The 72,089-nt window shown below is 39.0% G+C and overlaps 1 protein-coding gene across 1 annotated transcript; it reads right to left on the minus strand.

Moving 5' to 3' along the window:
• Nucleotides 1-33,070: 33,070 nt before the first annotated feature.
• On the minus strand, nucleotides 33,071-36,035 carry LOC131918705 (fructose-bisphosphate aldolase A-like). Its single transcript, XM_059272931.1, has one exon. It carries the CDS (start codon nucleotides 35,947-35,949, stop codon nucleotides 34,693-34,695), a length of 1,257 nt encoding a protein of 418 aa, XP_059128914.1. The 5' UTR covers nucleotides 35,950-36,035; the 3' UTR covers nucleotides 33,071-34,692.
• Nucleotides 36,036-72,089: the final 36,054 nt, after the last annotated feature.

Raw genomic sequence — 72,089 nt, forward strand, 5'->3', positions numbered from 1 at the left:
GAGCACTGTGAGTGACTCTACCCCCAGTTTGCATGGTTTTAGTAGGATGGAATAGTTAGAAAGTTCATAAACTGAATGAAGTCATCAGAGCTGCAGAGTGAGCCAGAGGAGAGTGAAGAAATCATATAATGTTTGGGAATTTGAAGAAATTCTCAGGAGAGACTCAGGATTCTACAGGGATTTGAGTCTATCATGAGAGCTGGGCAATCCTACCACAAATGGTTACAAAATTAATTCGACTACGTGGAAAGAAATGCAAGGAGTGCTCTTGACTGAGTGTGTGTGTGTGTGTGTGTGTGTGTGTGTGTGTGTGTGTGTGTGTGTTTGCAGCAGTGTTTGACATCAACGTTCAACAATGGGGTCATGATCAAGAGCACCTTAAGGATCTGTTGCCATTACCTGATCACCTATGCATTCTGGCCACAAGCTTTCAGAGTTAATTCTCACTATTAATAGTTATTAGTAATTGCCTTTTATAAAGCTACTGCAAACACTGAGCTAATGAATATTTAACAAAGGAAAATACAGGGCCTAGTCCTCCTGTGTTGTCACAAAATTTTCATCAACCAATCAATACATAACTTTGTCATTTGTGTGTTTCTGTTTACTAACACCTTACTCAATACATATTGTTGATTGATTAACACTGAGGACCTGGCTGTCAGCATTATAACTCAGGTTTGAATTAAGCTTATCTGACATATGTATTTTCTTTGTAAGACATACCACAGACTTCCTGTATTCAAGAATGACAGATGGCTCTTCAGCTCTTCATTTGAAGGACATTTCAAACAGCAAAGTCACCAAGGGAAAAAATATTAAATTTGGAAAAAAATGTGGCATTAAGTAGATCAAGGGAAAAAAAACCTAATTGCTGTAGCTCACAAAAGTAAGCTGAAATGAGATGGTAGAGTTTTACCTGCCAATTAGTGCCTTGTCAGCTTGGAATGGACACAACACTATCTCAAATGTCTTCCTTCTCTACACCTGGGAAAATGGCAACAAATGCACAACAAATGCTGATTTAGAGTTACAGATAAATTTTAGCAAGTAGACAAATTCATAAATATAGAATCTCTAGACGATGACAATCAACTGTACCCTCACCCTAAGCTACACCAATATGTACTTAGGATGATGACAATCAACTGTACCCTCACCCTAATAGACACCAATATGTACTTAGGACTTGTAAGTCCCTGTAGAATCTTCAACTGTATTTCCAGTGTTGCAAATGAAAAGGAAAAAGTGTAAGACATAACCTTTAAACACTTCTATTTGACACAATGTTAGAGAAAAAAAGACGACTTCTGAAACTCCCTCTTGTAGTTTTGATTTCATAACTGCAAACATGTATCTGTAGGTTTAGCAGAGAGCTAGAGAAAGAAGTCACTAAGAACTCAGAGCTCAGTTGTCCAGCCTTAGTTGTTCTTTCTCTAAGAACATTTATTTGTTTGTTTATTTTATTATATTATATTATATTATATTATTTATTTATTTATTTATTTATTTATTTATTTATTTATTTATTTATTTAGTGTGTGTGTGTGTGTGTGTGTGTGTGTGTGTGTGTATTTCTGTAAGTGTTTGTATATGTATGTGTGCCACTGTTGACTCCTGGTGGCCAGACAACACCTGGAAGGTGGTCTCTGCTTTCACCATGTGACTCCACAGAATCGAACTCAGGTCATCAGGCTTGGAGTCAGGTACCTGTCCCTTCTGATCCATTTCACCTGCCTACTAGTTCTATCTATCTGAAGAAAATCTGTAGAAAAACTTATAGTTCAATATAGTTCAAAATGTTGGCTCCACATCCCAAGATATCTAGTTGGTGTTAAAATTTTCCAATGGAAAAAAAGGATTTTGCTGGGGCAAGGCTCAGTGATATAACTCTTGCCTAGCATGTACAAAGCCTAGAGTTTGATCCCAGAATTGAAAGACAATAGAAAAATAATAAATAACATTTATATATGACATTCATTATTAGAGGTTCTGAGACAAGTAAGGGTTATAAAGCACTGGAATAAGAGTAAGTAAAACATGCAACTAGAATGTTAACTGCCTTTTAAAGGTTGGGAAAAGTCGGGAGGTAGTGGTGCACATCTTTAATCCCAGCACTGGGGAGGCAGAGCCAGATGGATCTCTATGAGTTTGAGGCCAGCCTGGTCTACAGAGCGAGATCCAGGACAGGCACCAAAACTACACAGAGAAACCCTGTCTTGAAAAATCAAAAATAAAATAAAATAAAAAAGATTGGGAAAGAAGACCTAAGAGGTTGTATCATGGGGACTACTGTGAAAATGTGTTAACAAAACAGAAACACTTTAAAGCTGATGAAGCTTTAAGAAGCTCAGAATTATAGGCACTTAATTTGCAACCTGAGTTTTTCTATCAGATGTGGGGGCTGGGGAGGATGTGATGGAATTTTCTAATGGGCCTGTATTCTTGCTTAGCTTTCCTTTCCTCTGAGGAATGGATATCTTTAATGTTCAAGTCCTAGGATTAGATAAGCATGGTGTGATAAGATAATAGAGCTGTATTAATTGAATGATTCTGGAGCTTAATTTCCTAAACTTGAATTCACTAGTATCATGCTTAACCTGATAAATTATGTAGTTATAGCCCCTAACACTCTGTCTTGCACATGATAAGAATTCAATGGGTGCTTACTGCTATGAACTAAACTGAAAAAGACACAGTCTCCTAGATTAAATAAGAATCTAGCTATTTGGCTTTTGTTTACTTTACACATTTTGGCTCATTAAATGTTAGAGAGGGTGGCCAAAGGGCATGAGGTATAATAAGTAGGTAAGGCATGCATTCCCTTAGCACTGCTTGGCCTATTAGAGTTGGGATCATACACTGCAAAGTCTTTGAGGTTTTTTAAAAAAGTATTATGATGAGATGATTCCACTTTAGAGATAGAAATACACATACAAGCATATATATATATGATATAGATATATAGATATATCTATATCATATATCTATATCATGCCATAGAGACCGACTTTGACATATCTATGGAAAATGAAATCAGAGAGAAAATATACAAAAGTATATGATTATTTCTTTTACCTAAAGTTGTACATAACTCCTTTTACCTTAAAGTAGCTTAAATGCTAAAAGATCCCAAATACTCTGTTTCTGGTCTATACAGTGGCTTCTGTTTATTTTGATGGATTCTAGTTGGAGCCTATGAGAACTGGGCCAAGGAACCTAGAGGTGGTTAAAAAAAAAGTAAAATATATGTTTTGACATACTTAGAGATTGCTTATAATGTTATCCACATCCATATTATTTGACAAAATTACCTTCTTGTGTCATTTCAGTATCTATTTAGTTGTCAATAAAGAGAAAGCACCTTGTAATAGTTTGCTTTCAAGTTCCCTGGGTTCTGCTTGGACTTTGACAAATGGATGCAGAAATTCTAATGATCTTAAAAGGATAGAAAAGCTTCTAGGCAAGAGTCTATACTTCCCTATACTGAAAGAAAGGCAAACTCATTAATGTGGGACTTGATTTTATAATAAAAACACTGGAATTATCAAAGCAGAGATTTGTAAGTGGCCCGTTACTCATATAATAGACCCTGTGTCCTGTTTCATAACTTACACACAAATGACAAGAACAGCTTAACTTTCTTACTTGCAGTTGGATATGATCTATTTTTTCCTGATCATGCTTAGATGTGACTCACTTTCAGTTATCTGTAGAAAGATGAAAATCAGAAAAGGGAAGGGAATGTCATACTGCCTCACTAAGTGTTATTCTTCTGATAGATTGTATATTAGAATATTCTAAACACATTATCTAGACAATTTGTGGCAGTAGAAATACCTTTATAGTGAAAGGCTGAAACTCAGAAAGTTTGCATTATTTGCCCCAAATTATATATATAGTAAGTATTGATGGACAATGCATTTAGACTCAGCATGACACTGAGAATGGCTAGGATCCAGAGACCCCTGAGCTGGAAACAATCTGAATACCTCCTCCTTGAGGGACTAGAAAATGCCATGTAATAGATATACAAAGAAGGAAGGCAACTAACAGTCCTACTCAGCTATGACACCTATGAACCACAGCATCAATCAGCTTGCTACTAAGGGTGCGGTAGTGGCATGCATACCGTGGCAGAAAACCGCTTTCTAAGTTGGACTCAAGACTCACTCAACTAGAAGGAAATCATACCTGGTACTGGAAATCTAGCCAACTGCTCAGGGATAGTGACATCATGGGTCTTGGAGGAGAATCTACAACCACTGCTTGGCCAAAGCAACCTGATGCCTAAAACGACATCCTAAATAGTTTTCTATCCACAGGAAGTGTATTCTATAGCTCTCATCAAGGAAACCTCTTTGCATCAAATGGGAACCATCACACAAAATCACAACCAATCAAAAGGCAGAGCTACGGAGCCCAGTCCAAATGGATGGATACATCTATAAAATAACTTCCACACCCAAGGCTCAGGGGACCTCTCTGAAGAGGGTTCAAAAAGATTGTAAGAGTGGAAGGAAGGGGCTGGAGAGATGGCTCAGAGGTTAAGAGAACTGCTTGCTCTTCCAAAGGTCCTGAGTTCAATTCCCAGCAACCACATGGTGGTTCACAACCATCTATAGTGAGGTCTGGTGCCCTCTTCTGGCCTGCAGGGATACCTGCAGACAGAACACTGTATATATAATAAATAAATAAATCTTAAAGAAAAAAAAAAAAACAAAGTAAGAAAAAAAAAGTTCGAGGCCAGCCTGGGCTACCAAGTGAGTTCCAGGAAAGGCGCAAAGCTACACAGAGAAACCCTGTCTCGAAAAACCAAAAAAAAAAAAAAAAAAAAGAGTGGAAGGATAAAGGAGTCTGTTGTGAGATTGAGTCTTTTAGTCATGTCAAAAGCTACAACTGAAAAGTCTCACCAACATGGTTGCCTAAACACGAGCACATCCTTGTTCGTGGGACGACAACCATAACAACATAAACATGTTAAAGTGGTTGAGGAAAGCTCATGAGGCCTCACCCCTACACAAAGAACCACAGGTAGGCCAAGGAGTCCTGAGAGTGGGAGAAACAGTCCCCAGGGAAGAGCATACCAATGGGTTATCTAATACCATATGGTCAACCCTGAAAACATACCCATACAAATAACATTATACAGACTGAGCAGGCGGTATTTAGGAATATATACGTATGTACATATATATGTGTAACAATTATGAAAAAGAGGAAATGAATTTGAAAGAGAGCAAGTGGGGTACATAGGAGGAATTAGAGGGAGAAATGACATAATTATATTATAATCTCAAAAGTGGAAAGAAGTAATTTCAAGATGTGAATCATTACCATCATCATCATCATCATCATCATCATCATCTAGGATTGGCCAACAAGATGGTTCAGTAGATAAAAGCTCTTGACACACTTTGCAAGCCTAACAACCTGAGTTTAAACCTCAGAATCCATTATGGAAGGAGTCCTGAAGTTGTCCTCTGACACACAACAGTGCTCTCTCTCCCTGTCTCTCTCTCTCTCTCTCTCTCTCTCTCTGTCTCTCAAACACACACACATATTGTACTACTACTACTACCAATAAATACAAATTAAACAAAAGTTAGTAGGGCTAGGAGAAAGCAGAGGGCAAAGGATGCTTTATGTCCCTTTGGAGATGGGACCCTGGGAAGGTTGATCACAGCACAAGCAGTCATGGCTTGTTCTTTTTACTAAGTTAAATCCCTTCTCACACCAGGGAAAAATTTTTACTCATCAAAACTTCAATTTTTAAAAGTTATAGACCTAGAATTATTATCACATTTTTTTCTACTTCAAATATTCTGAGTAAACAGAAAAATATATTCTCTATCATGCTACTGTGAAGCATTGTTTCTCTCCAAAGGAAGTTAACTCATGGTAAATAATATGTACTGTGTTGTGACATACTCCTATTTATGGTGTGGATGCATGATATGGTGTGTGTCCACTCTGGAGTAGAAGTAACCCATACTTGTACCATACTCTTATCAAATAGGCCAGAATCTAAAACCAAAACCAGACAATAGCAGAGTAACAAAGAACATTAAAATCAGTAGATAAAGAGAAAGCACAAAAGGCAGCTGGACTTATAAGGAACACTCCCTTGGGCAATTCCAGACACAAGAGAAGAAAAGGAGTCTAGCAGACAGGGATCTTAAGGCACAGAGCCATTTCAGTAGCTAAGGTCATAGAGTGTATGAAGAAAGCAAATTTGGTCTTGAAATGGGATTTAGGTTTGAAGAATCACATGTATAGAATTTCTCTCCAAAAGATCTCTTTAAATTTATTTCTAGTAGAGGCTAAGAGACAAAGTAAAACATCATGAAATGATGTATTAGTTGATTACAAACATCACTGGTTAGTGAGATGGCTCAGAGGGTCAAGGTCCTTGCTGCACAAAATTGGCAAATGAATTGAATCTCCACAACACAAATAAAGATAGGAGGAGAGAACTGACTTCACAATGTAGTCCTCTTATTTTCTCAAGCATGCTATACATATATACAGCACCCACCATGTACACAAACACACACAAACACACACACACATACACACACACACACACACCACATACTCACACAGAGATAGATTGATGTTTTACCTCTGGTAATTTGAAGTCAGTTAACTGTGGAATGAGATTAAGTTTCATCCTATAGAGTTCTGACTCAGCACATAGAATTCTTCCTGCAATAACTACTCAAACAACAAGACCCAGTACAGTGTGATACTTCATGCAAATGTAAAAAAAATGTCCCAGAGTAGTCAGGAAGGCATACAGGCATGGTAATGCTCCTGATGATCTGGATGTCTTAGGCTTCTCATTAGGGGTACCAACAATGGCAGAGCTAAAACTGCCTAGTCAGCAGTTGGTGTCTTTGAAAAGAAGAAAGGATGCTGGGACTTTGTTGGAAGGCACATGGTTTTTGTCCAGCAATGAGTACTGTCAAAGTCTTCCTGAGAGTCATCTCTATTCTAGCAGACAGAAGAGAGAACACAGAGGAGCATATACTCAAGGTTTTCATGGAATAAGCATGCAAAGCACATATCACTTTTGCCCACATTCTATTGATTAGAACCCAGCCACATGGGCATATTTAATTGCAAGGAGCACGGGTAAATGTAGCTTACATCTGTTCCTAAAAGGAGATGGAGGGATGGGTTTCAGTGAGGTCTAGAGAAATTATGTGCCTTTCTCAAAGTCACACCATTGGATTTCTTTTTCTTTTTCTGCAAAAAGATGAACTCAGGTTTTGCCCTCGACATTCACTGCAAATTGTGGCTATGAAAAGCCACACTTTGTTTGATGTAAGTTGTATTCACTTCTCAAAGTAAAACATGGCATTAAGAAGAGGGTAAAAAAGATGGCTCAGCAGTAAGATACTTGTTGATGCTACAAGCCTGACGATCAGAGTTCACGCCTCAGAGCCCATGCACAGGTGGAAGGAGGAGCCATCTTCCACAAGTTTTATTTTGTCCTCAACCTGTGCACCACAGCACGCATGACCATACTCATACACACATCATACATAACATAATAAAATCAAATAAAAAAGTAAAGACGATATATTGAATAGAGCTAACAATATTTACCTCTTTTGGTATTTTGAAAGAAAACCTGCACTCTTGAGAGAAGACTCAGTTCCTGTGCACAAAAGTCAACGACTTAGCAACAATTGGCTGTTTTAACTAATAAAAAAGTGAACTTCATGTTTGAAATTTGCGTAAACTGTTAAACCAAAATACTCAAATATGTGACATTTCTGTGAGAATATAGCAGAGTTAGATACTATGCTATTCTTAATATTTGAAGACAGGCTGTTTAATTTATCAAATGTTAATTAGAACAATCCAAAGTTATGAATGCAAACAAATGTTTTAAATATAAGTATTCCAAATTTTATATAACACAAAGTACATAGGACATTTCTTATACTTTAGAATGCTGGATAAGCCTTAAAGTGGACAAGAGATAAGAGGTGTGTGTTTTCTCTGGTAAAGCAGGTGTTGAGGTGTGTGAGCAATTGGTTAAGGTGTATGTTGTCTCTGGTATAAAGCAGGTACTGGGATGTATGTGAGCAGTTGGTTAAAGTGTGTTCTCTCTGGTAAAGCAGGCATTGAGATGTGTATGAGCAGTTGGATAAGGTGTGTGTTCTCTCTGATAAAGCAGGCATTGGGGATGTGTGTGAGCAGTTGGTTAAAGTGTGTTCTCTCTGATAAAGCAGGCATTGGGGATGTGTGTGTTCTCTCTGGTAAAGCAGGCATTGGGGATGTGTGTGAGCAGTTGGATAAGGTGTGTGTTCTCTCTGATAAAGCAGGCATTGGGGATGTGTGTGAGCAGTTGGTTAAGCTTTATTCTGTAAGGTGGTAGAAGTGAAACCCTAGGAGTCTTCCTTTGGGCCAAGTGGACACATGAGAAAGATGGAGAGGTTTAAGGTTTTTCAAAGTTCATGCTAATAGAACTGAGGGATGTAGCAGGGGAAACCTAGGGGAAGATTGTGGATCAAGAAAGTGCATTACGTATTAGATACTGTATTAGTCAGGGTTCTTTAGAAGAACAGAGCCAGTAAATACATATTACAAAGGGAATTTATTTGTTGGCTTACATGATACACTGAGTAACCTAACAATGCTGTCTGTACAACTTGGTAGCTGCTCAGCCTGTGAGATAGATGGAAAGAAGGCCTGGTAAACTCCTGGAGATCTGCTGGTCTCCCGCCCACATGGGAAGGCCGAAGAATATGGGTTACTCTGTTAGTGAAGGAGCAACAGTAGCAGCAGCAACAGAGAGATGCATTTACCAACAGGGTATGCAGGCTAGCAGGTGAAGAGCAAGGACTTTTTCCTTGGACCTCTTTACATCTAGGTTGGGGCCAGAAAGTGTCATGCATTTTGGGGTAGAGTCTTCCCCCTCATTTAGCTCTTCCAGGAACTACCTTACAGACCTGCTCAGAGGCCTGCCTCTTTGCTGATTCCAGATACAATCAAGTTGGCCACCAAGGTACCCACCCTTACCTATTTATTGGGAAATGTAATTGGTTTCCAAATTGTTGCTCTGTCAGAGCAGGTTTACCAGGTCAGCTCTACCGCACTCATATTCAGAAGCCCTCCTTCATCTACTCTCTATTCACCTAGCTGCCTGCTTTCCTTAGTCTGTGAGGGTGAGGGTGGAGGCCAAATTTAAGAAATTCCCTGGGTCATTCTGGTGCCATTTACTTGTAACAAAGTGAGTGGTCTTCAATTAGCACGCTCAGTTTTCTTTTGCCTGGTATTCACTGGCATCTTGGTATGATTTTGCTTTCCTCTTATTTTGTTTTTCAGTTCCAATAGCATTTGTGGTGGTGGGATGGAATTATTTTAGGGAAATCACTTCATAGGTCTTTGCTTCCTTTTAAGAGAGAGAAAAATAAGGTGGTAACTGAGGTGGTTCTTCTGGCTTCTAATGTGTTAGGGTTGCTGTTGTGGAATTAGTAACCTAGGACTATCTGTACCTACTTCCTGTTGGCAACTCACTTTCCTGCAGGTCAGACGCTGCCTTCAGATTGGAGCATGTCAGCACAGATTTTCTGAATACTGTGACTACTTTTCAATTGCTTGAGGGAGTGAGAAAATGAAAAAGATCATTCCCATGTTCCTTGTGTTCTTAAATATAGATTCTTGTTAAAGTGAATATTTTCCAACTTGTAACACTGTCTGAACAATTGATCCATGATGAATTTGATTGGGAAAGAGCAATCAAAATGCAGCAAAGAGGATCACTCATCCCCCCTCTGTGGTGGTATTTTACTTGTACTGAAATGTGATTTTAATTGTATGTTAATAAATAAAGTTGCCTGGGGGTCAGAGTTATAGAGCCATAGCAAGTGCGTGGCGGTGGTGGCGCACGCCTTTAAGGACCTGGAGGGCGGTACATACAGGCAATGACAAGGCAGTCACGTGTTTAGTTTACAACCAATGAGAAGGCAGAACATCTAGACTATTTAAAGATGTACACACAGGAAGTAGGCCTCTTTTTTCGGAGAGCTCTCTTGGCTGAAGCAGGATAGCTGAAGCAGGAAGGGTAAGGCTCTTAGTTCTGACCTCTTGGCTTTCTTCTCTGAATTGGCTCTGTGTTTCTTATTTAATAAGACGGTTGGTTACATCTACATTTGGTGCCCAACGTGACAAGAATCCATTAAAACCACTTAACTTGGCTTGGCGGCAGGTCCGGGTTCCCGCCAGGGCGGCCGGCAGGTCTGGTTTCCCGCCAGGGTGGCCGGCTCCCTAGCCCGGGCCCAGGTCGGCTTGGCCTCAGGCTGGACTAACCTTGAGCTACTTGCTTAAAGCCAGTGCTACAAACAACTCAGGCCTGCCCTGCCGAACAGGGCCCCTGCCTGTAAAACCAACGCACGTGGTTGTGGTTGGAGCTTAAGGTAGCCAGAGCCAAGGCTTGACTAGGCTCAAGCGGGAACACGTGGCTGGATTCAAGCTCTTAGGCAGAACTTGTGGCTACGCTTGCTTGCGCTCTCTCTCTCTCTCTCTCTCTCTCTCTCTCTCCTCACACCTCGGACACTAGGTGGCTGTTTGAAATTCCCTCGGATTGGTACTGTTCTACAAGGACTTGGTAAGTCACTTAACATATCAGATATTTTAAAGGAAACTATTTAAAAGAAAAAAATTTTTTTCCACATTAAAAAAAAAATGGGTTTTCTGTGTACATTGGAAGAAAATTTGTTTGTAATTTTAGACAGTCTGACAATGGAACAGCTATATGAGAAGATTACTGTTGATCGAATTATGCATTTTATTACTATGTTTATCCTCATTTTACTATTTAAAAAGATAGTCAATTTAAGTGCCAGGATGACAGCTTTAGAAAAACCTATTAAACCTGTAAAAACTCAGACAGAAGAAACTAACAGTGAAGCTGCTTCAAGATTGGATCATAGGGTTACAGAAAGAAAGCCTGTTTTCACACAGTCACCCTTAGTTTGTCCAGTAACCGTACAGCAGTCGCCTGATCAAATGACTACACAAAATATTTGGGCTCCAATTGATATGATAGATTTACGAAGGTTTAAGGAGGCAATAGTATCTTATGGTATGCATTCCCCATATGTAAAGCAAATGTTAAACTCTTGGTCAACATATAATAGGATTGTACCACAGGACTGGCGGGAGCTGGCACAAGCTGTTCTTGAACCCAGTCAAAGGCTTCAGTGGCTAACTTGGTTCAAGGACGAAGCTAAAAACATAGAAAAGCAGTGGAGGGATAAAGGAATACAAGTCTGCCAGGATCAGCTTATTGGAGAAGGTCAATATGCTTCAGCACAAACACAATGTTTATATGATGTCCAAACCCTAATTTTATGTCGAACAGCAGCCTTGAATGCATGGGACAGAGTTGAGGAACCAGGAAAAAAAACTGAGTCATTTACAAAGGTTGTACAAGGCCCAAAAGAATCTTTCACAGATTTTTTACAAAGACTGGCTTCAGCAGTAAAGAGAATGGTCCCGGATTCAGAAGCTAGTAAGATAATAATTGAATCTTTGGCCTTTGAGAATGCGAATGCAGCATGCAAAACAATAATCAGGCCATTAAAGGCAAGATCTGCACCTTTGGAAGATTGGATTAGAGATACGGTTAATGTTGAAGCTCATGAGCATGATGATACATGGGTAGGAGAAGCAATTTCAAAAGGTTTGAGGAATGTTAGATGTTTTGGATGTGGAAAGCAAGGACATTTGAAAAGGGACTGTAAACAGGTCATTCCTAGAAACAATGTTTCTTCAAGGAACAATGGCAACAGAAAGCCCCTTCCTTCTGGAGTATGCAGAAGGTGTGGTAAGGGAAAACACTGGACCAACGAATGTAGATCAACAAGGGACAGACAGGGTAATCCTTTGCCTCAGTCTTCGGGAAACTCCCAGAGGGGCCTCATGCAGGCCCCAATAGCAAATCCAGTTCAAACCTTTCCTGCAGTTGTAGAGGAAACCCCTACCCAGAGCAATTAAATAACCAAATACCTATTGGAATAAGTCATGCTGGTCAGGATGATGAAACAGACAGAATAGAAAATTCAGGAGCAAATATAAAGAAAATTTTTTGGCAAACTTTTATTAATGAACAAAGACCAAAATTATCGATAAAAATAAATGGTGTTTTGTTGTCTGGTCTGGTAGATACAGGTGCGGACATTACCATAATTGCACCAGAATTTTGGCATCCAACTTGGCCTCTTCAGGAGGTAAATGTTCAACTGTTAGGAATTGGGACATTATCTCAGGTGAAACAGAGTGCAAGATGGCTCGAGTGTATAGGTCCAGAAGGACAGAGAGGAAAATTGAAACCATATGTAGCTAACATAGCTATGAACTTGTGGGGTCGAGACTTGTTGCAACAATGGAATACTCAGATTAACATCCCTCCAATCTCAGAAACAAATCATAAATTAGCACATGTTTCTGAGAGAAATATTAGAAGGCATTATTTTGAGTGGTCACCAGCCATCCATATTATACAAGAACAGGGCACAACAACTGATGATCTTCCAAAGACACCAACAGCTCTACCTTTAAAATGGTTAACAGACAAGCCTGTATGGGTCCAGCAATGGCCTTTAACAACAGAGAAACTCCAGGCTTTAGAAGAGCTGGTAGAAGAACAGTTAAATGCTCAGCATATTGAGGAATCAACCAGCCCTTGGAATTCTCCTGTATTTGTTATTAAAAAGAAATCTGGTAAATGGAGAATGGTAACAGACCTTAGAGCAATTAAAAAAGTAATTCAGCCAATGGGCTCTCTACAATCTGGAATTCCTCTGCCTACTCTGTTACCAAAAGGATGGCTTCTCATAGTTATTGATTTAAAAGACTGTTTCTTTTCAATACCGTTACAAGAAAAAGACAGAGAAAGATTTGCTTTCACAGTGCCTACTTATAATAATTCTCAACCGGTTAAAAGATTTCAATGGAGGGTCCTCCCACAGGGAATGTTGAATAGCCCAACTCTGTGCCAATATTTTGTACAACAGCCATTGGAAGTGATACGTAAAAAATTTCCTAAATCTATAATTTATCATTATATGGATGATATTTTACTAGCTGACTCAAATGCAGATACTTTAGAAAGAATATTTGAAGACGTAAAGAAAATTTTGCCTTGCTGGGGATTACAAATTGCTCCTGAAAAGATACAAAGAGGAGATTCTATTAATTATTTAGGATATAAAATAGAGCTACAAAAAATTAGACCCCAAAAGGTGCAAATTAGGAGAGATAGACTACAGACTCTTAATGACTTTCAAAGATTATTTGGAAATATTTCTCATCTACGAACTATTGTTGGGGTAAAAAAATGATGAACTGCATAATTTGTTCAAAACCTTAGAAGGTGACAAGGACCTAAATAGTCCAAGAGAGTTATCACCTGAAGCTGAGAAAGAATTGGCCTTGGTAGAAAAGAAAGTACATGAAGGGCATATCGATCGTATTGATCCAAAGCTGGATTGCATTTTGGTTATTTTACCTTCTAGGCATTCTCCTACAGGAATATTAATGCAGAGGGAAGATATTATATTAGAGTGGATATTTTTACCAAATAAACCAAACAAAAAATTAAAAACTTATGTGGAAAAAATCTCTGACTTGATTTGGAAAGGAAAATTGAGACTTCGTCAATTAGCAGGAATAGACCCAGCAGAAATTGTCGTACCTTTAACTAAGGAGGACATTGAAAAATTATGAACAGAAAGTGAACCTTGGCAAAGAGCTTGCAGTAATTTTTTGGGAGAAATTAACAGCAAATATCCCAAAAGCGATAGAATTGATCTTATAAAGAGAGCTGATTGGATCTTGCCTCGAATTGTACGGGTAAAGCCCATATCTGGAGTTCGTACATTTTATACAGATGCCAACAAACAAGGAAAGGCAGGTTACAAATCAGAAAATTTAAGTAAAGTGGTTCAAAGTCCTTATAATTCAGTTCAAAAATCAGAATTATATGCTATTCTGTTGGTATTAATGGATTTTTCAGAACCTCTCAACATAGTAACTGACTCTCAGTATGCTGAAAGAGTAGTATTACATATTGAGACTGCAGAATTTATCCCTGATGCTTCAGAATTAACTTCATTATTTATTCAATTACAAGATACAATCAGGAAAAGGAGTCATCCTTTATATATAACTCACATTCGATCCCATACTGGTCTGCCAGGCCCTCTAGCACAAGGCAATGATGAGATTGATAAGTTATTAATAGGAAATGTGCTGGAGGCCTCAGAATGTCATAAAAAACATCATGTCAATAGTAAAGGTTTAAAAAAGGATTTTTCCATAACCTGGCAACAAGCCAAAGAAATAGTAAAGAAATGTCCTACTTGTTCCTTCTACAATCAAACACCATTACCAGCAGGATGTAACCCAAAGGGTACTCAAAGGAATGAAATCTGGCAGATGGACGTGTTTCACTTTGCAGAATTTGGAAAACTGAAATATGTACACCACACTATCGACACTTATTCAGGATTTCAGTGGGCAACTGCTTTGAGTTCTGAAAAAGCTGATTCTGTAATCACTCATTTGCTAGAAGTTATGGCCATCATGGGTATACCTGCACAAATCAAAACTGACAATGCTCCATCATATGTCTCTGTTAAAATGAAACAGTTTTTTGCTTATTACAATATAAAGCATATTACAGGCATACCACATAATCCTACAGGTCAAGCAGTTATAGAAAGATCAAACAGAACTCTAAAGGATATGCTAAATAAACAGAAAGGGGCAACAAAAAACCCCAGAAATAGACTGCATAATGCTCTATTAACTTTGAATTTTCTTAATGCCAATGAGAAAGGAACAACAGCTGCAGAGAGACATTGGATAATAGAAAAAACTACAGAATTAAATCAGCCTATATATTTTAAGGATATGCTGACCTCAGAATGGAAACCAGGGTATGTGTTACATTGGGGACGAGGTTTTGCTTTTGTTTCTACAGGAGAAGATAAGTTGTGGGTACCATCAAAATTGATAAAGGTTCGATTTGAACAAGAGAAACCTCTTAATTAGGTTTCTTAATTAAACCAACATGAACATCCAATTTAAACTAACTTATACCAGTAACACATGTCTTTTCATTTAATCAGATAATAACTTGCCAAAAAGGAACATCCCCAAAATTAGTCTTGGGGAAAGGTTTTTGTTTTTGTCTTTTAGGAGAATGAAGGTTAAGGAATCTGAAGAACACTGGACAAATAAGACAACTGAAGAAAAGGGACAAATCATCTATCCCAGGAAGCAGAATGAAATGGCGTATGGGTATATATTATCTAAAAAATTTTATGTCTTCCTAAATGTTTGCTTCTGCTTTTCTCTAAAGATTTAACACTATTGGTCTTCTAATAGTCCCAGTCCAATTAAAATTTAAAGCTGACTTTGGAGTTGGAGAATGGCTCTCTCCTTCTTTAAACTCAAGCATGTTGTTAAAAGGAAAATGCAAACTCCCTGTATCATGCCAGAATAAAAGAGCCATCTTCTGCTATGAGACAGGAGAAAAGCCAAATTAATTAAGGGACTATTCTATTACTAATCTCAACTCTTTGATTCTATTCTGATTCTTTAAACTTTTCTTAAAGTATAAATTTTATATCAAAACTTACAAGATTAATATATATAGATATATAGATATATATACATTTTAAACTTTGCTAAGATATGAATGGTCATATAGAGTACTGATTAATTCTAAAAAAAAAAGCTTCAATTAGCTGCATATATATGTCTTTGTGTTTGAGTCTCTTATCAGTTTTCTGCAGGAATTCATGGCCAGGCCTAACATCAACTGAAGTCTCCAGGAAGAAGTTGGGGCCCCACAACAACAACAATTCCACGTGGACAATAATAACATCACTAAGCTGACAAACATCATCTACAGATCAGCTTTGAACTACAAGGTGCTCAGAGCAATTTTGAGATGACTAGCTGAGATGATCCAGTCTCAAAGACTACTTGAATAAGGACTTGAGATAAACCCTGAACTTTGGCATTATACACAGAATGGATAATGAAGGATATAGTTACCTTTCCTAGAATTTGACAATTAACCTAAAATTTTTCTTTCAGGATAAAGATAACTTCGCCCATACCCAGCAGGAAGCAATTTCAAGAATACGACGCCCACATTCCCAAAGAGGTGGTGTGGGGTGGGTGGTTTTTTGGTCTTTTTAATGGGTTTTGGGTCTGGGATAATTTTCATTGTTTAGGGGGGTTGGTTACAAGTTGTTGTCAAGGGTTAAGAAAAAGACTAAGCAAATTAGATTTAAGGTTCTTATTTAAAAAAAAAAAGAGAGAGAAAAAAAGAAGAAGAAAAAGACAATTACTAGTTTTAAATACTTTACATTGGATTGGATTGTTTTATATTATATACAAATTATATATATTGAAATTGATATTGTTAGAAAATGCTATATGTATATTTTTAATTGTACTTATATCATTCATTTAACAATGCAATTTTCTGATCCTTGAATGTTATTATTACCATTAGGATATAAAGAAATGATAGTTAGTAGTTAGACATTACAATAGAACTTGTAGTCATATTAGATATGTTTTAAAAATTGAGCAGATATATTTTAGATAGGTCATCTTCAAACCCTTCAGAGATCTACAGAATATGGCATTTAAAATGTTTTAATAACTTAGAAAATTTTCTTTTTTGTTATGACTATGAGACATGTCGGCTCCTGGCAGTACCAATCTACTTTAGAGAAAATATGGGCATTGAAGAAACTGCGTATGGAGTTAGCTTTCATTGTGGCAAAAGTTAGCCACTGGACAACAAAGTATCCTCGAATCAACTGATGACAAAATGGACAGACAGGACATGAAACAAAGGACTACTGATTCTTGCCTAAACAAGCGTGGTTATGGCTTTATCAAAAGGCATCTTCTGAGGCCAGGACAATATGGCACCATCCCTGACGTGGCCTTCCAACTCGGAAAAGGTACAGTGCCCTTTTCTTCGAAGGCAGCTGAACAGGCAGTGGGCCGATGGCTTCTGATGTGCTATGGAACAGCAGCTGAAACAGTTATTCTTGAAGAGAAACTAAACTCACACCTCTCAATAGTAGACTGGCATTTGATAGAGAGATGTGGAGAAGAACGGGATGCTGAGATGAAGCCATATGTACACAGCCAAGAAGAATGGAGAGCTGAACTAAAAAAACCATCAACATTTTCCAGAATTTAAAATCCTGAATCATGACATGACATTAGTGGAATTCAGGTGTTTCTGGTGCATGGACTGCTCTCACCCAATGTGAGGTTGAACTGTTGACCTTGTGTACATCCTACTTCACAAATGAGTCTGTCAGATATGCTAAGCCTATATAGGCTGAAGATGATGCCCCAGCATTGCGGAGAAACCTCAGGTGACTGTCCAGGCAGTTGGCTGTTTCTGTCAACTCACAAATTTTTTGGAAGTTGCTTGCATGCACTTTCTGTTTTTATTTTTGTTAGCTAATATTATTTCCTTCTTGGGTCTCTGAGGGAGTTGAAGATTAGTTAGTTATAGTTGAAGGTTAGTTAGTTGAAGATTAATTAGGATAGAAAGTGAATTAGATACATTTTGGACTTAACAAAATAGGATAATGAAATTATCATCTCTGAATTTGTCAAATACAAATGGACTAGACATTGTTTAGACATTTATTATTTGTATATATTGTATATAGTTATTGTACTTTTGTATATAGTTTTTCTTTTGTTAGTTATAACCTTTTTCTTTTTTTTTCCTTTTTATTAAAATAGAAAAGGGGAAATGTGGTGGTATTTTACTTGTACTGAAATGTGATTTTAATTGTATGTTAATAAATAAAGTTGCCTGGGGGTCAGAGTTATAGAGCCATAGCAAGTGCGTGGCGGTGGTGGCGCACGCCTTTAAGGACCTGGAGGGCGGTACATACAGGCAATGACAAGGCAGTCACGTGTTTAGTTTACAACCAATGAGAAGGCAGAACATCTAGACTATTTAAAGATGTACACACAGGAAGTAGGCCTCTTTTTTCGGAGAGCTCTCTTGGCTGAAGCAGGATAGCTGAAGCAGGAAGGGTAAGGCTCTTAGTTCTGACCTCTTGGCTTTCTTCTCTGAATCGGCTCTGTGTTTCTTATTTAATAAGACGGTTGGTTACATCTACACCCCTCCCTTAATATTAGAAGACGTGAATTGAACCATTTAGACTTTGAAATTAATTTAAAACAAAATTGATAATTCATCTTAATTATGTATTGGATGCTGTGGGATGGTCTGTATGTCAAATTGCTCTCATTGGTCAATAAATTAAACACTGATTGGCCAGTGGCCAGGCAGGAAGTATAGGTGGGACTAACAGAGAGGAGAATTGAGAGAACAGGAAGGTGGAGGGAGACACTGCCAGCTGCCGTCATGACAAGCAGCATGTGAAGACGCCGGTAAGCCATGAGCCACGTGGCAAGGTATAGATTTATGGAAATGGATTAATTTAAGATATAAGAACAGTTAACAATAAGCCTGCCATGGCCATACAGTTTGTAAGCAATATAAGTCTCTGTGTTTACTTGGTTGGGTCTGAGCGGCTGTGGGATTGGCGGGTGAGAGAGATTTGTCCTGATCGTGGGCCAGGCAGGAAAACTCTAGCTACAATTGGAGAATATTTACAAAGTAAAAATGTTCTCAGAAAATGAAATGTGTCCATTTGCACATTAAAAATACTCAACTTCTCCTGAACATCCCAGCTGACAAACAAAACAAGCTAACAAAAGAAACCCTACACTTCCCTCCTATCGGAAATGCTTTCGTTTGCAAAGGAAATTTAGATATTTAAATTTTCTTTCTTCTTTAGTTTCTTTTAATAACATGCCAGTAGAAAACATGGAATTGTAGTCTACAGAAATTCTCTATACGACTTGAAAATAAAATCATACACTCATTGAAAAGAAGAACCCTATGAAGATATTTGAGAAGAAAGAAGAATTTTGTGTGACTTTGACACCCGGTACTTCTATGGGCAGAGAAGAGAGTTGTTGCATTTCCTGCCTGGAGATGACATACCTACCCAGTTCATATGTGTGTCATCCCTGGGGATGAAGCTGCTGCGTAGTGTGCAAGAAGTCCTCCCCTGCTGTAGAATCTCTTTTATATTATTTTTAGAATTAAGGGCGTGGAGAGTAATGTCCAATTTAGGGATAATTTTAGCTTATTTTCACTTAGGTACAGGCAAGTTAGGTAGGAATATTTATAAGAATTTTAACTCATAGACAGTGGGGAGACCTGTGGGGAAGGCTGGTTGGCTTGTATAAGCAACCAAGGGAGGCAAGGGAGATGTGTGGGCCGGGCAGGAGAAAAGACAACACGGTCTGTGCCAAGACAATGACAGCTGGTATTCCGTGGGGTTTGTCGTAGATGGGAATATTCAGAATTGGGTAAGTTGGGTATTTTCAGTTGTGGTGGCAGCTCAAATAGTTAGCAGCTGCTTATTCTCGACCAAATCCTCTACACACATGACTTGTGTGTTATATTTTTCTATAGTACTGATATTTCATGCTGAAACTTAGGCAAGAATAAATGATCTATTTTTGGCAATTATGTTTCTTCCTGCTCAGTTTTTCTGTTGCTGTAAGGATGAAGGAAAAGAAAAATTTAAACAGACTTGTTTTGATGTTTATGATGATTGTATATCCTCAAAAATGTAAAGTGTCAGTATTAAAAAAACTTGTTTAATGTTTTCCATTTGCCAAATGTCCAAGACAAATAGACTTCCGTTTGAAAATTTTATTTGCCATGTTTTTCTTTTGTGGCACATATAAAATTTCTCTGCTTTTTAAATTTTACTACTAAAATCTCTTCAGTAATGTTGATTCTGATATTTTTGCTTTCCTGATATAACGTTCTCTTATTTTTTTCCGTTTATTTACTTATTTGGGAGAGGATGTGTATGCTGTGGCTCCTATGTGGACATTAGACAGAAGACAACGTGCACCATTCAGTTCTCTTTTCCTACCACCAGCGGGGGTTCCAGGGTTTGAACTCAGCTCATCATGCCTGGCATGCCTCGGAGTTCCAGGGGTTGAACTCAGCTCGTCATGCCTGGCATGCCTCGGGGTTCCAGGGTTTGAACTCAGCTCATCATGCCTGGCATGCCTCGGAGTTCCAGGGGTTGAACTCAGCTCGTCATGCCTGGCATGCCTCGGGGTTCCAGGGTTTGAACTCAGCTCATCATGCCTGGCATGCCTCGGAGTTCCAGGGGTTGAACTCAGCTCGTCATGCCTGGCATGCCTCGGGGTTCCAGGGGTTGAACTCAGCTCGTCATGCCTGGCATGCCCCTACCCACTGAGCCATCTCATCAGTCCTAAGGTCCTCTTGAAGTTTTCTGATGGTGACATCCTGATAATGCAAGTACAGTTGTGACTTTCACATCGAGGGTGCTCATATCATTGCTGGTCTGTATTATACAAAATATACTGACAGAGTATGTAGAACTGCTTCCTGGGGTAGATAACATATTTTAATAAAATGGGTGACATTAATTTTTTTTAGCTCATCTCTGCTACCAATGCAGTGTATTTGTTAGATAGCTGGTCCATGTAACATAGTAATTCCAGACAGTGTTCTGAGTGTGTCTTTTTACAGGTGTGTTTAGTTGCTGTAGACCTTTCAATATTCAGCAAAAACTTCTGTTCTATACCAGTGTTCCTCAACATAAAATTAAAGAACTCTTGATACTTTGATATTTCTTTTCTTTTCTTTTTTTTTTTAAAGATTTATTCATTTATTATGTATACAGAAGAGGGTGCCAGATCTCATTACAGATGGTTGTGAGCCACCATGTGGGTGCTGGGAATTGAACTCAGGTCCTTCTGGAAGAGCAGTCAGTGCTCTTAACCTCTGAGCCATCTATCCAGCCTGATACTTGGATACTTCTGAACTTAGGTGTCTCATGCATTTACACTGCTTTGGATATTTCTTTCTGTATTCCTAGTCTCAACTCTAGACTGTGGGAATCCAGTGCTTTATATATTGAGAAGTTTATCAACATTTAATATCAATGGTAGCTATAGAATTCTTGTGAAGATTGGGGAATGAGCTCTTCTCTTTGCCATGGACGTCCCTGAAAGGGAAGCTTTGTGTTCTCCTAAACTGGAACTTCCCATTTCATGGAATATGTAGGGAATAGTGCAAAAATATTTTCTGAGAGATGGACAGCAAATCATTAAAAGTTATTATTTAGAAAACAAACCAATGATGAACAGCTAGCAACGACGACTCAGAGAACCAGGAAAACTGAGGGAAAAACGCCTGTATTTTGACTTAGTACTAAGTTAAATGATAGTTATTCTAGGTTAACAGGAATATTTGCTCTCTTTTTTATGTTTTTACTAAAGTAACTTTAAATAATTTACAAGAATACATTAATAATTAGTTCTCTACACACCTCCATCTGTTAAATGCCTACATCAAGTTTTGCTGACAGACTTATTCAAAGCACTCATGATTTTGCTGAGATTATTCATTCACTGTAGACCACACCACTTCTAAAGACTTGGGCACAATTCATTTTAGCTTCATCCATGGAGCTGACATTTTTTTTTTTTGGTAACACAAATCATAGCTTCTTGTTAGTAAAAGAACCTCAGTGTGCCAAATTCAGACTGCTAGAAATCCCAACCTGATACTGACTTGGTTGTTTTTGTGCAGATTAGAGAAATCTAGAAGTGTTGGCACTTACAAACATGCCTATTTATGAAGTTGATTTTTCTTCAACCCAAGTATTTCCTACTCAAGCAGAAAAGAAGACCTTTCTGAATATTTTCTCCAGGGTAATTCAGCATAAGTTAACTGTAGAAACTTATTAAAATGCCCTGATTTCAATATCTTTTCCATAATGACTTAGGATAACTGTGTGCCGAATATGCAATCAGACTGATCTATCACATTTTGCACATAGTTTTGAAATTATAGCTTCTTCCTTTCACTGCTGTGCTATGCTCCTGTCCTCTCAGCTCTTCCCTGTTGTGAATGAATGTTGATGACAAAGGCTTGAGTGTGCAGAGCTGCCATGGACTTCAAGACAAGTCTAGGTCAAGCTGAGCTATGCACATATGAGGGAAAGGAAGAAAGCAGGACCAGGTGATGCTGGAGGCTGTAGATGTTAAACAAGGTGTCCCTTCTCTATAACACAGGGAATAAATTTAAATTTACAGACTATATTTTGACATAGGTAAAAATTGTGCTATGCCCTGAATGATAGAATTCTAGCTAGAAGTGGTCTGCATGTCATATATAACTTGTTGCATATTTTCTGTTGTATATATCTCTTTGAAAGAGTCAGCTGGTTTATTCTTAACAATTTACATAGCATAATTTTTTACTTTCCTGACTTAGGAACATCTGAATATTTAATTTACAGATTCTTTAGAGATATTGCCTGATAATTATCCTAATTTGAAAGTTTCCCCCCCACTCAAAATCACTTTAGTAAAGTGTGACTGAAATAGTCTGGGTTTATAGATGCTTATACTTTCCTATGGGCTTTACCTAGATACATTTTAATGATTAGAAGTTTGAAAATGTGACCTTTGCTGGGAAACAATCAAATCAACAAAGTTATTGTTGTGGAATGAAGCTTAACTCTGATGGCTTAGAACATAAAACAAACAAACAAACAAACAAACAATAACAACAATCTCCCCACAACAGATTAAATTAAATTACATTTATTTGTCTTCCAAGGGACTAAGGCAATGTGGCGTTCCAAAAATTTGTAAGTAAAACCAGGCATGGTGGTGCACACTTGTGAGGCTGAGGCAGAAAAACTACGAGTTTGAAACCATCCACTCTCAGTGGGGAATTGACTACTGACATTTGGCAAGTATCAACTGCCTTCTAAATACTTGTGTATATACCCACAGATAGTGCAGTTCTCAGCCTTGTTTAGAGAAACCTCTTTTGGCAGTTAGGTGGTGGTCAAAGTGGGAACTCATAACTGGCCAAAGTGCTAAGAGTCAATGACTGCTGAGTGCCATGCCCCAAACTGAACATCTATTTCACTTTTAGAGGCCCAGGGAACATTGGGACTGGACAGAAGGACTCGGGGAGGCAAAGGATGAGGAGGAACACGGTGGGACACTGTCATTTGGATATTACATTGCAATCATGAACACAAAGCATCTGCCTGCATGGGGTGAGAGAGAGAGAGAGGGAGAGAGGGGGGAGAGAGAGGGAGACGGGGGGGGGGAGAGAGAGAAAGAGAGAGAGGAGGAGGAGTGAGAGAGGGGGAGAGAGAGAGGGAGGGTGGGAGAGAGACTTGAAGGTAGGAGGGGCACTATCTGGGAAGAAGGAGGAGTGGGAGGAAGGTTAGCGAGGGCAGTGGGAGGCAGCTGTGATCACTGTGCATTGTTTCCATTATACTGTATAAAAACTTTAAAATTAGCTATCAAAGAATCTCTTAAAAGGCTTTTTTCACAATGCATTCTTCTGATCTTCACGTTTCTTTAAGCCTTTCTCTGTCCCTCTCACTTAAATTGTGATAGTTTTATGGCTTTGTTAGATAACGTGTTACTGCCAACAGTAGTATGCTGTAGCTTACCACTTTACCAACAAAAGGTCTTTGTGTCTTGTGAATCACCTCCATTCACATCATTCGTATAACTTTACTGTTGATTTAATGGAACTGTACCTTTAAAAAAATTGTCGGTGATGCAGTAATTATTGCTCAATTTACATTCTAACTATAACATCTAATTACTCACACAGATATTAAATGGGTATTATAGTTACAGTAATGAATGATTCATACAGTTTACCCGATCATGTACCCTTTTATCCATCTATTTAGGCTGCGAGTTTATTCCATATGTACTCTACTATTTATACATATATTCTAATAATCAAGAGTACTACTCTGAGGATGTAGCTCAATAGGTGCTTGCCTATTATGCTCAGGGTCCTAGGTTCTATCCCAAGTACTGCATTAAACAAACATACAAATAAACAGGAATATAATGCCACATGCCTGTGATCTCTGTATTCAAGTGGTAGAGGTAGGAGGAGCAGAAGCTTGTTCTGGGTTACATAGTGAGTTTGAGGACAGCCTGGGCTGCACAAGACCTTTAAAAAAACTATTATGAATGCTGTGGTAAACACAGCATTCTTCTGTAAACTCTGTTTTGCGTCTACTGTGGCCTGGGGAGTGGGCTTAGAAAAGGTACAGAACTGAAAATGCTCAACTGAGTTTTGATAAGAAGAAGCATATGAAAGTGAAGAATTAAAAGGCAAAAGTCTTCAAACTCACTTTTGAGCACAGTCATAAGAAGTTGATGCAAGAAAATAGCTGCAGATATTTATGACATGAATAATTAATTCAATTATCCTTATGATTTTCCCATTAATAAGACAAAGAGATAAAGTGTCCTACTTTTGGCAAGTGAGAAGTACTCAGAACAACCTCATAGTTTAAATGCTGTACTTGTGGTCTTGCCGAGTAATTCTGGTAGGTGAGCTAAAGAGACTATGTAAGTTGCCTGCCTCCATACTTTTTTATTTACTCATGGGGGAAAGTGATGAAGGTATGTAAGCAAAGAGGACAAGACCAGCTTGATCTCAAAATATCTACTAAGACAGGTTTTTTGTAAGACAATCTTTGATGATTATCTTTTCTAAGACCTAAATGTAACTTAATTATTCACATTGATTTGGAGATGCACCATATACTTCTTGGTGTGTAATGTATCAATAATAAAAGGAAATCCTGGTGATTTTTCCATGCTTTTCTTATATTCACACTTGAAGAGTTTTGACTGATAATTAAAATAAAATAGAAAATTGTTTTCTAGAAGGTCAAGTATCTTTTGTATTTCACCACAAACTACAAATGATAATCTCATTAAGTATTTAAAAACTGAAAGAGTCAATTAATTTTCATTCTGCCAGCAAAAAATAAACCTGGTAATAGCCTGGATCATGTAGTGACATCACATTTTAAATAGTTGGGCTGATACATACTTATTAAAGACTTTCTTTCTTTTTTTTTTTGTTCACACTTTCTTTTTTTTTTTTTTTTGTTTTTTCGAGACAGGGTTTCTCTGTGTAGCTTTGCACCTTTCCTGGAACTCACTTGGTAGTCCAGGCGGACCTCGAACTCACAGAGATCCGCCTGGCTCTGCCTCCCGAGTGCTGGGATTAAAGGCGTGTGCCACCACCGCCCGGCTATTAAAGACTTTCTATGTATGAATGTACTGGACCTAAGTTAATTCTTACTTCTTTTTATGGAAACAAAGAGTTTTCAGGTGACCATGGCTCTAAGATGAATACCTATTTCTTGTTATATTTTTATGATTATTACTTTGATATTTTTCTATGAGGTATGGTTACCATCATAGTGAGTTATATATAGTGGAAAGAACAATTGGCTCATTTTACATCTACACTAAATGAATTTTTTGATGACAAAACTTCCCTAAACTATATTTCACCATCTATAAAACAAAGTTATAATATATACAGACCTTTGATAAACATAACAATAAGTATGGCATAAAGCCAGAAAATGTAACTAATAGCTTAGGGTTCACTAAATAGTCCTTTATGTGGTCTTAACCCATAAATGGAAGATGTTGAACTACCTGTGCAGGGCTGTGGCTGTCAGTATAAGGATGTGCTTGGCATGCACAAGACCCTGGGTTTAATCTATAGCACTAAAAATGCCAGAACAAACAAAGATCCATTTTGTGTCCATTATTTCTGAAGTACATATTTGTGACAATTTGTATAACACAGATTATCTTATTAGAATTCAGTAAAAGGTACTAACATTTTATAGAAATGACTGGATATAACACACAGACAAAATCAATAAACAAAAAATGTCTGACTACCATCCTGTGGGAATCCCTGAACCTAAGTCCCTTTTCAGGGCACCAACTGTGGGAGACCAGCTCCTATCTTTTACAGGGTTTCTACGAGGAGGAGAGAGGAATAAGGAATTTGTAGATAGAAAGGTAGCGGAGATGAGATAGACAGAAACACAGGATAGCTTCAGGAGGACCTGGGTCAAAATCCACTAGCCCTTTCTGTCTCTTCAAAAGGGCTTCTTATAACAATGCCAAGGGGTGGGGCAAAAGACCTTCCCCTTGTTAGATCAAAGCATACTGGACAGCCAAGTGCAGACCCTCCCACATACCCTTATGCAGCCCTGATGGGTAAAGCAAGCTCAGGTCTCATTAAGAAACCTCTGTGGGCCCCCACACCATCCCATGGCTTTGTCTGAATTCTTGGGGAACATCATCTTGGATGCAATCATGACTAATTGCAGCACCGAGCAGAAAGACGATGTGCACACTGTGGTCTTCATGACTCGGATGTGTGCTGCCATTCTGTGCCCCCTTCTAGGGCTCATCGTCTTATCACCCATGAGATGTATATATTTGAGACTTCGACACTAAAATTTTTCTTTAGTTGTAATCATTTTGAGAAATGGTCAGTTTTAATTCTACAAAGACTTGAAATTTGTTTTCAGGGAAATATGGTGGGAAATGGAAAGCAGGCAGATGGGGAAGCAGGCCGAAAGAAACAGATGTTCTCAAGCAGAACAGTGTAGAACGCCCCATAGTGGCCTTTCTCTAGCTAGTGGTAAATAACATATGGGGACCACTAGAAGGGCTCCTGGCTGAAGACTAGCCTGATTTACTTGTTGGGAATTTGTCCTATTTTTGGCAAAAAAAAAAAAAAAAAAAAAATAGTGTATTTCTAATGTGATTTCCTGTGTATGAGAACTGTATTGGACACAAATGTAGAAGTAACCAACCATCTTATTAAATAAGAAACACAGAGCCAATACAGAGATAAAAGCCAAGAGGTCAGAGTAATAGCTAAGAGCTAAAAACCTTACCTTTCACTATTGCGGTGTTCCTACCTCTCCAAAAGAGACCTACTTCCTGTGTGTCTGTCTTTATAAAGACTTTCTGTTCTGCCTTCTCATTGGTTGTAAACCCAACCACATGACCGCCTCGTCACTGCCTGTCTGTACAGACCTCCAGGTCTTCTATGGTTGGTATTGAGATTAAAGGCGTGTGTCTCCATGCTGGCTGTATCCTCGAACACACAGAGATCTACCTAGCTCTGCCTACCAAGTGCTGGGATTAAAGGTGTGCACCACCACCACCCAGCTTCTGCGATGGCTTGCTATTAGTTCTGACCCCCAGGCAACTTTATTTATTAACATACAAATAAAATCACATTTCAGTACAAATAAAATATCACCATACTTCCCCTTTTCTATTTTAATAAAAAGAAAAAAGGAAAAAGGTTATAACTAACATAAGAAAAACTATATACAAAAGTACAGTAACTATATATAATATATACAAGTAATAAATACCTAAACAATGTCTAGTCCATTTGTATTTGACAAATTCAGAGAAAATAATTCCATTATCTATCCTATCTTGGTAAGTCCAAAATGTACCTAATTCACTTTCTATCCTAACTAATCTTCATATATACATACATATATATATATTTAAAACATAAGAATGTGGAAAATTGGTGTTCTTTCTTTCCTTCTTCACTATGAGAACCTGAACTGGTCAGGAGACATCTCTGACCTGCTCAGTAAGAACCAAAGATCTAAACTACGGAGCCCACGTCTTGGTGAGGAACTGGGACAGTAGTGCAAACAGATCAGTGTTATTCCACGAGTGGGCAGAAGATGCTTCAGGATTCAGAGGTTAGAGGGGTCACTACCAACTGTGTTGGACAAGACTGCCATTTCTCCATTGAGTCTTTCTTGTTTTTAGCAGACCATGGTCATTAGAAACCAAGACTGGCTATGATATGTTATGGCTGGTGTCTTGTCCCTTTGTAAGTAGACAGACTTAGAGACTACATACATGATTACAAACACAAACACATGTATTGTACACACTTTACTTATGAATATGAATTATATTATATTTCATATAAGGTAGAATTATATATATCTACCTTAGCACATTTTCATCTGCTTTTGAATCTATATGTTTTAAAAATCACACTTACACTGATATTTCTAATTGCAATTCAGACACAGGCTTCATTCTATATTTCCCACTTCTAACAATACTCCCTTCATACCTGAGAAACCTGGCTCTTATTATTAGATCACTTCTTCTTGTAGTAACTGATCTCCCTTTGCAGCTCTTGGTCCCTCACATGTGTAGAGGTTTTCAGTAGGCCACACGAGCTCTTGCACACTATGACTCGCCCCCTTACTCTGAGATACTGTATTCACATTGGTCAGGCCATAGCCATAGTCAACTTACATGTTATTTACTTAATAAACATTTGACTGATTAACACACCTCAATAACACAATGTTAGGAGTTTTATCAGAGCAAGATACTGTCGAAAGAAAAAGTTTTCCACAATGTCAACAGTTTTAGGCTTTATTTCTCTGTTAAAATTATACTGTGTTACGGTCAAACTGAAGTCCACTCATTTTCATTCCAGGAAATAGGAATGAAATATGCAAATGTATTTTAGAAGAGGTTTGAGGAAGCTCAGGGTCAGTGAAGAGGAAGGAAAGGCTTTCTGTTGACATTTTAAATTGCCTAATTTAGTAATTTAATTTTCACTGGATTTGTAAAAGAAAAAACAGAGAGGTGTGTGAAGATACATTATAAAAGAGGGCAAAGGGCACAGAGAAAAGACTGAAGCCATTTAAGAATATCCTTTGGCTAATTCACATATTTCATGTCAGGCAAGTGGAAAAGGAGACAGGGAAAGAAAGAAAGATTTATCCTTTGTATTCTTTGTACTTATAGTATTTAAATGTAGGTGAACTTCTATGCAAAAAAAAAAAATAGGAAATTGAGATGGGAAACAAAATCTTTGTATTGCATGTTGATGGAGTTTAAGATGTGCTATTTGAAAGTGTGTCTCGGCAATTTGAGCAAACAGCAAAATCAGAAGGTCACTGTGACCTTGTTGTTACCAGTCTCTGAGATAGATTATAAAACCATTGTCTGTTCTTTGGGCTGGAGAGGTAGCTCCTTTGGTAAATTGATTGACATGCAGTTATGAGTACTTGACTTCGGATTTCCAGCACCCATGTAAAAAGCCGGGCACACCTGTGATCCCAGCACTGGTGAGATAGAGCAGGAGGAAGGCCTTGTTGGCCAACTGATCTGGCAGAATCAGTAAGCTCCAACTTCAGTGAGAGACGGTGGCTCAAACAAATTAGGTGGAGGATGAGGAGGACATGTGACATCAATTTTTTACTGGCACAAGCTCAAATCTAACCACACACGTGTGCACTTCCCCCATCTAGAACGCTCTTACATTAAAGCAGGACATAATACCCTTAAAAGAAGTGCACATTCTCCACCTAGGGAAAGAAAGCTCCGTACAGCTGAAGAGTCAGGAACACAGGGAAGAATCTAAACAAACAGGCGTTTCAAGGTTTTCCTGCTCATTACAGTATCACAGTTTATTTCAGTTGTGCTTTCTCTCGGCTACCATTTTTCACGACTAAGCATCCCACACACACATTTTTCTTGTTTCTTTCTGAAGGTTCCTGTTTCATGTAAAGCTTACACCAAATTGATCTGTAAGGTTTTTCCTTATTAATGTGTCTTTTGTTATAGGTGCTTCAGCTGTGAACCTAGCAATACATGAGGAAGAGTCATCCTTTCCTATGATATTCTTTTAGCTAAATTATGACATGGGAGACAAAGCTTAACATATAAAATATGTTAAGTATATCTAATAGCAAGTTTATCAGCATCTGTGAACCAAGTATCATCAATCTGTGGATGTTAGTAAATATAAAGACATGTGATGGCAGCAGACAGATGCCAAGACACAGTGAGCAAAGCATTCTAGAATCTATGTAGGTTTTGTACAATCCCATTTTGCTTTGTTCTTTTTCCTTGAATGGACTTCGTTAATTGGATGAAGGAGCTTTGGCATCTTCTTTAATGCTAACTAATGTTGTAGTTTGGATAAAGTTCTGCTTATCACATTGAGTCACAAAACAGTAATTTTAAGGAAGGTCTTCCAAGGCATGTGGGTCTGTCTAGTCCCTCCCCCTACCACATGACAAGGTAAATTGAATCCATCAGCAGCATTTTGTACCAGGTGCAACTTCTGGGTGGTCTTTAAGAAGGACTCTAATTAGAATGCATTTTAATGATGCAAAATTTTTTTTCACAGCCTGCTGAAATGAGTGTGGGAGGTTGGCCATGGAGAGTTTCAGTTACCATCTATTGACAGCAGGAGAAAACCTTTCCTAGCTACAGCTGTTGCTGAGACTTCAGCCATGATTTACTCACAAATACACGTTGTTCATAGCATTCTATTATTTTCCCTAATATCTAGAATTCAAGGTGGTGCCATGGATTAATAAGTGTAATTTAGCACTCTTGTCCATAGCATTCAATGTTGGCAAAATATGCTGTCAATTCTGCTTCATTTTTGTGAAAATAAGGGAAGACAAGCTTTAATAGGATTTCATAGTTTGGTTGTGTGATTCCACGCTAATACAGTATGCTTGGGTGCAAAATTATTAGTAATATAATACTTTCACATTGGGTATTAAGATAGGAATGGGATTTCTGTCTATCAAGATTAACTGAAAAATTCAAGACCAGGTTGTGAAACATAACAATGTTTTAAAGACCACCATGTCTGATGAAATCTCCCGAGAGAAATGAATGTAATTCAATTCAATGAATGTGAAAAAAGGAATAGTTGATGCAACAACATTTGAGCATAAAGCCACTGTGAAATCTTTAATCTACCTTAGAAGAAGGGAGACAAAACATTTGCTGAGGTAGTGGAAAAGATAGAAAAAATATAAAGAGTAAGTTGCAAAGATGACATAATTAAAAATAAGTCAAAGCTAGAGCAAAGGAAAATATGATAATGAACAGTCTCAAAGGATGAAATCAGAGCAGAAGCCAGCAAGAAAGCTAAGGGCCATTGCTCCAATGAAGTAGTGATACATTAATTTGTATTTCTTGCTTACAAAGAATGTGCTTTTCAAGAGAGCTTTGGTAGCAGGTATTATTATGAACTTAAGTGAAAAATCAATCAGCAACAATACAAGTAATAAAAATGGGGTACCCACCTTCATTTTGGTCTTTTAATATATGGAAAAGCAGACATTGACATCCAGAGTTACTCAGGACACAGATGTGTATTTTACCTTCAAGGGACAGAGATTCTGTCAGTTGACAACACTTCATCTTCCTTTTCCAGGCAGCAGACAAATAATGTTGTTGTTGTTGCTTTGTTTTGTTTTGTTAACTGTTTAAAATAACCTTTGATTGTGAGCCTAGCCTTTAACGGCTGAGCCATCTCTCCAGTCCAATTAACGAGAATGAGGAGGGTTTATATGAGCAAGAATTGTTGAGACCAAGGTCGGATAAAGCACAGAGACAAATAGCCAAACAAACGGAAACACATGAAATATGAACCAATGGCTGAGGGGTCACCAACTGGATCAGGCCCTCTGAGTGGGTGAGACAGTTGATTGGCCTGATCTGTTTGGGAGGCATCCAGGCAGTGGCACTGGGTCCTGTGCTCACTGCATGAGTCGGCTGTTTGAAACCTGGGGCCTATGCAGGGTCCCTTGGCTCGGCCTGGGAGGAGGGGACTGGACCTACCTGGACTGAGTCCACCAGGTTGATCTCAGTCTGTGGGGAAGGCTTTGCCCTGGAGGAGATTGGAATGGGGGGCGGGCTGGGGGGAAGGTGAGGGAGGGGAGGGGGGAGAACAAGGGAATCTGTGGCTGATATGTAGAACTGAATTGTATTGCAAAATAAAAATTTAAAAAAAAATAACCTTTGAAATGTTTTATACCATTTTATACCATGACAATGTATGAAATTTAGTCATAGCCTTACTAGAACACATCCTTTTTATTATGTTTCATGATTTACCCTCAGAAGTTATACAGGGAGAGTGGGAAATTCTTTGGTTGTGTTTTCTATTCAAGGGTTGTTAAGATCAGAGGATTTCAGAGGAGAGAAAAACTTAGATATATCCTATAACAGAAGGATTTGCTTGTAACTTTTTACTGACTAGTTTTTTCCTTCAAAGTTTGAGAAAACAAAAATTCTAGTACTTTGCTGATAAGCCACCATACTTTGCTTTCTCATATACAACACAATAATGGAAAGAAACCTTTAATCTGTTCTCATTCAGCCAACAAAATATTTAGTTTGGAACCCTAATGAAGATCTTTGTCACAGACAGCAATGGTAATTTCCAGTCACTCTGTGGAGATTATAAAACCAAGAGGCAGGACAGGGTCTGGGGAGATGACTTGGTGGGTAAGAGCAGTTGTGGTTCAAGTATGAGGGCCAGACTTCAGATTCCAGCATTCATGCTGGATGCTGAGGATGGAAAGCCATGCCTATCCATCCAGTGCTGTGGAGACTGAGGATGAAGGATCACTGGGCTGTGCTGCATGCTAGTCTAGATAAATCAGTGAAGAACGCTGTCTAAAAAAAGGAATGATCGATACAGACACCTAGAATTAGCTCTAGTGTCTGCTCACAGACATCACCACACACATGTAAATATTACACACACATATATGAAAAAGCAGGACAGGCAACAGATGACACAAAGAAATAATGATGCTATTAAATAGTTAAATTTCTGCTAATTTTGATATGCTTAAATATACCATTTTTTGAATATTTAAATGATATAACTAGATTTAGCACTTTAAAGGAAAGATAGAGGAAATTGTAGTACTTTAGTGTTTTTCCTTTGCTCAAATTTACAAACCAAAACAAGTTAATATCTACGTGTGTGTGTTTACCCATGCATGTGTGTGTGTATCCAAAATTTATTTATTTATTCTCTTTAGTTGTTGGGACTCAGAAAGTGTCAGTAACTAAGAATTACATGCAGACCACATAAAGCAGAAATAAAAAGAGTATCCATTTCTTCTTTCTTTTTTCACCGTTGACCCTGTTTCTTAAAGTGTCATTGTATTAGTCAGGGTTCTCTAAAGGAACATAACTGATAGAATGAATATAAGTATGAGAAAGGGATTTATTAGATTGGCTCATGCAGTATGGTTCAGCTAGCCCTACACTACCTGTCTCATGCTGGGGAGGTCAAGAACCTAGTAGTTGTTTAGTTCACAAAGCTGGATGTCTCAGCAGGCCTAATCTAGTGCTGAAGGCCTAGAAGATTCCTGGAGAGCTCCTGGTCTTCAGTAGACATTGGAAGACAGCAGTAGCTGGTTTTAACATTGTCAATGGAATGTCTCAGTGACAAGATAGATGAGTTTTACAGAAGGAGTAAAGGCAAGCAGGCAAAACCAAGATTCCCTTCTTCCATGTCCTTGTCTGAGCTGCGGCTTGGAAGGGACTGCCATCTTTTAGATGGGTCAATCAAGCTCCTCCCAGAATATCCCATAGCTGTGTTTTAGTTGATTCCAGATGCAATCAAGTAGAGAGCTAAGATTAGCCATCAAAAGTCCACCCTCTGTCAACTGGATACGCCATTGCATCTCCTTATTCAGAAGAGGTCACTCCACTTTGCTGTCAAGCATGGAAGACCAATGAATTTTTTGATTATTTTCCCTCTGTTTCCCTTCTTTGACTATGAAGTAAGTTCCTTGGTCAGAAGTAATGCCATGTATAATAATACCACAATGGTGGGTAGGTATTCTCTAAGTCTATGGGTGGTAGTTTGGGCAGAATAATTATATGTGGGAAAGGCAAATCCACGATCAGAACAAGTATCTATTCTTGTACAGAAGAGGGGTTGTCCTTTCTATGATAAAAGTGATCTCTTGTGGACAACTAATACCAGGTTGCAGGCTGGTCACCCCCAGTACTGGTGCCATACTGGAGCTTACTGTTGATCTCTGATGTTGATAGCTGACCTGGGACTCAGCTGTAGCCAGATAGACACGGTGGAAGGAGGGAATAACCTTGAGCAAGTTGTCCTCTGATTGCCCACACATGCTTTGGCGCCCTCCCCCGAAGTTTGGCATGTTGACTTCCACCCTTTCGTTCTTACGCTGTGCCAGTGAGATGTGCTTCTTGTAGACAACAAATAGATGTGTTTTTTCTTTTTTACTCCAATCAGGTAGTCTGTGCTTTTTAATTGCTGAGTTAAGACAATTTACATTTAGGATTGTTAATTGAGAGGGGTTTGCTTCTTGTAAGTTTGTGTGCATGGTGTCCTCCTAGCTTGTCCTTTTTGCCCTGCCTTAATTTTATAACCATTTACTTGGTTACTGAGTTGGTCATGATTTATTCTTTCCTAGTTCTTTTTGTTCATGTGTTTCTCTTATAATATTTATTCTTTTTTATTCTCTCATGTTTGGGACTACCTCATGTTTGGGACTACCTTTCTTCTTTCCCTGTGTATAATATGTTAGTATTTTTTGCTTACTGGTCATGGATTATGTTAGTTTGTGTTTATTTTGGAATGTCTTCTCTCATTTTTTCCCCTTTAAATAGTTGTTTATTGGCAGTGGGCTGGAAGGGATGGCAGAATTAGCGTTCACAGACAACACCACACACCAGTCACGTGGGCAGCATAAGAGTGATGGGAAAGAGCCTGAAGGCCCCTCTTCAACAGCAAGTGGGTAGGCAGGGGCCTGGAGTGTCGATGGGGCAGCTTTACTTGGTCACTTCTGTTTAGTAGGCATGGTTAGAGACGAAGAGAGATTCACTGGCTGCGGCTCCAGACTGACCACTTGGGGTATACTTTCCTTGACAAGCGAGGCTGTTGGCCTGGACTCGTTTGATGTATTCCTCCTGGGCAGCTTTCGTGTTCTCCTTTTTTCCACCCCAGGCCTTCAGAGCAGAGGCCTGCAGGGCTCGGCCATAAGAGAAAGTCAAGGCCCATGGCTTCAGCAGGGGGCACTTGTTGATAGCATTGAGGTTGATGGACGCCTCTTCCTCACTCTGCCCTCCAGACAGGAAAGTGACCCCAGGAACAGCAGGGGGCACTGTGCGACGAAGCGCTGTGACAGTTGCAATGGCAATCTCCTCATTGGAAAATTTCTGGGTACAGGCCTGGCCTGGGGTGACCATGTTGGGCTTCAGCAATGTGCCTTCCAGATAGATATGGTGGTCACTCAGAGCCTTGTAGACAGCAGCCAGTACCTTCTCAGTTACATACTGACAGCGCTTTAAGTCATGGTCCCCATCAGGGAGGATTTCAGGCTCCACAATGGGTACAATGCCATTCTGCTGGCAGATGCTGGCATAACGGGCCAGAACATTGGCATTTTCCATGATGGCAAGGGCTGAGGGAGTATGTTCCCCAATCTTTAGCACACAACGCCACTTAGCAAAGTCAGCTCCATCCTTCTTATACTGGGCACAGCGTTCAGCCAGCCCATCCAGCCCTTGGGTGGTGGTCTCGCCATTGGTTCCCGCCAGGGGCACCACGCCTTTATCTACCTTAATGCCCACTACACCGCCTTTGGACTTGATAACTTGGGGGAAGGGACATCCATCATCCGCCTTCTGGTACAGTGTCTCGTGGAAGAGGATCACCCCCCCAATGCAGGAATTCACACGGTCGTCAGCAGTCAGCAGCAGCTGGCGGTAGAAGCGCCTATTCTCTTCCGTGTTCTCAGCGCCAATGGACTGCAGCCGCTTGGCAATGCTTCCGGTGGACTCATCTGCAGCCAGGATGCCCTTGCCCGGAGCCACAATTCTATGAGCGATGTCAGCCAGTTCCTTCTTCTGCTCCGGGGTCAGTGCTGGGTATGGGTAGTGCATGGCGCCTGTGGCAGCACATTCCTTTCCTAACTCTCTCTGTTGGTGGGTGTTGCCCAGCTGACAGCGGGGTTGCTCATTAGCAGCTGGGGGAAAGGAGAAGGCCACAGCCAGGGACAGGCGGGTCATGTTGAAGCTGGACACATCTGGCCTGTGCGTTGCCATGGGTCACCTTGCCTGGCACAGGAGGGGGTGGATCTGCTGGGGACGGCGGCGGTGGGTAAGCCAAAGGACTGAGGACCGAACGCGGCTAGAGTCACCAGAACCCGGTTCTGCTGTGCGTTCCAAAAGAACGTAGCCTATTCAGCTGAGTTGGGGGTGGGGTCTTTTCTCAATTTTTAACGATAAGCATTTTGGATATAGTTGTCTTGGTCGGCAGTTAATCATTTTCAAGTCTTTAAATGCTTTTCTGGATTTTGGGATTTCTGTTTAGAGGTCTGATGTTCTGGTGTGTTTTCCTTTGTATATGACTGGTATATGTTTCTTGCAGGTTTTAATATTGTTTCTTTGTGTTGTACTTTGAACACCTTGGCTACAATGTGTCACAGAGTGATTCTATCATGCCATGTTTACTTGGGGTTCTAACATGTTCCTGTCCTTGGATTTCCATTTTATCCCTGGATATGGGAAACTTCCTCATTCCTTTCAGTTTTACCTCTGTTCCTTCTTGTATGCCATGACTTTTTAGGTTTGGTCTGTTAATTTTTTTTAAAAGACTTATTACTTTTATTTGTGTGTGTGTGTGTGTGTGTGTGTGTGTGTGTGAGAGAGAGAGAGAGAGAGAGAGAGAGAGAGAGAGAGAGAGAGAGAGAGAGAGAGAGAGAGAGAAGAGCCAAATGTGTTCTGATATAATGAAAGCCAGAAGAGGTCTTGGATTCTGGGAACTGGAGTTACAGGCAGTTGTCAGGGTTTGATGTAGATGCTAGATTCTGAATTTTGGCCTCTGGAAGAAGAGCCAAGTGCTCTTACCTGCTCCAGCCCCAGATTTGTTCTCTTGATTATGTCCCATATTTCTTGGTTGTTGTAATTATGCTTGTTTATATTTTTGCATTATATCTTTATATAGCTTTTTCTCAACTTTATCTTCCGCCCTCAATCATTTTTAATTGTACTTGATCTAGTGATTTTATGATGCATTCTATTCTATTCTTTATTTGATTGACTGTTTAATTTCCAATATTTCCCTCTTTATTTCATAATCAGTGTCTTTGACTAATTTTTCACGCATAATGCTGGTATTATTTTAAAATTGTTTATTTTTATCTTATGAGTATGTGTTAGTACCTGCATGTATATATGTGCACAGCATACATGCCTGGTGCCAATAGAGTCTAGAAGAGGGCACTGGATTTCCCACAACTGATGTTACAGATGGTTGTGAGCTACCATGAGGATGCTGGAAATGGAATCTAGGTCTTCTGCAAGAACAACAAGTTCTCTTCAGCTCCCATGTTGCTGATCTCACCTACATGCTGAATTGATCAACTTCTTTCATTGGCTTATTTATTTCTATTTCAAAGTCATTGATGGCTTTTAAATGTAGAATTTGTTCTTCAGCATTTATATCATTTTACTATCTTTGAACTTAGTAATTTGGCACCATAATCTCTTGGAGACTTTAAGATGTCTTGCTTTTCATGTCTGTAGTGTTTTTATACTGTAATTTGTGTACAAATTGGGATAGACATCTCTTCCAGTTTTATTTGGGAAATCTTCTTAGTGTGTAGTCTACACTTGTGGGATAAATCTCTAATATAACTCAGAGAGGAGAAAACAAACTACTATAACATCAAGAACATTATGCTAAATGATATAGAAACACACTTAAAATCAGTTAAACCAATTAATACATGACCTATGTCATTAGGAAAGAAAATGTCAAATAAAATGTAGAGTATGCTATGACATGAAACATTTCTTTGGCTAAATGTAGACAACTTAGTTAAATAAAGGAAGGGACAGATAAAGGTGAAAAACAAATAACAATTAAAGTTAAATAAAGTGAAGGAAAACTAAAGAATAAGAAATAATCTGATGACAAGGGAAAGAAAAAAAGAAAGATTAAAAAATTTTGATTGTTCTATAAAGGAATAATGTGTAAAGAAAATTAGATAAATGTAAGAAGATGAATGCAAAAATAAAAGTATGAAGCTTTTTTAAAAAATTAAGATAAAACTGAAATACTACAAAAAGTATAGCGAAAAGAAAAGAATGTAAAACACAATGGTAAAAACAACACAGATATTCTGGAGACTTGTCATCTAATGTTGTTGGTTGTTTTACTCTTTACTCTTTGCTCTTTTGGGGGGCCCCCACCCAGCTCTCAAATAAATTCATATGTAGGCTTATTCTTCTTTATGAATGCCTGGCCTTAGTTTGTCTTGTTTCTAGCCAGCTTTTCTTAAATTACCCTATTTATCTTTTGCCTCTGGGCTTTTATCTTTCTCTATTTTTGTACATCTTTCTTTACTTCTTTCTCCATGGCTTGCTGTGTAGCTAGGGGGCTGGCCCCTGGAGTCCTCCTCCTTCTCTTGCTCATAGATCCCCTTTTCTCTCTTTTTCTCCTTCTGTTTATTCTCTCTGCCTGTCAGGCCCACCTATCATTTTTCCTGCCTTGCTATTGGCCATTCAATAGACCAATCAGGTGTTTTAGACAGGCAAGTAACATAGCTTGATGGAATTAAACAAATGAAACATAAAATAATGCAACACATCTTTGTATCATTAAAACAGATATTTCACACCATAAACAAATGTAACAAGTCTTAAAATAATATTCCACGACAGTCTAGTATGGGATTCTTTCTGATGGGAAGAGGTGGTGTGGTGTCATTTATCTTTCTTACCTTTTATGCTGATGCTGAGCCTGGACAAGTGTCAGATGTCTGACAGGTCTGTTTTCACTGTAGTAGCTGCTCTCCTTTGTTTACTGGTGTTTCCATTTGCCACACTTCAGCTTCTCATTCTGTAGAACAGGAGGGTTTTTACAGTCTTGGGTGGTTAATGTTCTAGCAAGGAGGAGTCTCCTGAGTGCATTGGGAGTTGAGGGGGAAGCAAATGTACTGCTAAGATCTGTACAGGTAGACCAGTTTCTGTACTTGGATAACCCTCTCAGCAGATAACACCCCATTGTCAGGAAGATGTTCTAGGTGTGAAGTACTCAGCTGCATCTTCAGAGTTCTCAGTTGCTGTACAAGTGAACTCCATGACAGGTGGTCCACCTTCTCCATAGGAAGAAACATGCCTAACACTGTAAATTTAGCCAAGAACCCATGGTTGGGAAGCTTACAGGCTTCAGGTGTGACTCTACTACTATTATTCTGCTAAATGCATTCTGCTAAATGCACATAGTATCAAACTGCCATCTAAATTTGCATCCTTCTACCTATAGATTAGTGTAGTTCCCAGATCTCATCAGGGAAGTTTCTTTATATAGTAGATGGTGGTTACCACAGAAACTTAAAATTGGTCCAAGTGCAAAGACTACGTCAGTGGAGTGTGCTGGCTAGTCTTATGTCAACTTGATGCAGGCTAGAGTTATCTGAAAGATGGGAACCTCAATTGAGAAAGTGCCTTCATAAGATTCAGATGTAAGGTGTTTTCTTAACTAGTGATTGATGGAGAGGGCTCATCCCATTGTGGGTGGTACCATCCCTGTGCTAGTGGTCCTGGATTCTATAAGAAAGCAGGCTGAGCAAGCCATTGGGAACAAGCCAGTAAGCAGTACCTCTCCATGGCCTCTGTGTCAGCTCCTGCCTCTAGGTTCCTGCCCTGTCTGAGTTCTGATCCTGACTTCCTTCAATGATGAACAGCAATATGGAAGTGTAAGCCAAATAACTACCCCCCCCACTTGCTTTTTGGTCATGGTGTTTTATCACAGCAACGGTAACCCTAATTAAAACAGGAATGTTCAGTCACAAATAGACAAGTATATCACACTTACTTCCCAAGGCTCAGGGCCATCATGGAAGAGAGGATGGAAAGATTTTGAGAGTCAGAGGTCTCAGAGGACTGGGGCAAAACAGTGTCTTCTGGGCATGACAGGATTGCTGCATTCATGGACTCACAGCATCTGTGTTGGTGGTTACCGGGGAAGGTAGAGTCACTTTTCTTCAGTGATGTTGCACAAATTGGAATTGGGGGATTAAAAAAAAGACACAAAGTTAGGGTGATAAGGAGGTGAGAGTGGATCTGGAAGATTCAAGGAGAGGAGGGAGGTGAATGTGATAAAAATTTATTGAAATACTCAAAGATTAATAAACTATTTAAAATACTTACAACTCATAAGACAATGAGTGCTTTTACTCTCCACTCCAGTCTTTTTTTTTGAGGTATATTATGCTTTGCCTTGATTTACTAAATGTCCCAGTTTCCTTTTTATTGCTGTGATAAAGAACACGATCAAAAGGAATTTGGAGAAGAAAAGGGTTTAAGGGTTTATTTCATCTTACAACTCTCAGATCACAGTCCATCACTGAAGAAATTCAGGTCAGGAACTCAAGGCAAGAATGTGGAGGCAGAAAATAAACTAGAGATCATGGAGGGGTGCTGCTTACTGGCTTGCTCTCCATGGTGTGCTCAGCCTGCTTTCTTACGTAAGCTAGGACCACCTGCTCAGGGGTGACTCTGCCCACAGTGGGTTGAGCCCTCTGATATCAATAATTACTCAAGAAAATGCCCAGAGACTTGCCTGCAAGTCCATCTAATATAATTTTCTCCATTGAAGTCCTCTTTTCCCAGATGTCCCTAGCTTGTGTCAAATTGACAAAAAACTAACCAGCACACTAAGTTTTTTCTTAAGTTGTCTGTGTTTCTAACCTAAACTCTTACTTTTGAGAGAACAAGAACTGAGGATAAACCATTATTTGGTAAAAGGAGCAGATGTTTACATGTTTTGGCCTGTGCATTGGGTAAATAGAAGCTGTTAACTTTTTTTTCTAAGTATAGAGGGGTGCTTCATTCTATAAAGATCAGTTTTGCTTCAAAATGAAACAGACTTACAAGTCAATAGGTAGATACAGACCTATTTCCACAGTCTTTCTCATTGATGTGGTAGCTATGAAATTCAACATTCTTTCATATTTTGTCAAGCTTGTTTACATTATTTACGTTTCTATTATGTTGATTCCTCAGAGTAGATATTTCTCATTGTATATTTGTTAAAAAGCCTTCCTGCTTTCACCGAACTAGTGCTTAACTATGATTTATTTTTTATTTATTAGTATTTGTAAAAAAAAAAACTGACTTCCTATGCTTATTATGCTTCTGATTATTGGCCATCATCTGCCTGTGTGAAATATTCTCTTGGGCGGGGGAGATAGAGTTCAGCTAGTAAAGTTCCAGTTGTATAATCACAAGGACCTGAGTTCTGTCCCCAGAACTCACATACAAAGCTGGGAGTGGGGTGGTGGCAGTTATTATAATCCCATTGCTGGAGAAGCAAAGAAAAGGGGGTCTTCTGGGCTCACTGGCCAGTTAGTCAAGTCTGATTGGTAAATTCCAGGCCAAGTGAGAAACTCTTAACTCACACACCGAAGTGACAGCTTCTGAGGAACAACACCTGAAGCTGACAGACCCCAACCCTCATATAAACACACACAAATGAATGTGAATTCCCCCTCTATGAGTACACATTCGTTTATTCTCTCTCTCCCTCTCTCCTCCTCCTCTGTCTCTTTCTAAACTCTCATAAGGTAAGGAAATTTTTACCATTCTTCATCTCCAGTACTTAGAAGAGTATCTGGTACATAGTAAGTGCTAAAAGAATTGTTGTAATAAATAACTATTATATAACTTGAAATGTATTCTGCAAGAAAATTAATTAGAAAAAGGTTTAAAAATGCCTTTGAGGTTGAAAAATCTAATAATACACTTTCTCATAGTAAGAATTACTTGAATAAAGTGCTTTGGAATGATTTAAAGACTTAAAAGTGAATTTATCATATTTGTACTACTTTTTAAACAGGGAATATTTGTATTCTTCTATATGTAGCTATCTAGTCTGACCAGCACCATTTGTTAAAGATGCTATATCAGTATGTATTTTTTGGTTTCCTTAACAAAAATCAGGTGTTCTTAGGTGTGTGGATTTATATCTGGGTCTTCAACTTGATGCCATTGATCAGTGTGTCTGTTTTTGTGCCAATACCATGTTATTTTTATTACTATTGCTTTGTAGTATAGTTTGAAGCTGGGAAATGGAGACATCTCTAGCAGTTCATTTATTATGTGGGATTATTTTAGTTATCTTAAGTTTTTTGTTTTTGTGTTTCCATATGAAGGCGAAAATTATTCTTTCAATTTCTGTGAAGAATTGTGTTGGAATTTTGGTGGGAATCGGTGGATCTGTAGACTGTTTTTTGTAGGATGGCCATTTTCACTGTATTAGCCACACCCATTCACAAGCAGTAGTGAGTTGTTCAGTTTCCATGAGTTTATAAGCTTGCTGTTTCTGTTGTTGTTGACATCCATCTTTAATCCATGGTAGTCAGATAAGATGCAGGGTGTTATTTTAATTTTCTTGTATCTGTTGAGACTTTGTTTTGTGTCCAAGTATGTGGTCAATTTTGGAGAAAGTTCTATGAGCTGCTGAGAAGCTTTTGTGTTTGGGTGAGATGTTCTATAAATATCTGTTAGATTAATTTGGTTTGTAATATCATTTAACTGTAGAATTTATCTGTTTAGTTTTTGTCTGCATGATCTGTCTATGGGAGAGAGTAGGGTGTTGCAGTCATTCACTTTCACTGTGTGAGGGTTAATATATGATTTTAGCTGTAGTAATGTTTCTTTTATGAGCATGGGTGCCCTTTAGTTTGGTGCATAGATGTTAAAAATTGCAATATTCGCCGGGCGGTGGTGGCGCACGCCTTTAATCCTAGCACTCGGGAGGCAGAGGCAGGCGGATCTCTGTGAGTTCGAGGCCAGCCTGGTCTACAGAGCGAGATCCAGGAAAGGCACAAAGCTACACAGAGAAACCCTGTCTTGAAAAAACCAAAAAAAAAAAAAAAAATTGCAATATTCTCTTGGTGGATTTTTCCTTTGATTATGTAGTATTCTTTCCTATTCTGATTAGCTTTGTTTGGAAATCTATTTTGTCAGATATTAAAATGGCTACACTGGCTTACTTCTTGAGTGCATTTGCTTGGAATATCCTTTTGCATCCTTTTACCTGAGGTGATGTCTATCTTTGCTGTTAAGGTGTATTTCTTGGATGCAACAATAGAAGGGTGAATACTGTTTTCAAATCCATTCTGTTAGTCTGTGTCTTTTTATTGGAGCTTAGAGGCAGGTGAAAAATCCAAGCAGAGATAATAGGGAGGAGAAAGGCGAGGTCAGAGGGGACACTGAGAACCACCTGGGAAGCAAGATGTAATGGGACACAGGTAAAGCCACAGAACAGGTGGTGATACATATAGATTAATAGAAATGGGTTAAGTTGTAAGAGCTAGTTAATAATGAGCCTGAGTCATAGACCAAACAGTTTGTAATTAAAATAAGCCTCTGAGTAATTATTTTATAAGTGGTTGTGGGATCGTGGGTGGGAGAGATTCATCAGGACCACAGGGCTAGATGGGACAAAGAAACTTCTGTCTACAGGGGGTGGGGTCATGCAAGTAGGTTGCATCAAGACAAAGAAGAATCTGGAGAGATGGTGATGAAAGGGTTAGTGGGATGCTGTGTTAGAACCAAGAGTTGGAGTCTCCAGTGAATGGAGTTGAGGTGGGAGAAGAGACACATGTAAGTCACCAGGCTGAGGGTGAGAATGGACAGGTTGTAATGAAGGACAGGAAGGATAGTGTGAATCACCTATTTGAGTCCCTGCCAGGTGTGGCCACTGGGGATTCTGGGTAGAAAGTATTTCTAGGTATTGGAGGCTGACATGAAGGAATGGGGAAGAGGAGTACAGGGGTGCCGAAGGGTCCACAGGGAGAAAGAAAGCTGGGTCCACAGCAAGGTTTGGAGTGCCCTTGGAATGGTGGCAGGGTGGGAGCACAGGATCCTGCAAGCAGGCTGCTCTAGGGCTGGGGATGACATGGAAGAGCTTGTAATGGTGGACAGGAAGGAGAGTGGGAATTGCCTACTTGAGCCCCAGCCCATTGTGGCCACTCAGGTCCCAGATTGAGAATGTTTCTCCTTATGGACAGATGACTCAAAGGGATTAGAAGAAGGAGCAAGCCTGCATCCACCAGGGGGGTCCTTGGAGTCCACAGGGAATAGAGGCAGGGTGGGAGGAAAAGTCTACTTACTGCAGGGCTAGGGATGAGGCTGGAGACATTAGTGATGGAGGGCAGGGAAGGAGAGTGGAAATGGCCTACCTGAATCCAGGTCTGGTGTTTCTAGCTTTTCATGGCTGTCACAGAAGGATGGGGGGAAGGAAGAAAGCTGGGTCTGCTGCAAGGTTTGGTGGAGTCCCCAGGGAATGGGGTAGGAAGGGAGGAGAGGCTCTTGTAAGCAGTCTGCTACAGGGCTGTCAATGAAACTGGAGAGATAGTGACAGAGGACAGGAAGCAGAGAGGAGATAGCCTGCCTGAGTCCCAGCCCATTGTGGCCACTGGTTCTACGCAGAAAGTCTAATTTTGCTAGTTTTGATTTGGAGTTACTCTATGTAGTTCAGGCTTGCCATGAACTACTAATCTTGCTGCCTTGGCCTCTTCAATACTTGTTATCCTCAGCAACATAAAGATTTTAATGTTGAGATATAGAAAACAATATTTAAAAGCTCTGTCTGTTTCATCATAATTTGAAAAGTCTATGTACCATGCCAGCTTACAGGGGCCACTTTTCATTACGCATTCTGAGAGTCCTCTTACAGACTGTCCTTTGATTATTTTGCTCAATAATGACTAATTTAATAATAGACTGCAAATAACAACTAATTTAATAGACTGCAACCCCCCAGCATAGCCACTAGTCAGGGTATTAGTTGATATTGTCTCTTCAATAACACCATCAGGACGGGCGATCACTGATTTTGAAGTTCTAACCTTTTCAATTGTCCACTTCTCATATAGTCAAGAGGGATTACACAAACTTCAACCCCAGCTGTGCTTGGACACAGTAAAGCTTCCCCAGTCTCAAGATGCAGAGGCTTATTTTTTAAAGAACCAGCAATTGTAAAGTCATTTTGAATATGTTTGGCACCATGATCATCCTTATAGTCCTTATTATCATTTTCTCCTTTATCTCCCCATTTGAAAATAATAGAGACACAGCACCACTAAGGCATGAAAATGAAAGGGGGAATTTGCATTCCTTTCTCCTGAGACCTCTTTCAGGAAAGTGGGAAATCTTACAGCTGGAGTGCAAATAATTGCTGGCTGCAGGGATCTACAGACCAAGAACTGTGTAAGAATGCTCAATGGGAATTAACTCCAGGGTCCTTTCCATGCAGGGTGAGCAATCCACAGCTCTTTCTTTTCAGAGATTCCTGTGGCATGCTCCTAGAAATTGCTGTGACTCTTCTCCCAGGCCATCTTCTAACACCCTGTTCCTTCTGGGCCTCGTTCACAGCTTTCCTGTGTGGAAACCTGAACAAAACCTCCCAGGAGCAATTGCTCAGTTTTATCAGACCTGTGAGCAAGCAACACCGAGGACAGACATTTCACACTTCCCCCTTTTAAGCATCTAACTTTATACAAAGCCAACATATTGTGCACTCCTTAAGCTTTTTCGTGAACAGTGTAAGCATCCTGGTACCACCATTATCAGCATTTTCCAAAATCCTCATCTAAGGGAACCCACTATCACAGGAATGAGAATAAATTTATTTTTGTTGCTGAAAAGAAAAAAAAATCATTCAATTTGAAGGATTAGCAGTTATTAAAATAATATTTGTTCAAGGTTAAGCCCACAGCCTAGCAAACAGAGCTCTCTTGTACGTTAGTAATCTAGAGATAATGCATGTTCTACTTCAAAGGCTTTAAAAGGAGTCTCTCAGCAGCCTGTGAATTAATATGGATGATAAAGAATACAATTCAATTTCTAGTTGAATGATCAGAGATCAATGTTTAATCACTGTGTGTTTCCTAACAAATTGAAAATCTGTAACTCAGAAACATTCTTTAGAGGAAAAGTTCTACTTAAGTTATTCAGCTTCAGTGAAGAATATTTCATGTTAAATTTCATAAACCCAGTCATCTAAAATAAAGAGCTGCTCACAGTTGAGTTACTGGTAGGTATGAGGGTTAAGTTCATTATGTACTGATTAGAGATCACACACTGCATTATAGTACCTTTCAAAGTATCCACCAAGCAATATTCTGGATAGTAACTGACAACAGTAATCTATAAGAAAGGGTGCACGTGGGAGGAGTGAGAGGGAGGGGAGATCTCAGCCCAAGTCCTCAGAAAGCAGAAGGAAAGAGGAAGGCTTCTTTGCAGGATTTTATTTGGGGAAGCAGTTGTTAAGGGAGGTCAGCTGGGGGATAAGATTGTAGCATAAGTGAGAATGAGTCCTTCTGTAGGCCATGAATGTGTGTTGCTTTCATTGGTTGATAATAAAGCAGTTTTGGCCAATGGCAAGGCAAGATAAGGTTAGGCGGTACAATTAAAGCGAGGACAGAGATGAAGGGCGGAGTTGGGGCAGATGCCGAGGAAGAAAAACATGTAGAAAATGAGGTAACAAGTCACGAACCATGTGGCAAAGTGTAGATAAGAAATATGGGTTAATTTAAATGTAAGAACTAGCTAGTAATAAGCCTGAACCACCGGCCAAGCATTTATAATTAATATAAGCCTCTGAGTGGTAATTTGGGAAGTGATTACCGGGTATAATCAGGTGGATGGGACAGAAAGCTCCACCTCCATTTACAGGGAAGTCAGTTCAAGACAGCATGCTCTTTAGTGGATCAATACTGTGTTCTCCATGGATGTTCCTTTGAGAATGTTAATTTTCTGAGGCTGTTACTAGGACCTGTATCAATTAGATCACAGAAGATTTTTCCCTTGTTATTCAGTTTCTTCCAATATTAAGGACATAGAATGGCTGATGTCACCAATTAATTTCTCTTGCCTTTTGTTCAAGGTTATGCTATAAAATGCTAATTACCTTGAATACAGCGTGCACCTATGTGATAGCTTCTAGTTGTATGTCACAGACTTGGTGCCACAGATCCAGCAAAACCCTTAGGTAGAAATAAAGAAACTTATGGTACAAATGAGGTGAGATGTTTTGAAGTTACCTGTATTTTAGTGAGGCCCCTTCCTGAGACAACAGAATGAGAACATAGGAGGATGTGAGAAGGGACAAATTGGTCTCTGTGGTTTGATCATGTGGTCTGGCTCTTCATGGAAGTCTGTGTGTATTAACACTGGCAATGTAGAAACTACATTCTTTGCTTATCTTCCTACTGGTCAGCCCAAAAGAACAGGTAATAACTGTGGCTCTGAGTTGGCAGAACCTCTACTGTGTAGCCATCTCTTAGTCCTGGGACATCAAGGTCTTTTTTTTAGCAAAGACTTAGCTTTAAGTGATGAGAAGAACATTAGGTTTGTGGTGATATATTGTGTACCCTAATAAAATTTGCCTGAAGTCAGAGAACAGAACAAGCCACTAGATTAAACATAGAGGCCAGGAAGTGGTGGCACATACCTTTAATCCTAGCACTCGGGAGGCAGAGATCTGTCTGGATCTCTGTGAGTTCAAAGCCACCCTGGACTACATGAGATTGATTCAGTCTAGGAGAGAACAGAGCCAGGCAGTCATGGCACATGCCTTTAATCCCAGTACTTGGGAGTCACACGACTTTAACCCCAGCACTGGGAAGGAAGTAATATGGCTGGGTGGATAAAGGTATGTAAGGCGTGAGGAGACAGGAACTAAGTCCTTTTGGCTGGAGGTTTTTTGGCTGGAGGTTTTCCAGGCTGAGCCTTTCAGGTGAGGATTCAGAGGATTTCAGTTAGAGGATTCATGGAGTTGGTGAGGTGAGACATGGCAGTGGCTTGTTCCTTTGTCTCTCTAATCTTTCAGCATTTACCCCAATATCTGGCTCCTGGGTTTTTATTATAAGAACATTTAAGATTTGAACAACAAGGTTTACACTGAGAAATAGTATGAGAAATTACCACACACCACCCCCTCAGTTTTTTGATTCATGTATTCTATTGTCAATATATCATTTGTTGATTCATTTTGTATACCCCATCCTGAAATTATTCAATTTCCAATTCTGAAAGGGCAAGCTAATATTTACCTAATCTAGTAGCAGCCCATTACATTTCTGTTTCTGGATGGCACAGTATCTCATGGAGTAGAGAAACCTGTACTCATGTTCCCATTCTTGTACTGTTTACTTATAAAATATTCTCAGACATCTATATAATGTAGATAATTCAAGCATCATGAAAGTTCTTATATGGTGATTATGTCCATTATGAGTTAGAAGGTGCAATCTCAAAGTAATTTTGATTTGCTTTTCCCTGATGGTTAAGGATGAACATTTCTTTGTTTCCCAGCCATTTGATTTTCATTTCTCAAGAGCTCCCTGCTTAGTTTAGAATCCCATTTTTTAATTGAGTTATTTTGTTTTCTTGAAGTCCATGGTTTTTAATCTTTTACATACTTTAGATATTAACCCTTTATTGTAGTGGTTCTCAACCTTCCTAATGCTGCAACCCTTTAATACAGTTCCTCATGTCGTAGTGACCCCAACAATACAATTACTTTGATGCTACTTTATGACTGTAATTTTGCTACTGGTATGAATTGTAATGTAAATATCTGATATGAAGGATATCTGATATGTGACCCCAAAAGAGTTATGACCCACAGGTTGAGAACCACCACCCCGTATTTGATGTATAATAGGTAAAGATTTTTCCTATTCTGTAGCCTGCTGCTTTGTTGGAATGATGGTGTCTTTTTCTATATAGAAGTTTTTCAGCTTCATGAGGCCACATTTATTGTTGTTTGTTTTAATATCTGTGCTATCAGTGTCCCATTTAGAAAGTCTTTTCCTGTGCTCATGAGTCCAAGAATATTCTCCACTTTCTCTTCTATCAGGTTAGTATAGATGGCCTTATGATGAGGTCTTTAATCCATTTGGGGTTGAGTTTTGTGCAGGGTGATATAGATCTATTTGCATTCATCCAGTTTGACCAACACTGTTTGTTGAAGATGCTGTCTTTTCTTCAGTGTGTATTTTTGGTTTGTTTGTCAAAAATTGGTTGTCCATAGCTGTATGAAGCCAGAGATTTTTAATACATTCTCTTTATGTTGTCCTGGCTGGTTTCCCATGTTCTGTTTTCAGCAGAAGTATGATAGGGTCATCTTTCCTGGCAAATCAATATTATCCAAAAGGTTTATAAAATTTTCTGAGGGGAAAAAAGCAACTTAAAATTACTATTTTTGTTTTGAGATTTTAATTATATTAATTCCTCTTCCTTTTCATACCTCCAAAACTTTCATATACTCCCTGTCCTTTTTCACATTTGTAAGCTCATGGCCCCCTTTTTAATTGTTATATACACACATTCTTAAATACATAAATATAACTGGCTCAGTCTATATAATGTTACTTGAATGTATTCTTTCAGGGCTGAATATTTGGTTTTGAATAGCTAGTTGGTGTGCTTTTCCTTGGGGAAGAGTATTTCTCCCACTCTCAGAATCCCTTAGTTGCCTGTAGTGCTTTGTGTAAGGTTGAGACCTCATGAGCTTTCCCCTGTCCAGCTTATCATGTCTATTGTTGTCCTTATTCAGCTTATGTTTAGGCAGTAGGTTGGTGAGACCTTATTAATGTAGCTTCTGAAATTCCTAGAAGACATAATCTCACAGAAAACTCCCTGGTCCCCAGACTCTTACAATCTCCCCCCACCTTTTCTGCAACAATCTCTGAGCCTTGTATCAGGGGGATCTGGGCACCATACAATCTGTTTTTCTCTGTATTTTGATCAGTTGTGGTTTTGTGAATAGTCTTTGTCTGTTGCAAAGAGAGTTTCTTTTATTAAGGATGAGGACCACACCTGAGCTGTGGGTACAAGGACAAATATTTAGACCGTAGTTAGGATTTACGCTGGTTTAGTAGAGCAGTGCTTGTAGGTTCTCCTCAGCGATCCATGACGTTAGTAGCTGTGGGTAGTTGACTAGGTTTCCAGTATCAGACATGATTTCTCTGTTTTTGAGTGGGCCTCAAGTCCAATTAGAGAGCTGTTGGTTACTGCCAAGGTAAGCATGCCACTGCTGCATGTTGAGAAAGATTGTTGGTTCCTTCCTTCCTTTGCAAACTTTCATGAACTTTCCAGCACTGTGAAGGCTAGTCCTTACGGAGGAGACTAAAAGCAATGCTTACATTGTAGTTTGGTGTCTAGTTGTTCTGGAAATTAAACTTCTAAGGATATTTCCTTGTCTGCAGAAGAAATATGATTAGACTCAAGCCCGGTTTAGTGAGGAGCAATTCTGTAAAAGCATTATAGGGCTCAGTGGTTAAGAACATGTACTGCTTTTCTGGAGGGCCTGAGTGAAGTTCCTAGCACCCACATCAGGTGGCTTACAACTGCCTATAATTCCAGCTTCAGAGATTGAGGTCTCCAGCCTATGAAGGCAGCTGCACTCATTCAGGTACACACACACACACACACACACACACACACACACACACACACAAATAATTAAAAGCAATAAAAATAAATCTTTTAAAAAGTCATTGAATCCTGGTATTTATGTTAGAACAGGAAAGTAGCCATTACCATGGGAACTCTGTCTCTAGTAATTAGCATTTCTGAAATACTCATTTTTTAGGCTTCTTTTCCTTGCTGAATTTTGTAACAGGTACAATTAAGAAAAATGTTGATTGAAATTACTAGATCTAACCAGTTAGTAATAACACACAAAGATTATCCTTATTATTTTAGCCAACAGCAATTTGGTTTCCAAATTTAAAACACTTCTCACTAATGGAGAAAAGCAAATTAAAGTGAAAATTCTCTTTAGTATAAATTTTCTATGTTCATTGGCATATAGATTTCAAGTGAATGGGCTGTTCTCAGAATTTCTTGGTAAATTTAGGTAGCCAATTAAGATAATGAATACATATCACAGGAAACAGCTATGTTTCCTATCTGTCCATACCATTGTTGTTACCCTGGTGATTTCTAACTCACGTCTCTGGTTGCCTGGAGCCAGGAAAAGGACTTAGGTGTGTTGGAGCAACAGTTTTCACAGTAAAACTTCTCACATGTGGAAAATGAGGACCTGAAGGGGCCCAGGTGTTCCAGGTTGGGGAATTTATGGTTTGAGAGGGATGGGTTCATTTTAGCTTCATCCTGCCAGCAAACTTGGGAACCTTGGATTGTAACTGCTCAGGAGAGGAAAGGGTTGCTTCAGTGGCTTTCTCTTTGTAACAGCTTGTGTCCAGGTAGATCTTAGCCTCCAGTGAATTGTTTAAAGGGGTTTACATGATGACTTAAAATAAAACTTGGATGCCATGGTCAAAAAGACCCTTTTCATGGTACCCTTTGATGGTATCAGATTTATCTGTCACAGCCAATTCTTCAGAAATGGCAGACACTAGCACCCTTCCTCGAGACCAGTACTTCTCAACCTTCTTAGTGCTGCGACCCTTTAACATAATTCCTTATGTTGTGTTGACCCCCAACCATAAGACTATTTTTGTTGCTATTTAAGAACTGTAATTTTGCTAGTTATGAATTGTAATGTAAATATCTGATATGCAGGATATCTGATATATGACCCCTCTGAAAGGGTTGTGTGATCCCCAAAAGGGCTGTGAATTATAGATTGAAAACCATGGCTCTAGATGGTCTAGCTGACCCTGGCCACTAAAGCCACAGACTGAGGCTGACCTGGGGAAAGTTGGTGCCTATTCTTACAGTAGTTTCTTCACAGGTTTCTGAAGTAGCCTGTCCAAGTCAATCCCCGTTCCCTGAGAGCTTATAGTTTGAGGCTGTTTAGTTTTATCTTAACTACTTTCTCTACCTTAACTATTATAATGTTTTCAGAGAAGGAGTCTGAGTTATAACTTAGCAAGGAAGAAACTGAGGTTTTGAAAGGGGAAATGATTTACTTGTTTTGACCACACCATTATCCAATATCTCTTCTGAGGACGAAGTCTCTACATATGGATGCTTTGTCTTGAGCTCCTTGGCCCAGTGCTCACAGATAACTAGTGGACTTCCATCTATCTTCTCTGTTGTGATTACATGGTTTCAGAAACCTCTTCCCACATTTGTAACACTACTCTCCCGTAGTGACAAACTGGCTCATTTTGTCCACAATTCCTTTTTAATTTTAATAACCCTGATTTAGCTACCCAACTCCTGCCTCATTGTACTTGTCTAAAACCCAGCTGCCATTGAAACACAGGGGAGGGAAGAGACGTGAGAGAGAAGTGGGAAGGCCTGTTAGAAATCTGGGCCTATGCATGCTACATCCTGCCACTGTGTTCCAGGGAAGCCAGGCAAAGGGACAGGGGCAGCTCTTTAGACATTGCCATGAGCAGAGTTGATGTCTTGCTGTATGTCACATCTGGATAAGGCTGTGGATGACTATTTTCTTCCAGTAGGCTGATTAGTACCTATGAGAGCTAGCCAGCGGGAATGAAGTGTGTTGGTAAGTACTGACTTAACATCTTCATGTCTTGTGACCTGTGAGTGTGGTGTCTTCACAAGTACCATCAAGTACCGGTGAACAATAAAGAGCAATGTCTGAAACAGGCTGTATTGTTTTTGGGGTCTCCACAATACTTCTAACAGCTTGAGCAGAAGTATCCCATATTTGGCACCGGGCTTTGTATTTGGCAATGTAGTTCTTCCAGGATGAGACTAATTCTCTATGTAGGGCAACTCCAACTAAACTCATTCATATGAAAAAATATAGGAAATTTATAAAAAGGTAAGTTTTCATATTGGTTTTTCAGACATCTTTAGTGTCAGCTATCCCTCCCTCATCTGTATCAATCAATATACAAGAATAGGGGCTCAGCAGGGTGTGGGAAGCACCAGTAGTTCCGGAGGCTGGAGGCAGACACCATGCCGGCCGTGGGGTTCAGATCACATTGTGCGCCACTTGAAACAAGAGCCAAAGGGTGTATGTATGAATATATATCAATTTATTAATGGGTGCTATGGGAAAACAGACTCACAGATACAGGCTAAGGTTGACCCAGCTACAGAGTACTTCAGTTTTGCCCATGGGTGAATGGAACCAGTCATCTGGTCTCCTATCATACTGAGAGAGAGAGAGAGAGAGAGAGAGAGAGAGAGAGAGAGAGAGAGAGAGAGAGAGAGAGAGAGAGAGAGAAAGAGAGAGAGAGAAGAGAGAGAGAAAGAGAGAGAAGAGAGAGAGAGTGAGGAGAGAGAGTGAGAAGAGAGAGAGAGAGAGAGAGAGAGAGAGAGAGAGAGAGAGAGAGAGAGAGAGAGAATGCTCTCTCCTCAGTTTTAAACAGTCACATACCCAGGGGAAAAAAACATACAACCATTGGTCCAGATACCCTAAGGTCATTGGCGGAGTGAATTCCCACAACACCCATCCTCTCCTCTGCCCTGTCCTTCTATCCCTCCTACTTAAGCTTACATTTCGTAACTCCTCTTACCCCTTTCATAGCTTCTGTGTTCTATTATTCTCCCTTGAGATCTCACTGCCCCTTCTACACAAATGCTCTTTACAGTCCATTGGATTCTGTAGGAACTCCAAATTGAACACACAAATCTAGGGAAATGATGCTGAGGTTCACATATGGGTGAGAACACGTGGCATTTGTCTTTCTGGGTCAGGGTTACCTTACTCAAATGTTTCTCAGCTTCATCTATTTAACCTTCAGATTTTGCTTTTAGTTTACAGCTGAATAAAATCCCAGTGCATGTGGGTACACAATTTCATTATGTATTCATCAGTTGATGGGCATCTAGGCTGTTTCTGTGACCTAGTAATTATTAGAACTTTCCAACCTTAATCTTATTCAAACCTAAAAAATCAAAATATTTTAGAGTGAAATAAAAATGACCTTTATTTTTGTTTTTAGAAAATTATTCCCCTGCCCTCCATGATTGCCGATTACCCTAAGGAGGAGGCTAGCTTGGTTTGTTTCCATGCTGCCTCCCACCAGTATGTTCTAAGTGAATCGACACAGTTTCAAGCCAGTGTCCTTCCAACCACCACCAGTGTTCATTTAATAAGTTCATTTATAATGAACCAATAAAGACATCGTCTGCTATAAAAATTTGACAGTTCATAGGAGAAAGCTGAGGGTGCTGATTTGACAGATAAGGGAGTCCTGTACACCCAGACTCATGTTGAATACTCCTCTAATAGAGAAGAGGTAGGGCCACCCAAAGACCATTTAAGAAACAGCTATGATGTCAGATGTCACTAGAAAGAGGAGTATTCAGTTTAGGAGTGACTGTTTTTGTCTCTCAGCATTCTCAATAAATGCGGACACATCATACTTTGATGGTCCATGGGACTCACAAAAGTACTGACTGGGTGGGGCTTGTGCAATAAAACTCATTTTAGTGCTCTGTGGAAAGAAAACTTAGAGTAATATGGCAACTTGCTAGTTTTAGGACCACCATGCAGATTCCGTGTTCGCTGCTGATTTGACAGCTGTTGTCCTGCTGTGTTCTTGCTCCAGGCTGTGCAGAGAGGGAGCTGTGGAGGAAACCATAAGCACTTGATTTAATTAAAACCATTACCAACACTATTTCTCATCTCATTTCATACCTGCTAAGGTATAGATTACACAATCAATACACGGGGAAAAAATACAGTTTTGTTTATGGCTAAAAAGAGTGCAAGAGGGGTCCTGCAGCAATTAAACTGGAGGGAACTTTTCTTTGGAGTTAGGGACTAAAGGGATGCAGGGAGAGAGGGAAGGAGGGAGAGGAAGAGAGAATGAATATGAATGAAGGAATATTCGAACTCAACCGATCTTGTGTTGAGTTGTCCAGTGCTGCTATTTAGAAGCCATGAGCCACAGGCACTGTTCTATTTTTTGCTCCAGCTGGACAGTTTCAGGTTTCATGAAGATCTGCACATTAATTCCAGGGAGAATCCTGTCCATCCAGTTCATCTACTGACTTGCTATTTAGTTTGAAGAACTTGCAATGTTCAGACAGATATTGTTACTAATACTGGAAATCACTGGAGAGAGGAAGTAAATTTCATTCACTTCTGGGAGTTTCTTGTGGCTAAATATATTGCTTCTTTTTTAATGGGTAACTTATTCTGTTTTTTTTTTCTGGTTTTTTAAACTGAAATTTTTATGCTTTGTGAACCCCTGTAGTGTAGGGAAGACAGACCAGTTTGTAACCGTTGTTATGGATGACTTTTAAAATTTTACTATCTTATTATTTGGGAAATTTCCTTTTGTGAAAACAGTTTTTATAGCTAGCATTTATTGAATACCCAATACAGGCCAAACACAACTTTTCAAGTCATTTAAATAATTTGCCTTTTATTGTCTTAAGTCCAATGAAATGGAGTGATTTATACTGTTCCACAGAACATGTTCTGCATAACTCCAGAGAGTGTCACATAGGATAGACAATTTTTCTGAAACAGGAAGTCAATTTTAATATTCTTATTTTACAGATTCATATGCCTATTTTACAGATTTTGTTTTTAAAGCCAGAAGATCAAAAGCCCTGACTACCATGAAATGGTAGAAGAAATAAATGGAACTTGCCATGGCAGCTCTCTCTGAGTACCCTGGATGGGGCTATTCTTAATAACAATTGCCATAGCCATTATTAAATATGCTGTTTTTCTGTCACTTCCTCCAAACATCTACCATGGTTGGATTTGTGGTGCTTAATGGCACCAGACTTCCTCCAATTAAATAGCTCAATAATGTTTTTTTTTTTTTTCCCCTAAATTTTCTAGAATAGTTGTTGTTGGTGCCTAAACTCTACATGCTATTTCTGGTTCTGGATGAAAATTATCTATAGATAGTACTACCCAATAGAAATTTCTGTATGGCAAAAATTATCTATAATTGAGGTGCCAAAAAAGTAATCACTAACCATCCATGGCTCTTGAACATTTTGAAAGACATGCACACAGTAGTGGAAGAACTGACAGTTAGCTACAGAGCTTGAAGCTGTTTTTTGAGTTAAGAATATCTTAATCTTTATTGTGGAAATGATACCAGTCGTTTATGTTAGAAATGTACCTGCCAGCTAGTTTGTGGATGAGTAGCTAGAAAAATAAGAGAGAAAGATAGTAAAGGAGAAGAAACGATGTGCCCAGAGTCTCACACTCTGCTAACACAACGATGTCCTTAAAGGCATAAAGATCACATAGCAGTTTGCCTTGGGGACCAAAATCTTTATTTAGGAGTTTTCATAGACAGTGCATACAATCAAGGCCAAGGCTCATCAAATTGAAGACAAACACGAGAATTGTAGTTTTTAGGAAAATGCTGTAAAATTTATCCCCCAAACATCAGTTAGCATTAGTTATTATCACCTTCCACCATCTTTTGGAGTTTATGCAGAATTTTACATAGTACATCTAGAGTATAAATACATTTTGTTTCCAATTACTTTAAGACAATTTTAACAAAAGATATTTGATAAAATCTTTTCATCAATTTTGTCCAAACCAAAGTCTCCTCCAAATAATAAATGTTAGACTTTGGACTCCTTAGAATGGTTAGGTGTAACAGCAAGTGATACCTAAAAAAAGAGCTAATTGTTAGACCAAGCTGGATGGCTAATTTCTCCTGGAAAGGGCTTGTGCTGGCCTTGTCTGGCTATTTTCGTCACACATCATTAGTCTTGAATAGACGCCTCACAGGAGGAATCCCATGTTGGCTGCCCACTGGGAGCAGGTGTTGTCCCTTATTGAGCAGTTCATAGCTGCTGCAAGGGCCTTTGTTGCCTACAGCTCCCTGCAAGGCTTGGCCTCCCTTGGGAAGCAGCTGCGGAACACTGCCAGCCACATCTCTCCCCTGACTGCCTGTTAGACCCCTCCACTTTCAGCTTGAGTTACCTACAGCCATAGTCATACAGACCACGCAGGAGTGATACTGTCACATAGAGCTGCCTTGTAAAATATAAAGAGTCTAGCTGAATTTAAGTCTAGGATAAAAAAGAATAAAGCTTATATGGGATAAACTCACATTGGAAGTATTATTTAGTCCTTATCTGCAGGCCATGTTTGACTAGGCTTCTTGTGCTTTAATAATTTGTTAGGCCTGGTGCTGTCATCAAAGGTGTCACCTCTCTAGCTCTTGTCCTTTTGGTTAGAGCCTAGCCTTTAATGCCTGAGCCATCTGTCCAGCAAGATACTTCAAGATCTTACCGTGTGTGTGTGTGTGTGTGTGTGTGTGTGTGTGTGTGTGTTGACTAATACTTTGATAATGGGAGCAATCACAGAATTTGAGTCATAGCTGTGGCATAATGGCATTAATGGCAAAAATGGCTTGGCTGATATTGGTTGCTATGGAGTTTCCTTTAACCATCAAGAACGGCAATTTAAGCTGTAAAAGAAGGTCAATGATCAATTCAGAGTCTGGGACCTTTTCTTCTTTTATGGAGGGGTTGAGGAGCAGAAGTAAAATGATGTAGTTTTTTAGTTGCTTGTTTCCAAGATTAACATATAATGCTGTTTACAATTTCTATTTGTTTACAATTATACCTTGCTGAGTGAGGCTATATGCATTTGCAGCACCATATTTAAACTAAGAAAAAACAGCTGGGTGTGGTGGCTCATGCTTTTAATTCCAGCACTTGGGAGGCAGAAGAAGGCAGATCTCTGAGACTTTGAGGACAGCCTGGTGTACAAAGTGAGTTCCAGAACAGCCAGGGCTACACAGAGAAACCCTGTCTCGAAAAACCAAAAACCAAAACCAACAAACCAACCAACTAACTAACCAACCAACCAACCAAACAACAACAACAAAAACCTAAGAAAAGACAATCATTATGCTAATGATTCATAATGAACAATGAATAAATAAAAAACGCATGTCTTATATTATTACAACATTATAAATTCTTTTTTTTTTTTATCAAAGAAACTGAATTTATTAGTTAAAATCTTATAGTAAATAAAAAGTTAGACTGAGATCATGTCACTAGTGAATGCTATTTTATGTTGAAAGAATGTATAATTAAAAATTTAAACTCAGAACACACTTGATAAATCAGAAAAAAGACATACACACACACACACACACACACACACACATACATATATAGTATGATTCAAAATGAAGTTGAAAATGAAAAAAAAATACTATTAATCACAACAAACCTGGCAACATTTAGCTGTGAAGGCCTGGAGTCATTTGGCAGGCAGCACAAAGGAACTTCTGTGTGTGTGTGTGTGTGTGTGTGTGTGTGTGTGTGTGTGTGTATGTGTCAGGGAGATTGTAAAAGGAGAGCTTCCTTGTACAGGACTTAAGAATTTGTACACTTCTCTAACTGGATTTTTTTAGAAGAAAAGTACAACACAAATCCTCATAAGGACTCTGGTCCTTAACCATCTTCGTTCTACGTCATCAAATCTGTAACAAAACATCAGAGAGTAAAAATGCTATGATGAGCCAGTGTGACTGGCAGAATGACTCATTTTCTGACCTTCCTGTTTCAAAGCCGGCCATGGATGGCCGTCTAGAAAGGGCCCCTGCGTTTAGGTCAACACTTTGTTCTTCTGTAGTTGGAATCTTTAGTCTATTGGTCCTCTAGTTTTCACAGGCCTAGAACTTGAATTCTTCCTTATCTGTTGAGCCCTTCTGGGAAGAAAGATTTCTCATAGTTCTGACATCATACATTTTAGATCGTTTTTACTCTGAGTCTCAAGTTAAATCTCAGCATCTAGCTTGTGCTTTTTAAGGATCTGTTCCCGTGTTTGAAATGACTACATTTGAGTGGAACTTTACAATGTACTTTATGGCTTGACATCTTCTTTGGTATGCATAGAGCGTGTTGCACAAAAGTTGTTCTATCTTCACTGAATTTTTTTGTGTGTCACGTGTTTTGTATCACCTCATTCATTTTAGTGCAGAAACACAGACCATTTTCTGGTAAGCATTGTGCTCATGGCATGTGCCTGGTTTTATTTTCTCAAGCTTATAGCCTTTCATTGGTTCAAGGTAGAAATTGAAGAGGTTCTTGCTGACAATCATTGCACTAGAGAGTGTTCACTTAGAGAGGGTTCGTCTGGAAACTCCGGCCTGGCCCCGCCCCTCCCCATTCCAAACCCGTCACTCTCAGAAAGACCCCCAAAATCCAGGCTCCTCCTCACCCGAAGCTCAAGATCCAATCTACAGAGTATTTAAGTTTCCCCCTCCCCCCACTGCCTAGACTGGTGATGTTATTTCTCCTGCCTGCACCTCCCACCTCTGGGGCTGGAAAGCCACCGAGAGTGCAGGCCCAATAAATCTGGTCCTTTTAATTTGGCTTAATATGGCTTTACTGGGTCAGCAGAGAAACCTACTACCAGGGAACATTATAAATTCTTACTAGATGAAGTAAATAATACAGACACCAAACTGCCAACAATGGAGGGGGCAGATCAGCAGAGTAACATGGCTTTCCAGCCCACCTGGCAAGGCTGGCTGTATCAGAGTTGACTATTCACAGGTAAATCCACAGTGCTCAGTCTGCAGTACAATTCTTTCACAGCTGTCTGTTTGTTTCATCCCTTTTTTTATTCTTGGATTAGTGGCCTTAAAATAGGATTCATTTCAGTTAGTGGGCTGATGTAAACACTGTAATTCTGTCTCGACTTCTTGAATGTGTTGCTTGTATTATAATTTTATGGTTCTTTAAAAAGTACTGAAGTATGTGCTTTATTCTTCTGACATGATTACATGTACTACTTAATTTCCACACTTATTATATCTGAACTTTTGTCATAGAACCGAAGGAACAAAAGCTGCCTTCTAAGTGATCAACTTCTATTCTTTTCAGCATACGAATGAACCTAGTTTGGAAGAAGTTGGAGGGAAGGAAAGTTGCTTTGATGCAGAATTGACTTTTTCCTTCCTTTCAGGAAAGAAACCTTCTATTGACCAAAACAAATGGTGGTGAGTTGGTGACAGTCATAACTGGCAGCCTCTGGTGTATAAAGCCATTTGCTTGAATTATTTATATCTCAAACCGATGAGAATTTCTTAAGAGCAAATCAGACAAGCCCAGCGAGTATCATTTGTGCTGTGGCCACACATCTGGTTGATGGCAGGTCTCATCTGCCAAGGTTGATGCCTTAAAAGCTCAGGGGAGGAGTTCATTTCAAAACAGCCCACACCCGTCAGAGTTTGATTAGCCCTTCAACAGCTTTGTTCTGATCCTTGCCCAAAGCAGACTGGTACAGAGAGTGATAGTTTCTCTAAGGCTGCCTGCTTACCACAGCTCAGTAGCATATGTCACAGTTGAACCACCTTCTTAGATGCTAAAGTGACTCTTTCAATACTGTTTACTTAAAATGTACTTTAAAACGATCAGGGGCTAACACAGTTAGGATTTGTTGTTTTGGAGCAGTGTTAGATGTGATTGTTATAGTCTGGTTGCCTCCTGGCATAGATTATCAGTTATGTCACCAGGACTCAGATGGTCTTGATGTCTTCTCCTACCACTCATTATCTCTGTTTTCTTCCACTGTGGTGTGTTAAGCCAGGAGGGTGGGGCTTCAGAGTTGGTGAGTCCGTAAAAATTAAATTGCTTAGAGAAAATTTACACATTCTTCCTTATGAGCAGATGAATGTCGGCTCTTTTATGTGGACTTTGGGGAATTGCCCACAAAATTTATCATTTTTAAAATTTAAGTCTATTGTATGAATTTCAAGAAAGAATTTTTTAAAGCTTTAAAGAGAGCAATGCATTTATGAAATTTTCCTTGTAGCTTGTATTGATTTTTGCTTTGAGCATTGCAAAATATCTTTGGGAATTAAATGAATGCTCAACACTGTCCAGATTTTTATATTTTTACATATTTTATAGTCAATCTTTTAATATATTTTAAAATATTAATGAAATTTCATGAAAAAGTTGCTTAAGGTATCATGATTTTTTTATAATTAATCTGTTAAAATTATTTAAATGTCAATGTATATCAATCAGAAGTTATTGGGAAACTGTAGCACGGATCTTAAAAGGTCTTATTAATAAAAACAAACCTAGAGCCAGGTATTGAGGTGAATGCTGAAAGATCAGAGAAACAGAACCAGCCACAGCCACCTCACCTCGCTAACTTCTTAGCCGATCCTGTTTCCTCAAATTGGAAGCCTCTGAGTCCTCATCTGGAATGAATCTCAGCTGAACTGCTGCTAAAAGCCTGAAAGCTTAACCAGCTCTAGTTCCTGGTCCTCATGCCTTATATATCTTTCTGCTTCCTGCCATCGCTTCCTGGGATTAAAGGCATGTGTCACCATGCTTGGCTGTTTCCAGTGTGGCTTTGAACTCACAGAGATCCAGACAGATCTCTGCCTCCTGAATGCTAAGATTAAAGGTGTGTGTTACCATTTTCTGGCCTCTATATCTAGTGGCTGTTCTGTTCTCTGATCCCAGATAGGTTTATTAGGGTGCACAATGTAGTGGGGAACACAATATCATCACAGGAAACCAGTAAGTAAAGTAAATTGGTAGCTCTTAGTGTCCTTTATGATAAAAAAGGGAGCCTATTCACAAACAACTCTTGAAAAAACAGGTACTGTTCTATGCACAAATAACAATTATAAGGTGGCACATTCAACTTTAATCTTGTTGACCATGGCTTGGGAGAATGCAGGTCTCTATTATTAAAAAGAATTATTACATCTTCAAAGGTCTAATCTTACGAGGAAAGAAAAGTTAAAAGACCCTAAAAAAGAAAACTTTAGTTTCAAAAATATTCTTTGTGTGTTTGTGTGGTGTTGGGTGAACATATTTTTCATCCCAAGTAACTTCTGCACTTTTCTGATTAGCTATTCCTGTCTGTAATATGTTTCTGCTATTTTGTACTCAACAATATAATTTTTTTTTTGTTTTTTTTGTTTTTTTTTGTTTTTTGAGACAGGGTTTCTCTGTGTAGCTTTGCGCCTTTCCTGGAACTCACTTGGTAGCCCAGGCTGGCCTCGAACTCACAGAGATCCGCCTGGCTCTGCCTCCCGAGTGCTGGGATTGAAGGCGTGCGCCACCACCGCCCGGCTTCAACAATATAATTTTTATTCTAGAACAAGCAATAAAGGCAATTGCCTTCACAGGAAGAAAAACATTTCCTTCTTACATTTTTGATGGTATGTAGGCATTCTAGAACATCCTAGAGCATCTGTTTGACACTCATTCTTCCAGGGTAGAGGATCATCCTTCTCTTTCCACCTTGGGCTTCATCATGTTCCATGTCAGCAGTGTTGGTGTGGGAGGGGAAGCCTCATCATAAATCATGTTTGGAGAGGTCCAAAATTTTTATAGTTCCTCTGGTCCAGGCATCAGTGACAAAGTTGAAATCATGAAACTATCACAGATAAGTAAAAATTGTGTTTAATTTTAACTGCTTTTGTTTACAAAGATGTCCTGAGCAGCTGAAAAGCATGTGAACCCCACTCAATACTCCACATGAGATTTGACCTCTGACTAAGGAAATGAACACTTACCTACTGAATCACTTGATTCTCACCCTGCTTTGCATGAAAACCTTAGATGAGAAGTTTTCAGATGTACATTTGACTGTGCTTATAACTGGAAACTGTTGTTTTTTACTTTTTACTGTACAGCCTAAGCTTCTGGCTCATTGAAAAAAAATTAAGTTATTTGAAGTTTTGGACTTTCCCTCTGAGACAGTTTCTGCTTCTAGCCCACCTGTCAAGGTCCTTTGACTGGCTCACTTATCTGTTTTGTCCAGAGGACAGCAAGAGGCTATATTATGTCATTTAGAAAGGCAGGCAGGTAAAATTCCCGAGACCTCTTTTAACTGAGTATGGTGCAATCTTCATTGTCAACTGGAGTGTATTTAGAGGGGTGTTTCGTAGGTGGTTCTAAATACATCTGAAAACTCCAGTTGCGGGGATGGTGCTGCCCATGTTCAAGGTAGGTCTCCCCGCCTCAGCTAAATTTTCTGGAAACACCCTTCCTCCTAATCATGACCACAATGTGGCTTCTGCTGCTATTCTTTTTTTAAAAAAGTTGGACTGTATGTCCTCTTAAATGGTGAGACAAAATAAACCTTTCTTCCTTAAGTTGCTCTTGTCAGGTATTATCTCATAGCAATGACGAAAAAATATTGAGAAATAAGGCCAGTTCTGTGATAAACCCAACTTTGTGGTCTTAGACATTTTGAATTGGTTTTGAGCATGCATATCGAAGAGTGTGGAGCTTCAGGCTAGAGAAACCCCGAAATGTGGTATGCAGACTGGCCAATCTGGTGAGAATTTGGGAGGGCGGAATGCTAGCAGAAAGCAGAGAGTAAACTAGGCATGGTATGCAATGCCTGTAATGCCAGCACTGGGGAGGTAGAGGTAGGAGGGGGCAGGAGTTTAAGGTCATTCTTGGCTATACAGAAAGTTATAGGCTATCCTAAAATACCAGAGACTTGTCTCAAAAAAATCAAAACAAACTAAAGCCAAGTACGAACAGTGCTTACACCGTGCTCATGAAATTCCAGATGAGAATGGAGACTCCGTTTGGAATTAGGCTAGAGATCATTGCTGTTAACTTCTGGTAAAGTTTCTGCATTTATTATGCCTGTGTCCTGAGACTTTGAGTAAAACTGGACTCAAAAATAATGTGCTGGTTTGCTTATTACAGGAAATTCCAAGGCAGGATAACACTCACAGTATGATATAGTTACTGCTCATTGCTGTTATCCAGGTTTAGGGAAGAAGGGTATGAAAAATTATACAGTTTGTTGATGAAAGGAGCATGAGCAAGCTTAAAGCTGTAGACAAGTGAAGTACAGAGAAAATACTCGTAATTGCTAAAGAGGTTAGCACAGTGAGGAGAAACATCCCTCATCCCCGAACAGTACTGGAAAGGTGACTTGAGGGTAAGACCCTATCTAAGACCAACCTATAAGCATACATATTCATTTGAAGGGACAGAGCCCAAATTGAAGATGACACTGAAGAGATCCCCTGCTCTAAAGCAACTGCTTAGGAAACTGGTTAAACTCCCAAGGGGCACAGATGACACCACAACCGTGATAGAACGGGGGCAGCTTGCACACTGAGCGGACATAGCAGAACTCAGTATTATCGCTCACACGGTTCTGATTTTGCAGGCGTGTAGCATAAATAAGTGTGTGGGTCGTGGAGGCTTATAGTAAGGTTTCAGCCTCTGAGGCCAGGCAACTTGTGCTAGGATCAGATTCTCAGTAAGGAGGCCTTGAGAGGCCACTATATGAATTGGTGAAGACACTACTGTTGTAGTGAAGGTCATTATGTGAATCCGTGAAGGCAATGAAGTTGCAGCGAAGGTTCTAAGGTATTAGAGATGCCAGAGCCGTGGAGAACCCATCCAGGAAAGCTTCAAGCACAGAATGGAGCCTGCACATGGAAGAGGCTACATGTGTTACAGGCGGCAGAACTGGAAGGGCGGGGCTGCAAGCTTCATACACGTAGGAATTTGCATACTTTTATGTCTGCCGGCCCGAAACTTAGCACAGTGGCAAGAGTATTGTGTGTATTATTTGATATCTTGATTTTCACAGGTTATATTTTAGCTACCGCTCCATAGTTAATATAGATATATTTCAAATTTGAAGATAGTTATATTAGTTATAATGGTTATAAGAATTTTTAATAATCTATCAACTCTTTATGGATTTAGCTTATTTAAAACGTCTGCCTACCATATACAATGCTTATAGATTATCTACTATAATCTTTAAATGTTTTTGTGTATTGATGAGATCATCACCGATAAACACTAATCATATCATTATTGTTCAAATTATTTATTATATAATTCTTTTGGTTTACTTTTGTGTTAGTATGTATATTTGTTGACATGGCAAATACATTTGGTCTATGCTGTGTTTTCTAATCTTAGTTTTGAATTTGATTTACTGTTATTACCATTTACTGTCTATATTCTGTTTGCTTTGATTTGTAAGCATTTGTGTTTATGTATATTGTCTCTACAGATAATTTGGGAGCAAGGGATATGTTATGCGTTGATTTTGCTACCTCCATTAACAATTGTGTTTCCATATAATACACCATGTATGTCAAATCTTTATGATTTTAAGTTCTGTGAAACCATTGCCTCCCATCTGATAAATTCATGCTGTACTTTGTATTTTGTAGTGGTCAACATTAGGATGCAATGCTGTGTGTGGGCTTTATTTCCTACTAGGCTTATTGCCCATGCTTGGTTAATAGAACCACAACAGCTAAGCCATATAGAACAAATACTAAATGAAGCAATTGTTGAATTATGTTCAAATCCTAGGTCTAGCTCCAACTTGTACAAAAATTGTGCTACCTGTAGGGACGTTAGTTTATTCTTTGACAACAAAGGTCTGGGGACAGTGCATGGTTTAAGATCTCTTTCATTTTTAGCTTCTTCCTTCCAGCTTTTGAATCTGAATATAATATTCAAAGTAGTGATTTTATTCTTGTGTGTAACAAATTTCAGTATTCGTATTATATTTCCATTTCAAACACTGAGATTTGGAGTGTTTCATAGAAGGGAGTTTCCTCAGGCTAGTTATGCTGACCTCAGGCTTGTTCACTCTCTGAATACACATAAGCTCAAGTTTGACAGCTCTGACTGCTATTATCAGCATGAATTACCAAACTATTTGAACCAAGTGATGACTGTAAAATATTGAAAACAAAAAAGTAGTATCTGATCATTCATGCTCAAAAAACAAATATAGTGCCTTGCCCCTTCTGTTGTTACTTAGTTTATATTTTACCTAGGGTATATTGGTCAACAGAGAACTCTCTTTTTCGTTCACTCTTTGTATTTAAGGATACTTCCCAAAGAAGAGTAAAAGCATTCCACTATACTAGAAAAAGGGAAATAAAAATTATTTATCACATATATTTAAAACTTAAAAAAGAAATATTTCCTCTAAAGAAAGATTTTTCATTTTTATCATCTATCTATCTATCTATCTATCTATCTATCTATCTATCTATCTATCTATCTATAATCATCATCATCATCATCATCTTATCCTTATTTCATAGAAATAAATATATACTTCCTAATAAATTCAGACGTGTTTATTTCTTCAGGCTTAGACACTGAAGAGGCATAAGAAACGTGTTCATCTTTCACTGTCACCATTCTTTTTTCATTATTAGGTTATACTAATTTTATGGAACAATGGTCATTGTTGTATCATTTGGTAATGCAGAGAATGTATTTTGTTGATACTTGTCCCCTTCTTACCCTGTTTTTTTTTTTGTTGATACTCTGTAGGTACTGGAAACATTCATACCATTTTCTTATTCTAGAAGAATGAATGTCTATAAGCTTTAGAGGTCTATGTAGTTAGGAATTTAATGAACTTATGATTAAAGCAAGATTTAGAGATGTTTATGTAGCTATGAGTCTTCTCAAAGAGCTAAATTAGACTGCTGATATTTACTATTATTTAAGCTACTTTTGTCTGTTTCTGGTTTATTTTTAATTAATTTTGTACTATTTAATTAATTTTGTAACTTTATTAATTTATTTTTAACACTTCAGGTTTGCTTAGTTAATCTTTTTCTACCTTTTGAGTTCAAAGTTGAGCTCATCTGTTTTATTATTTCTAGTGAACTGACATATTAGAGCATACACACTTCCTTCTAAGGTGTTCTATGGCTGCATCTGAACACTTTTGATATATTCCCAAGTACATTCATTTCTAAGTACATGCTCATTGCTGTGTTGATTTACATATTTGTCTAGGCTTTCTTGAAAGCATTGCTGGAGACATAACTGCCTGTAAGTTCATCTCCAGGGGAATCTGATGTTCTCTTCTGGCCTCTGAGGCCACTGGCATTCACATGCATATGCCCACACTCAGACACATGATTTTTAATACACATAATTAAAAATTGATCCTAATTGACACATCTAAATAGTTCATTAGTTAAAATAAAGTTCTGCTGAACACATATACACTGTCATGTCCTCTGGGTAAGTTTTTAAAGCTGTGGTTATACTGGTCCATTCCACATAAGCTCTGGGTATATTAGTGCATATACCCTTGAAAACATCATGGTCCTAGGACATACCTGACTCATCTCTCTTCTTTCCCAGAGATTTCTTGGATACTGTAGTAAGGCACCATGAGTGAACTTTCTCTGTCCTTAGGTATGTTCAACTGTGAATTGCACAGGGCTTAAGATTCATAAGACTAGTTAACTGAAAATTGGGAGGTGATAGAGTAGTTTATACTCTTTTCATTGATACGTAGGTATTTGCAAGATACTTCAGTAGGCTGCACAGAAGGCTCATAAGGTTGAGCATCTGTTGTCCACCTTGACAATGCACCATGGTCTGAGCATTTTTTCCATATTTACTCTCCTAGCTCTTATATTTGATGGCTAGGGCTTCTGAAGTAGATGCCGAGAACTTTAACTCTGGTTTTCTGTGAGAATAGTTGCTCTTAAGCACTGAGCCATTTTTCTAGCCCCTAGGTGTGTTTTAATGTTTTTGTTCATAGTTTTAATTTTTGTTGCCTTTTTGCCATTAAAAAATTAGTTTTTTTTTTTTTTTTTTTTTTTTTTTTTTTTTTTTTTTTTTTTTTTTTTTTTTTTTTTAGAAAGCGATTTGGTGTTTCCTATGGATTGTGTCTATGACAGAACTCTAGACTATTAGCAGCATCACAGAGATGCCTTCATGGAGAAAAAACATGAACACAAGTAAATATAGAACGTAAACATCCAGGGATCTAAAACAAAAACCAAAACCTGATGCATTGTGGCAGATATTGAAGAGCAATGTACAAAGGGCAGTGAGTGGAAAGTGGAGTGAAAATATGAAACTAGACGGTAGTTCAAGGAGTGGTTGGAGGCTTGTCGAGCTGGTGCAACAGGCAGGGGCACTTGCTGTCAAACTAATGACTGGAGTTCAATCCCCAGGGCCGTACAGCGGTAGGAAAGACTGACTAACTCTTGCAAGCAATCCTAGCCACCAAATGTGTGCTGTGTCATGTATCATGCGCACACACATGTGTGCATACACTTAGTAAGAAAATCAATAAATGTTGAAACAATAATGGTTGGAAACATGATTTTCATTGAGATCTAAGTGGGCTAACATTTTCCTGTCATATGATATGTGATATAAGCAGAAGTACAGAGGTCTGAATGAGCTTTGTGTGCACAGAGAATGGAAGGTGCTGACTTGGTAAGGGAAATGGTTTCTCTGGCATCTTTACTTTGGTCTCCAGATTTTTTTCTAAAACTTTGGGATGAAGGTCTACATAATTAATCATTCATTCATAATCATGCCTAATGTGGCCTTATATAATTTATGAACATAACAAAGGATTAATGAAAAAGTAGCTGAAATGGAAACTATATGTGTAGCAGGAATCTTAAATGGTCTTATTAATAAAATCAAACCTGGAGCCAGGTATTGGGGTGACTGCTGGAAGATCAGAGAAGCAGAACAAGCCACAGCTACCTCACCTCACCAGTTCCTCAGCCTGTCCTGTTTCCTCAGACTGGAAGCCTCTGTGTCCTCATCCAGAATGGGTCTCAGCTGAACTGTTGGTCAAAAGCCTAAAAGCTTAACCAGCCAAATGCTTCTAGTTTCTGGTCTTCACGCCTTATATATCTTTCTGCTTCCTGCCATCACTTCCTGGGATTAAAGGTGTGTGTCACCATGCCTAGCTGTTTCCAGTGTGGCCTTGAACTCACAGAGATCCAGAGGGATTTCTGCCTCTGGAATGCTAGAATTAAAGGCATGTGTCCCACTATTTTCTGGCCTCTATATCTAGTGGCTGTTCTGTCTCTGACCTAAGATAAGTTAATTAGGGTGTACAATATTTTGGGGAACACAATACCACCACATATATGTGAATTATTACATAGCCTAAACCTGTTGTGATGCATTTCTTAGTAATGAGAATCTAACAAATGCTTCATTCATCAGTTTTGTCATTGTACAGACTCGCACTGTATTTGCAAAGACCAAGAAGATTATGATGTTCTTAGGGATACAATCTTATCGGACAACTATTGCATAAATGATCCATTATTGACTGAGACATTGTTATGGAACACATGACTCTACAGCAGATGGATGAATATACTACTTTGGAAGCATATATTCACCAATATTTTATATGTAAATATGTAGTATATATTTCTCTTTTATGTTTTAAAATGTGAGAGAAATCTCAATGATCTAAGGAATAATGAACAGACCTTTAGAATCATGACTTAGTAGAACACAGGGAAAGTCTCATGAGGCAGAAATAGGTGCGTAGCTAACTCAAAGCTACGAAAAGTTAAAACTGGCTATCTGGCTAGTTGTAGTAATACTTTAACAGAGTATGCAGAAAATTGACTCTGCTTAGTGAAAAAAAATTTCTTTTGTATTTCTCACTTATATACTGAAAGTGGGTCATGGAAACTAGATTCATCAAATTCAGGAAAGAGTTTCCTGTTTATCAAGGAATAGAATGGAAAGTTGAGAATCTATCAAGTATCTATTTGTATCTTTTATTGAATGACCATTAAGAAATTATGAGTAAATATATTTTACTATTATTAACATAGCTTTACAGCATAAAACTTATGCTAATATGCAGCTTTTCATCTCTTATCCTTTTTAAAATCTCTTTTCTTGCACTAGTTTCTGTTCACAACCAAAGTCTATAAGGAAAGTTTGAACTTGTACTAAATATATTAATGTTGCAGGATAGAAAACATTTGGGGTTAGTTGTCCATAAAAGTTCTGTTCAGTTTCATGAAGAGTCTTTCAAGGATTAAATTTTCCTGACTAAGTAATGGTAATATCTTAGAAATAAGGTTTTTGTAATGTGAAGTATTTGTGTGTATTATTTAGTCACTCATTTGTTATACATTGGAAAGAGCTGTATTAATTCTGCCTGAAAACTCAGTTGTTAATGGGCCATATTATAGCTCACTCTGGTGATGTCTCCACTGACCTGGCCAGTGAACTGTCATAACTCTTGTGCTTTTCATTCCTAGTCTAAGTAAGAAGCCATAGAAGTTATTTCTATCTTGGAATTAAATATACGGGCTATCCTCAGAGACAAATGTATGTGCAATCTCATTTTCTGTTTCTTGAAAACTGAGCTCTAGAATCCCTCAGTGCCTACAACTTTGGCTTGGTAGAAAATATTTATCCTACAAAGTGTCAGAGCCTGAAATAAGGGACAATTTCACTTAGCAGAGAAGGCATCATAGTTGTAGGGAACACTCGTTACTAGGAGAATTAAAACAATTTGGCTACTCTGGGAAAAATATTCATGTCTTTTGTCAATATCTAAGCTAATTTGAGAATTTGTTTTGTCTTAAGATCTGCAAATAGGAGATACCATCTTACATCCGTCAGAATGGCTAAGATCAAAAACACTGAAGACAGGTTATGCTGGAGAGGATGTGGAGCAAGGGAAACACTTCTACATTGTTGGTGGGAATGCAAACTTGTACAACCACTTTGGAAATCAATATGGCACTTTCTTAGAAAATTGGGAATCAATCTCCCCCAAGACCCAGCTATACCACTCTTGGGCATATACCCAAGGAATGCTCAATCATACCACAAGGACACATGCTCAACTATGTTCATAGCAGCATTATTTGTAATAGCCAGAACCTGGAAACAACCTAGATGCCCTTCAACTGAAAAATGGATAAATAAAATGTGGTACATATATACAATAGAGTAGTACTTAGCAGAAAAAAAAACCAATGACATCATGAGGATTACAGGCAAATGGATGGAACTAGAAAAAATCATCCTGAGTGAGGTAACCCAGACTCAGAAAGACAAATATGGTATGTACTCACTCATAAGTGGATACTAGATGTAAAGCAAAGGATAACCAGACTGCAACTCACAACTTCAGGGAGGCTACCTAGTAAAGAGGACCCTAAGAAAGACACAGGGATCACCCAATGACAGAGACATGGATGAGATCTACATGAGCAAGCTGGACATGAGGGGAGTAATGGAGGGCAAGGGTCAGGGGAAAGAGAGCTTAGTGGAGCAGGAGGTCCCAGCTGGACCAGGAACACAGTGGGAGAGCAAGGAAAGAGACACCATGATAAATGAAGAAGACCCCATGGGAATAGGAAGAAGCAAAGTGCTAGAGAGGTCTCCAGAAATCCACAAAGATACCACAATAGACTACTGGCAATGGTCAAGAGAAAGCCCGAACTGACCTACTCTGGTGATTGGATGGCTGAACGCCCTAATTGTCATGATAGAACTCTCATCCAGTGACTGATAGAAGCAGATGCAGAGATCCATGGCCAAGCTCCAGGTGGAGCTCCAGGAGTCCAATTGGCTCGAGAGAGGAGGGATTATATGAGCAAGAGATATTGAGACCATGATTGGAAAAAGCACAGGGACAAATACCCAAACTAGTGGAAACACATGAACCATGAACCAATAGCTGAGGAGCCCCCATGGAACTGGACCAGGCCCTCTGGATAAGTGAGACAGCTGATTAGCTTGAACTGTTTGGGAGGCCCCCAGGCAGTGGAACTGGGACCTGTCCTTAGTGCATGAGCTGGATTTTTGGAACCTAGGGTCTATGCTGGGACACTTTGCTCAGCCTTGGTGTGGGGAGGAGGGGACTGGACCTGCCTCAACTGAATCTACCAGGCTGAGCTGAATCCCCAGGGAAGACCTTGCCTTGGAGGAGGTGGGAATGGGGGGTGGACTAGGGGGGAGGGCTGGGGGGTGGGAGGAGGGAGGACACGGGAATCCATGGCTGATATGTAAAATTAAATTAATTATAAAATAAAAAAAAGAAAAAAAATCTCCAAATAGTTTCTCCATTCCACTTCACTTTGTGTGGATATAACTGTCGTAATCATCCTAGTGTAAGTAGTTAAGAGTTCTCTTTTCATTATTGATTCTATCCTCTTGATATTTGTTAACACTTAATTTGTTAAAAATGAATTGCTTCAGATAATGTTGTACAATAAAATTGTAATTCAATTTTCTGAGTTATGGTAATATAACTGCCTATTCTGTAGGTAGAACTGAATTTTCTATATTCCCACTGCCACATTGATCTCCATTCACACAAGGAAGCTGAAAAATAAGTTTTAGAAAGTCACAGTAGCTCTTTTATTTCCTTTCTCCTTCCTGCTCCCCTTCTCTTTTATCCTTCTAAATGATTCAGTTTTAAAGCCAGGAGGTGGGTGGGGTAAAGCGAATCAGGGATCCAAGAATATCACCTGCTCCTATGCAGGTCTTGACTGTTATCCACTGAT

This window comes from Peromyscus eremicus, chromosome 8b (assembly GCF_949786415.1).
Source record: "Peromyscus eremicus chromosome 8b, PerEre_H2_v1, whole genome shotgun sequence".
Taxonomy (NCBI): domain Eukaryota; kingdom Metazoa; phylum Chordata; class Mammalia; order Rodentia; family Cricetidae; genus Peromyscus; species Peromyscus eremicus.

What these genes read in the sequence shown, in the direction of transcription:
- LOC131918705 (XM_059272931.1), bottom strand. Translation starts at nt 35,949, where the DNA reads ATGGCAACGCACAGGCCAGATGTGTCCAGCTTCAACATGACCCGCCTG.